The sequence below is a fragment of the Eptesicus fuscus genome, chromosome 16 (assembly GCF_027574615.1).
Source record: "Eptesicus fuscus isolate TK198812 chromosome 16, DD_ASM_mEF_20220401, whole genome shotgun sequence".
Lineage (NCBI taxonomy): Eukaryota > Metazoa > Chordata > Mammalia > Chiroptera > Vespertilionidae > Eptesicus > Eptesicus fuscus.
Genome location: NC_072488.1, coordinates 40,029,408 through 40,101,496, shown reverse-complemented (window position 1 = coordinate 40,101,496; position 72,089 = coordinate 40,029,408). Strand labels below are relative to the sequence as shown.

General features: G+C 38.9%; 1 long non-coding RNA gene across 1 annotated transcript; it reads left to right on the top strand.

The window, feature by feature from the left end:
- Window positions 1–30,718: 30,718 nt before the first annotated feature.
- LOC129151886 (uncharacterized) lies at window positions 30,719–62,911 on the top strand. The gene is made up of 3 exons (XR_008558595.1): window positions 30,719–30,744; window positions 60,841–60,945; window positions 62,683–62,911. It is a non-coding gene; the product is annotated as an uncharacterized LOC129151886 (long non-coding RNA).
- The last annotated feature ends 9,178 nt before the right edge of the window (window positions 62,912–72,089 follow it).

The window sequence follows — 72,089 nt, the reverse complement described above, 5'->3', positions numbered from 1 at the left end:
GAATGAAAAATAAAGTGCAGATTGGGAGAAGATATTTGTAAGAGGTAAAGTTAAGGGACCATATGTAAAATACATGAAAAACTGATATAAATCATTAAGAAAATGATTAACCACCAGGAAGAAGACTGGGTCAGATACTTTAGCAAGTTCTAAAAAACCCCAAAACAAACAAACAAATGGTCTAAATAATCAGCAAACTTGAAGAAAGCTGTCCAGCCTCATTTGTAATGAGGAAGATGAAAATTTAAACCACAATGTGATACTCCTCTATACTTATCAGAATTCCTAAAATTAACAAGACTGACAACAGGATTGTCAAGGAAGTAAACCAGACATGAGACCATAGCCCCAGTCTTGATTGTAGCCCATGAGAGACCCAGAGCCAGAGGACTCAACCAATGGGAACTGTCACATACTGCTGGTGAGAGTGTAATGTGGTACAACCGCTTTGGGAAACAGTTTTGATCTAGCAGTCCCACTCCTAGGAATATAACCAATGGAAATGCATAGATTTGTGCATCAAGATACATTTTATAAAAATGCTTTTAGCAGTAAAATTTGCAGTTACCCCAAACTGGAAGCAAACCAAAGGCCTTTCAAGAGTATAGTAGTTAAGTATATTGAGCTATATTTGCTCAACAAAATGCCATGTTCTAATGAATAGGAAAAACTATAGCTCCTGCAACAATGGAAAAATCTCAGAAATATAAAGTTGAGCAAAAGAGACCAGACTCTTACCTCTTCCTTCCATAGAATACTATAATGCAGTGATTTTTTAACCTTTTTCACCTCATGGCACACATAAACTAATGATTAAAATTCTGTGGAACACCAAAAAATATGTTACGTTTTTTGACAATCTGATAAAAAAGTATAATTTTTATTCATTCACACTGGATGGCTATTTTTGTGTTGGCTGTTGTCATTTTTTTTTTTTAATTTTTATTTGACAATCTAAGGGAAAAGATATCAGTGCCCCTGACTAAATAGTCAGGTATTACATGTTTTAAAAATTCTTACAGCTTGCCTGGCTGGTGTGGCTTAGTGGTTGAGTGTCAACCTATGAACTAGGAGGTCAGTTTCAATTCCTGGTCAGGGCACATGCCCAGGTTGTGGGCTTGATTCCCAATAGGGGGCATGCAGGAGGCAGCCAATCAATGATTCTCTCTCATCATTGATGTTTCTATCTCTCTCTCCCTCTTCCTTGCTCTCTGAAATCAATATGAAATATATGTTAAAAAAATTCTTGCAGTTTGAAAATTGCTGCTATAATGGTTACTTTGGAGAGGGGAGGGAGGACAATGATTAGAAGGGGACAGAGGGAGGGGGAGTATCTGATTGTGGCTTTGTTCATTGTCTTGTTCTAGATTTTGTGTTAATTCATTGTGTTGTTTTGTGTACTTTTCTGTATGCATGTTACATTTATCAATAAAACATTTTAAAATTTTAATGTAAGGCAAAAAAATCTTTGTTTCCATTGAGGAACTGATACCTGTTTTTTATTTGTAATTAGAGGCCCGGTGCACAAATTTGTGCACCAGTGGGGTCCCTCGGCCTGGCCTGGGGGATTGGGCCCAAAATCAGCTCTCTGACATCCCCCGAGGAGTCCCGGATTGCAAGAGGGCACAGGCCAGGCCAAGGGACCCCATGGGTGCATGATCAGGGCCAGGGAGGGATGCGGGAGGTTGGCCAGCCAGGGAGGGACTGCAGGAGGGCTCCAGGGTGTGTCTGGTCTGTCTCCCTCAGTCCCGATCGGCCAGACCCCAGCAGCAAGCTAACCTACCGGTCAGAGTGTCTGTCCCCTGATGGTCAGTGCACATCATAGCAAGTGGTTGAGTGGCCTTAGCATTAGCATATTACTATTTGATTGGTTGAATGGCCAACTGGATGACTGGACACTTAGCATATTAGGCTTTTGTATTATGTTGGATTTACTGTTTTCTTTCTTTAGTTTGGCTAACAAGAATCCTAGAACTGAATCTCAGGTTCAGTTCTAGCAATTGCACCAACCACTGTGACCAAATAATTTCCTTCTTCCTCCATCCATGGCTTTTTACTATTTCCCTTGCCATGGTTGTTTTTAATCTACATATTTTTAAACCATTACTTAGTTTTATATATTTATAACTGGGTATGACTGCTTGGGAGGTTACATCTCTTAAAATTCAAATTAACGACTTAAACCTCCAGTTCTCTAAATTAATAGGTATACTGTTATTTCTCTTGGGGATTTCTCCTACCTCTCAACAGCCCCGAGAATGCCAAAAGCAGAAAGAAAGTTAAATGTCCGCTATAACACTTTATTAAATAGATGGCATCATAGCTGTCTAAAGGACTTAATTCACCCTGAAAAATACCCAACTCACACTTAGAAAATACTTAAAGGAGTCTGAAGAATTTTATAATGCCTGTAGGAGTAATAACCATGTGGTAATCCTTTAAAGCATATTAATACTGCAAATAAAATAACAGTGAATAATTTTCCATAACTGTCCAAATTCCCTAGTACTCAAGTAACCATTGTAAAAAGGAACAACTTGAGTTCAAAGAACAGACGTGTGTTTTTACCTTAGCACACCCAGGATGGCTATTATTGTAATCATTACATGGTAGGAAACCATCATAGCTTGAAAGTTAGTTAATTCACACAATCTGTTACAGTTCTAATATAGTTCAAATTAAATGTACTTCCTGAATATAACTCCTGAACAAGTACAGTACAATTAACTCCTTGATAAAATCTTCTTAATAACCAAAAGTTGTCTGGTAGAAATTTGAATGTAATATGATTAAAAATGCCCAAACTTAGCATTTCTAGGCATTTGAATAATATGAACTTGTAAGGTTTAATACAGTGACATTTTAATAAATCAAAGTTAAACTCTTATTTGTTTACTTGCAGAAATTATCCATAAGCTTGACAGTGTTTATTAAGCAAAAAATTGAGACATTGAGAGTGTGTTGCTAAGGAGCTTTTTTTTATGGAGTGATTGCCTTGTCACTTACATTACAGTGATGCTATCTGCTAGATGGATGGCTAATTGTGAGAAGTCTTTGTTTCAAGGAAAAAAAATAATAGGTATCATAATATGCTGTTATGTAGCACAGTATATGTATAGAGCCCTGCTTTAGCTCTAAATCAGGATACAATTGGCAGGATCTTAAAAGGCAACAAAATGAGTAGAGCATTTTTTTTAATAGTCTTGTTACAATGTTTCTAAAATGTACCCCAAAATGCACCTGGCTAAGTACTGGGCCTAGTTTTCCTCAGTCCTGACCTCCAAGCAATTGTCATTAATATAATCTACCACGCTTATCCCTTTTCTGAGGGAACTGCTCCATCAAGAGGTTCTGCTGCCTACGTGAACCTGCCGATGGCCCCAAGCAGGTAAAACTGAATGGACTAGAGGTGGGCACCTGACTTTGGAAACTAATCTTTAGGCTGGCTTTCCACCTGTCTGTCACAAAGATAATGGAGACAATCCTCTTTCCTCTTAGAGATCCGAAGTAAGAATTTGCTTGAGGGCCTTGTGCAAAACCATGGGGAGCCAGAAACTGTGAGGAAGCCTACTGATAATGGAGCAGAAAGAAGCTGAGAGCCATTGAAGTGAACATCTATAGACTCCACATACCTGGACACTGAACAGCCATTCACCCCAGAGTCCCTAAAGCCAGGTGCTACTGTAATTCCAGTCATTTATTTTTCTTTTTCAATGCAAACCCTTTACAGTAAATTTTCTTTCCTTGAGCTAATAATGCCAGTTAGTCTGTATTCCTTTCAAAAGCCGAACTAAAACAAAGTTTGGGATCAAGCGTTATAGTCTAATTGTTTCTCAATTTTTATTGGAAAGCACCAATTGGGAACAGAGAAATGCCAGCTGCAAAAATGCTTTCATTTTAAATGCTGTTTGCAAAGCACAATGCCAAAGCCATTCTAAAGGACAGGATGATTATTGTAAACTATGGCAAAGTCACACTTCATTATAAATGATTTGAGCAGTTTTTATAATAAGTTAAAGGAATATTATTTTAAAAAGCTCAACATATAACCATCCCTTTGAAAGATGGAGTTGGGAGCTAAAATATTTTAGTGATTTATTTGAAACTGAAACAATTTATAGTGGGCATTGGCTGTCCTCTGGAATCACCTTTTTCTTTTCTTTTTTACATTTCTTGGCTCACTATTTATATAAAGACCTAAAATTTTAGAAAATGTGGACTATGTTTGCTTCAGGGATGACATTTCAACTTTTTTTTAACCACTTTCCACAATTTTTTCACCTTCTCTTCCTGTTAATACGGTTTCCTGCTGGCCTTAAACTTTGAGTCAGTCTCTTCCTGTTAATACGGTTTCCTGCTGGCCTTAAACTTTGAGTCAGTCATGCCATTTGCATTTTCAGTTCCCACACCTGCGCTGTTGAGTATGTTGAAGAGGTTCCTATCTGTGCCACCACAAACCTAGAGTCACCAAAGTGTCAGTGATCAGCAGAGCCCATGCTTCCACCTTTGAAATAGAGTCTAAATTTCCACCACTTTCTATCTATAATAATAATAGCGCAATATGCTAATTAGACTGGATGTCCTCCTGACGAAGCCAGGGCTGCAAGGGAAGTCCAGGTCCTGGGTGCCTGCCGGTGGCCAGAGGGAAGCCCAGGTCCCGGGTGCCAGAGGGAAGCCCGTGCCGGCAGCCTACTCTTGCACGAATTTCGTGCATTGGGCCTCTAGTATAGGAATAAATACCATGAGAATAGTGAAAGTTTTAATGACCAAGAATGGGCTTAGGTTAAATCTTACATAAAATTTTATAATGCAATAAATAAGACTTGAAATATTTTAGAAGTCACTATCCAGTACCAAATAATCAGCACCACAATCAAGATAATGAACATATTATCCCCCAGATTTCCTTGTGTCCCTTTGTATTACTTCTGTTTGTAATGTGTACGTTTATGTAATTTACTTTTTAATTTATTTCATTTAAAAAATCTTTATTGTTGAAAGTATTGCGTATGTCCCCTTTTCCTCCTCCTCCCCCCAATTAAGCTCTTCTAGCCCGCCCCTGACCCTCTCCAGGCCTTCACCACCCTATTCTCTGTGTCCACGGATTATGCATATATGTATACAAGTTCTTTGGTTGATCTCTCCCCACCCACCACCCACCCTCTCTGAAGAGCTAGTATGAGCTGGCTACAGCACACCCCTGAGTTTCTTACCTTTTATTACCCTTCTTCTATTTTAAGTAACCTCAGTTCCTTCAACATCTCCTCATCTTACCTATTTTTCAAACTTTTCATTCATTTGCAGCCTCTTAATTCAGTAATTGAGCTCAAAACTGGAACTAGAGAGTCCTACACTATAGGTTAAGGCTTAAAAAACGAAGCCAGGCTATAAATGTTAAAGGAAAAGAAAGCCTCGGGCAATTTGCTAGGGCTGGGAAAGGGAGCTCTATGATAGATAGGAAGGGACCCTTTTAAACTAAATGACTATTGGGAGATCTGCCTGTGGATATGGTAGGAAGAAGGAAGCAAAGCAGGTTACTTAATTCTGAAGTGGGCATATTTTTGCACACCATGCTTTCTTAGCTGTACACTAATTGAATTCAACCTCACTGATCATTTGGGGTACCAACCCCCATCGGGCCTATATCGACCTGGATTAATGGCTGTGGATATCGTGGAAGTAATTTGCAAAGCCTTTTTTCTTTACTGCTTTAAGTGAAACCTTGGTGGGGGGGTTAGGGAGGGGGAATCTGAGCAGCCCCAAACTGTCTTATTCAGGGTAGTAACTTTCTTTTTTTCTGGCTGTCATGGAATCCAGTCATTAACTGTGTGTTTTTGTTTTATGAATACCACCAGGAAGATGGCCTGATTTTAAAGATTGTCTTTGACTGTTCTTCAAGTTAGCAATAATAATATCATTTACTCTGTAACCACAATTATAACTTAAAACACTGCTACACTGTACCTGAGACTATTACAAATTTCTTTATTTTGCAGTAAAAATACAGTCTTACATTTTTTACAACTGTTAACAGTGTTTAAGGTAGCTTAGCCAAATACATGCAAAGGGATGAGTGAATTGTCCTAGGTACAGATCGTTTTTTTGACCTTTGATTGTTTAGGAATGAAATAACAGCATTCAAAACATATTAAAGTTTTAAATAACATTTTAGATCAATTTGAAGGTAAAATATATATATATATAGGAAAGAAGTTAATTTAATTGCAAAATCTATATTACAAAACTAACTCTACTCCCATGAATTCAGTTTCTAGCATAAGAAAATTTTCCTTTCAACAGGGCTTTTCATGTCTTTCCGGATATTGGAAAAAAATGATGGGTGTATTTCATAGGAAGGTAAAGAACTCTTTTGGCTTTGGTCTAGTATCAATAGTCTGGGTACAGTGTTGGGGGAAACTGGGCCCTGGCGGTTGTCATCTCATTGGCAAGATATGTATGGAAAACACAGGTGCCTTTGTTCTGCTGTTGAACTACTTTCCTAAGCCTGTCACCATGGCTTCTAAGTGCATCAAAAGGTAGCTCCCCCCCCTTTACATTTCCAGACCCTCCCTGTCCTCTCAGTCCTCGCTATTCAACATGTAGCCTGGGGAAGGCGACCTGGGTATCATCATCTGGTAGCTTGTTAGAAATACAGAACCCTGAGCCTGTCCCAGACCTGCTGGATCCGAATCTGAATGCTTACCAGATGCTGGGTCATTCATGACCACAGGAAAGTTCCAGAGGCAATCCGCTGCAGGGACTTGCCCTAATACTTGGGGTCCCAATGATTAGTGCCTCTTTTCTCTGAAGTCTTACCTTCAGTCTACTGTATAGACTTTAGCACTTCATTATATAATCTTAGGTTTCTCACCAATTATTTGGACATAGGCAAATCTAATTTTCCTGGCTACCTGGTAACCTCCTAGATCAGGGATTGGCAAAATTCTGTGAAAGGACACATGATAAATATTTCTGGCTTTGCACATACTGTCTCTGATGCATATTCTTTTATGACTTGTTGACACCTTAAAAATGTAAAGAGCCATGTTAGCTAGAAAGCTGAACACAATTAGACTCTAGGCTACATTTGGTTAATGGGCAGTAGTTTGCCCAACCCTGACCTAGGTGGAAGGGCCAGGATTAAATGCTGGGCCCTTGGTACAGTGATGTTATGGAAGTTGGTAACCAATGCTTATTATTCAATGGTTTGTTAAAGTCATTTTATAGTCCCTTCTGCCTTATGTTCCAAAACATTTGAGGTAAAATTTAAGAAAAGTTATGAAAAATATCCTAATATTAATAAAAAAAGAAATATTTACATACTGTAGAAAGAAGCTATTAATAAGAATGGAGGGTTTCAAATAATCTCATTTATAGTTTGTCTTTTCTTATGGAATGCAAGGCATAAAAGTAAACCTTGAGTCCCCACTTGGCAAGAGTATAATTATAATCCTTCATTTTTCATTAAAACCATATTTGCAAAGAAATTTGGATATTTATTCCAACCCAATATGAGTACATAAAGAACAAAAAGAGTAAAGGTAATATGCCACAGTAGTAAGTTTAAATTTTTTATTACAATATCTATTTTGTGTCTTGACCATAGTATCATTCTTTACTCTCTAATTGCTTGTTAGATTGCAATTTAATATCCTTATGAGCTATCGCTTGGGCTTACGTTATGTGTCCAACAGGATTAGTTTCTCAATTTCATTACTATTTAGAGAATTAAAACAGTGTAACTAGAGAGGAATGAAAAAAACTCTTCTAGGAAAAGCAGCAACATAATACATATCACACACATACACACACACACACACACACACACACACACATGCACACACACACACACTCTGACCTGTGTTATTGCTCCAGGCAAAGTCGGGAGAGAAATGGGTTTTCTGTTTAGGCTGATATTTTTGTGGATTTTCTTTTTTTTTGACCATAAGAAAACCAATAATAAACTTATTTTAAGGCCAGAAAAAAAAATGTAGTTTTTCTGGTAGGAAAGACCAAAAAAACATTAGGGTTATATATCCTGTAGAGTGTTTCTTTCATTGGTATAAAAAGAACTGGACTGTTTTTGAAGAACTGAATATAACTAACGCAACACAGAACATTTAAAATTTTGCAAACATTTGTTACTAATATGATAAATAATTTTTCTTAGGTCATTATTTATCTACAGAGGGAGAGGTTATACAATAACTAAGATTTAAAAATTAATTATTTGTGTCTATATCTTTTCAATGTTAAGTTTTGCTTGATACCTTTACAACAAGAGGACCTTTCATTTACATAACAGCTAATCTACAAATAATCAACTAAAATGCCATTATTTTTGTTTGGTTTCCCACAATATTTTTTCTGTGCTTCCACTGGAGATTCTCCAAATTTTATTTTATTACTCTGTATTTTTTTTTCTCTGAGTTATTTTTAATAATCTCAGAACACCATGTACTGGCTTGCGAAATTCACTGTAAACTGAGAGTAGTTGACCTCACCTCCCAGAAACATTAAATAAACTTGATCGTTTTCAGGGACTATCCCTTTTTCAGGCATCTGCTAGGTTTCCTGGGAGTGAAAACTATGCTTTTCCTGCTTGGCCTGGAGAAAGTTGCTCTGAAATGCATCCTAGGTTCTCAGAATTAAGTCTTTACAGGAAGTCAGATCTGGGGGAATCATTTATTCAAGATGATGATGTTCAGATAGTAGAATTCGGGGGGACAATTGCTCACATAAATTCTACTGATTGTGGATTTAAGTCATATCTACAATATACCTTCACAGCTACATCTAGGTTAGTGTTTGAATGAATAATGGAACTGTAACCAAGTGGATACATCAAAAAGACAATAAATTTGTAAAATTACAGTCACGGAAAGTATTATGAAGAGGAGGTACAGGCTATTATGAGATTGAATAAGAGAGGGAAAGTTGACTTAAACATGGAAGCCAGGCAGGCGTTGGCCCTTCATTGTCCATTTGTTGCTTGGCCCAGGACTTCGTAAATATTTGAGAGTATGGGCCCAGTTGACTTTTCAGGTTGCTAAGACTTCAGGGTTGCACATACTGACTATTGTCTTAAAGGGAATAATTTACTTCATTTATATAGACCCAAGTTATTTTCCAAGTGAGCCAGGCCAAAATAAATCTTCCTTCTAAATAGTCCTGAGAATGTTCTTTGCCTTAATGTAAACGTAGGCAAACACACACTCTATCGTCAACAACAAAATTTGCTCAGCCTTCAGAAAAGCATTTTAGATTTCCTGAAATCTAATGAACTTTAGTGTGATTATGAATTTAATATTATACGTTCAGCTCTTGACAAAACCTCTTGAAAAGGTAACTTATCCCTGGCATTAATCAAATAACTTTGACTGCAGAAGACAGTCTTCATATAGGACATAGACAGCTGCATGGTGCAGTGTAGTCTATTGGAGAACGCCATGAACCTCAGTACTGTGTGTACGGCTTCCATCTTCACAGTAGAAGCAAAAACAAATGTGCAGCTAATCATTGCAGGCTCTCCCTCTTCACTTTCTGTACCCAGATGTTTCATCCAATTGAAGTTTTGCTCGGTAAATAAACTATTTTTTATTTCTCTATTTCAAAGGTGCTGGTAGCCGTTAGAGTTTTCAAAAACTAGAAAATTTTCTCAGGTGAAAGAAGCTGGCTGCAGAGAGATGTCAGGATCCAATTGCGTCTTGATTATAAAGAGACTAACTGTCAATTCACCCACATCCTGCTTCAAAACAGTAGGTCGGCAATTCTGGAGTGGATAAAATCAGTTGTCAAAGGCACTGCCTCACTTACTCCTCTTGTTCAAGAGTCCAAGATACAGCTAGGCCCATCATTTCCAGAACACGTGGTTCTACCATGGTCTTCACAGCTGTGAGAGTCTTCTTTTATTTTTATTGGATTTGAGATTAGCAAATCTGGAGGATGCTTTTGACAAAGGTTGTGTGTTAAAATTAATCCAAGTTTTGTTTAGAGTTCTAGTCTTGGCACATTGAACCTCTGTTTTTGACACAGGTCTGTTCTGATGTGTTGTTGGGATAGACAGTTGTTAACTTCTGCATCAGCCTTATAATCCTCATGTTTCTCTAATAAGAATGTGATGTGTTTTCTTGGGTTTCCTTTTCTTTGGTCCTGAAACCACAGTGAAGCCAGAATCAGTAATTTGTCCTATTCAAAAGAATGCAATTCTAATTTTTAAACCACTGACAAAAAAGGACTCAACTTCTAGGTCTTTTCATCTCTCTTCTCATTCTATTTTCCCTAGCAATTAGGCTATTTATTTCAAATCGCATTGTCCACCTCCCAAAAAAAAACAACAAAATTCCACCCAGGCAAACAACACTTTGAGGGGAGCACAGATCAGAGCAGTGTGACTACAAAAGCAGGCATGTTGAGGATTGCCATCATCATTCGCTCTGAAAGAGCACTATCTTTAACACCCAAATAAGGGAATAAACCAAAAATGAGCAAGTCTTCAGTTTCAGGACTTAGGCAATCTAAATCAGTATTTGGTGAAGGGAATTCCTAGGAAAATTAGGAAGTGATGACCTAAGATGTTAGTGGTGCAGTTAATTTCTCCTCTTGATAAAAGCAGAATAAAAGCTCTCAGGAGGGAATATTTCAAAAATAAAATTGAGAGAGAAATATAAGGAAAACTAAATAAATGAAAACAGACTAAGATGCCAGGTGGCCAAAGCAAGGCTTTCCAATTATTGCAAAGTGAAAAGACTGGCAAATTCTCCTCTCCCAAAATAAGTATAAAACTTGACAAACTGCCCTAACTGATTTGGCTCAGTGGATAGAGTATTCGGGCCCATGGACTGAAGGGTCCTGGGTTCAATTCCAGTCAAGGACACATACCTTGGTTGCAGGCTTGATCCCAGGCCCTTGTAGGGGTGTGTATGGGAGGTAACCAATGTGTCTCTCTCACTTCGATGTTTCTCTCTCTGTGTCTCTACCTGTCCCTTCCACTCTCTCTAAAAGTCAATGGGAAAATATCCTCAGGCGAGGATTAACAACAACAACAACAACAACATCAACAAAAAACACTTGACAAACTTAATATTTTTCAGGGCTCTGGAAATCAAACAAAGGCAAACTACAAATTGAGAAGCATTTGTTTCTAAAAAAAAATTGTGCTGAACTTTGGGTATGAATAGTGAAAGTTGAGCCATTCTTGCCTGGGGCTTTTTTCATCCATTTCTAACAGGGAGGGGCTAGCTTTAAAGCCATCAGCTTTGCTGTTGAAGGGGCTGGCTTGATTCTGAGTGGAGGACAAAAAACAAAACAAACAAACAAAAAACATACCCAACACTGTTGCCAGTAATAGTAGCAATCTTAGTAGGAAAAGAATATTGAAAGTTCTGCCAGGCAAGCCTGAGGTTGTGATCCTGATTGGCATGAGTGGCAGATCTGTGAAGTAACCAGAAATGTAGCAGGTAGATTCCAAAAATATTAACCATAAAAGAGCTAGCTAATGTCTTCCCACATGACTGGCTAAATTAGGAGGCCACATGTGTATACAGATGTAAACCAAAATTAATTTTATCAGGTCTACACAGAGAAGAAAGAGCATGGCAGAGTGTAAAACAGGGCCAGAGTCAAATTTGACTGTGCTCCCAACTACCAAGCAGATCTATGAGCAGGATGTATGCCTTACTGACATCAGGTGTTTGAGTGCAACATCTGGCCAATCACGGGCTGACCACTGAGCTATATTTACCATATTGACCCTGAATCTAGTATGACCTAGAAAAAAGAGAGAAGACACAAATTAGTAAATTCAAGAGTAAAAGTGGGGACATCATTACCAACTCTAACATTACCAAGAATTTTATGTCAAAAAATTAGAAAACTTAGACAAAGCCATTTCCTAGAAAGACACAAACTACTGAAACTGACTCAAGAAGAAATAGAAAATTTGAATAGACAAACAAGTGAAGAGATTAAATTAGTAGTTAAAAATCCACAAACAAATGCTCAGGATATATCTTCACTAGGGAATTCTATCAAACATTTAAGTCAGAAGTAATAGCAACCTTTCACAAATTTTGCCAGAAAATAGAGGAAAAGAAGATACTTCTCAATGCTAGGAGACTAGTATTTCCTAATACTAAAGCCACATAAAGTTATCTCAAGGGAAAAAAAACCTACAACCTCTCTCTCTTTCTCTCTCTCCTCTCCCCTAGCTTTGAAGAAGCAAATAAACTGCCATGAAACCTATAGCCCTCAGGTACCAGATCCTGCCAACATCCCGGCAAGTGGGGTACTGGACCTTCTCTAGTTGAACCTCAATGAAACCTCAGCCATGGCTGACACTTTGCAGCCTCATAAGACCCTAAGCAGAGGACCCAACAAAGCTATGCCCTGACTTCTGATTCACAGTGTAGGTGAGGATATGGAGTAACTAAAACTGTCGTATATTGCTTGTGTGACTGTTAAATAAGACAGCTACCTTGGAAAATAGGTTAGCAGTTTCTCAAGAAATTAAATGTAAACTTACTATACAACCAAGTAATTCCATGCCAAGGTTTTTATCCCAAGGAAATGAAAACATTAAGTCCACACAAAGACTTGCACACGTATTTGCTCAGCAGTATTATTTATAGTAGCCAAAAAGTGTAAACAATCCAAGTATCCATTTATGGTGAGCAGATTAACAAAGTATTATATATCCATAAAATATAATACTCTCCTATATAATAAAAGGCTAATATGCAAATCGACTGAATAGTGGAAAGACCGGTCGCTATGATGCGCATTACCACCAGGGGGCAGACACTTAACGCAGGAGCTTCCCCCTGGTGGTCAGTGCGCTCTCACAGGGGGAGTGCTGCTCAGCCAGAAGCCAGGCTCACGGCTGGAGAGCACAGCGGCAGTAGCGGGAGCCTCTCCCACCTCCGCAGCAGTCGGACATCCCCCGAGGGCTCCCGGACTGCGAGAGGGCGCAGGCCGAGCTGAGGGACCCCCCCACCCCAGTGCACTAATTTCACACATTGAGCCTCTAGTTCATCAATAAAAAGGAACAAACTACAGATATGTGCTACAATATAATGAATCTCAAAATATGATGCTACCTGAAAGAAGCCAGAACACAAAAGACTACATATTGCATGATTCCATTTATATGAAGTTTCCAGAAAATGCACATTTATAGAGACAGAAAGCAGATGAGGAGTTGCCTGGGGCTGGGAGCTGAAGCGGGGACTGACTGCAGACAGACACAAAGGAGTTTTAGGGGGTGAGGGAAAGGTTCCAAAGCTATATTGTAGTGATAGCTGCACAACTCTGTAATTCACTCAATTGGAATGATGAGTGCATATTATTGTGTGTAAATTGTAGCTCAATAATAAAAGAAAATATGGTAATAATTAACTTCAGCAAAAATATAAGAAAGGAAATGTAATCATAGTACAGTGCTCAGCTGTGCATAATATCCACATAGACATAACTGGATATTGATTTAAATCTAAAATGAGGACAACTACATTGGAATTGTGGAGCAGGAAAAGCAGAGGAGATGGGAGTATGAGTAAAATGCTCAACTACTGAAATAGAAAATAAATAGATTATGTCCAAAATTGATGTATCTAAACATAGCAAAATACACACATTATTTAAATATATAGAGTTAGGTAAATGGCAAAAAGAAACAGCTGAAAATATCAATGTGATTGCCTCTGAAGTCACCAAGTAAGAACTAGGAAAAAGTGGATAGGGGAATTTTGATATTTTTTTCTAAGCCTTTAGTATAATTTGGCTTTTAAAAACATGTACATTTACTTATTAATGAAAATAAGATGGAATTTAAACCAAATACACAAACTTTCTTATTTTTTTCTCTCCTATTTTCTGTTTCTTTCATTTTTCCTCTTTTTGTCTGGAAGATTTCCTAAATTCTATTACCTAATAAAACTATTAAGTTTTCTTAAAATTATGCTCTCATGTTTTAAATTTCATGACCTTTTTTTTTTTTGGCTCCTTGAATGCTCCTTTTCACAGTGTATTATTAACTGCTCTCTGTCTCTAGGATTATTGAGTTTTTCTCAAGCTTTCTTTCCCCGGCAGAATCTTTGCTTCCTCCGAGTGCTTTCTTTCTGTTTGCTTGATCTCAGTTATTCCTGCTATATGGTTTTCTCAGCTGTCTGGGAATCTGGGTAGCCCACTTATATTTAAGAATGTCAGATTAAGATAAGTCTCCAGAGAATAAATTACTGGTCTTCTGTCAGGTGACAGGGGAGAGTTTGCCCAGCTTCACAGAGTAGAGAAGGGGACCCGATCTCTAGCTGCTTCTGCTCTTCATCAGTTTTCCTTATGTTGGCACCCCATTTCTGGAAGTGCTTGGTCCTTCAATACCTGAGCCTTTAAGGATTGTGGCAATACATTCATTCATGCCTTCTCGTTTGCCAGATTAAGATTCATCTTTTTCTTTTCTTTTTTAAAAATTTATTTTTATTGTTGAAAGTATTACAGGTGTCCTCCACTTCTTTCCCATTGACCCTCCATCCCAAGATTCATCTTTTTCTCATCTTTTAGACTAGTTTCCACTCTTACATCTGTTTTCCTTTTACCAAAATATTCTTCAAGTAGTTTCTCCTCCCATTCTATTCCCCCTGCCCCTTCCCTTCCTCTCCTCCTACTTGGGGATTTATGTCTTTAAAAGCAAAAATCCCTTTATTGCCATTTTTATGGAAGGGAGCAAAATTAGAGGTGTGTATTGGATCTGCCATTTTTACCTACATATGTGACATCACACATTAACTGCTGAGTTATTTTTAATGTTGTAAAAAGAAACAATTACATTTTCAGTTTTTAAGAAAAATTGCTAAGTGATGTTTGAAGTGGACATTCTTACCATAGACCAGAGCACCCAACTCCTGGAAAAGCCCTGAGGTTGAGGGAGGTTAAGTCTGAGGATGAGGGAGATTTGGGATGGCTGGGGGTGGTGCACATGGTGAGGATGAGGTGGGTGTTAGGCAACATCCAGAAGGAAACAGCATAGAACCTAGAGTTATATGTCTATTCTATCACAGGCTATTTTCAGAATCATTCTCTGGGGTGTGTTCATTCTCTGTGAAATCACTCGTATCCTCCATGGTATGCATATCAATTCTCCATTTCTCTCTTAAAACAAGAATAGTCACACTCATTTAATTTTAAATAATACATGCATTTGTCAGCTTAATGATAATACATATTTTTTCTTCGAAAATTTTAAAGGAATTCTCTGCTCTTGGTAGGTTTCATGATTACAATTCCCCAAGCAGAGTTTGAGCAATTCAGGAATGCATTTCCTAATTTCTCCCTATTGAGGACACAAAAGGGAAATGTCCCCCAATTGGAAAGTATCTTCTTTCATCTTCAGTCAGGGATGTTATCAGTTTGTTTATTTTTATATAATGTTTTAATTTTGATTTGGTTATTTATTATAAAATGGCTGTAAAAGAAGGGATCTTTATGTCACATTATGCAGTCTTATTCTCAGCTCTAGATTACAAAGGATATTTTCAAATAAGTTTTCCATTAGTTTTTTTTTTTTAGTATCCAATATTATAAATACATTTAATTTGATACTTTAAGCTATTGTACAATAATGAAAAAATTTAAAATAATCTTTAAAAATTATTATTGTTAGTTCTAAAAGTACTTGTAAGAAATTCATGTTATATCAGAAATGAAAATTAGGTGTATGTTTCCCTTAATTGAAATGGGTGAGTTATGTCTCTTAAGCATCTTACTTGATAAAATAGCAATATGTTGGTAACAAAGCAATGATTTTCTATTCTGGCAGACTAATTTGGATGTTAAAACAGCCAGAAAAAATAGTCTTGTTGGCCATTATATTGAGATCAAGAAGTCTGCCTCAAATTGCCCTTCTGTGTTGAATTCTGGTACTGTTGTATCCTGAGAGGATAATATCTGAATGCAAATGGAAAGAGAGCAGATTTGGAAATGGTGGAGGAGAGAAAAGTTGCTGAATTAGAAGATAAGTACTGTGGGGAAGATAGGTGAGTTTCTGGTAATTGCAGCCAGACACTTAGGTGTGATCAGTGTTGTGAGTCAAAGCCTTTTCTACCTTGCAGGTACCTTTCCTTAATGTTCTAATTCTCAGGCTAGAGTTTCAGGAATTCAGTAATGCATTTCTTAATCCATCCTTAATGTTTATGAAGATAGTGGAGAGTTCTCTGAAGTCTAGGATATATACATATATGTATAAATGCCTTTGCCTTCCATCAGTGTAGTTGTCAGTTTTGTCTTTTTATGGATTTTTGTAAGTATTGTAATTAGAAATCTAGAGAAGCTGAATTAGGGACTGCTAGTCTCATTGCTAGGATAACAAAGAAGTCCTTAAATATTTTATATATCTTTATTGTGGAGCTTAAGACCAGAATTTAAATAGAAATTTGTAGGATATGTATCCAGACAGGAGATTCAAACACATCATGCTTGCTTTATTCTGCTCTCACTTGTATTTTACAGCTTCCCTATGGTAACTCATAATGGCATAGAAAGCATGGGGTTGTGGCTTCCAAAGCAAGACTTCATAGGACTCTGGTCTGTTTCTTATTGGTAGGATGAGGTGGTTCCAGGGAAAGAGTGCTGAATTTAGTATCTTGAGTATCTTGAATTCAGAAGATATGAATTTGATTCCTGGTCTGTCACTTACTAGTTGTGTGACTCTAGGGTAAATTACTCAACTTTTCTGAGGTTCTGTTTTCTCATCTACAAAATGACATTAGTTATACCTACCTCATGGGATTGTTGTGACACTTGAAGAGATACTGTTTTGGAAGATGCAGCATCAACTATATAATGAAGCTGGCTATCAAGATGTATCAAGATGGGCAGACAGTAATAAGATAACCAATATCACCAACAAATGTAAAATTGTACCTGTGACAGGTACTGTGAATGAGAAATTCTTTTCTCACACCCACATCTTGTCTTCCAAAAAATCTGATTGTCTCTGCTTCTAAATACAGGTAGTCCTCACTTTGTGGTCCTGGTAGGCATGAATTTCAGTTACCACGGTTTAGTTAAATAATACCAGTTCACCAACAACATATCTCAAATTTGTTACCACAGTATATTTACTATGAGTAATTACATAAAATATAAGTTTCATGTTAGTTCTTCAGTCCACATATCCTTACTTAAATAATAACAAATGTGCATCATAATCAATGACCAATCATATAATTTATTTTAAAGCCTGTTGGTGATTGGTCACTGCTCATGTTATTCAGTTCATGCACAGACAACACAGTGGGTGATTGTGTTGCCTCCTTGTCCCTTAGTGATAAACCTAGATGGCATTTTGCAAAAATGGATAATTGAAATAAGGAATTAAGGGGGTGAGGGGAGCTAGAAGAGAGTAAAAGAGGAATAAATGGTGATAAAAGGAGACTTGACTTTGCGTGGTGAACACATAATACAATATACAGATGGTGTATTATACAGTTGTACAGCTGAAACCTATATAATTCGTGCACATTGAAAGGAAATTAATTAGAAGGTGGCCAGTGGGGCAGGACTGGGTGAGGTGGGCCAGACATGCCCTGGAGCCAACTTCCCGTGGTCCCTCCCTGGAATCTGTGGAATGAGTGGGGTCCCTCCGGCAGATCGGGTCCCTTGGACTGGCCTGCAGGGATCAGGCCAAAACCGGCTCTCCGTCATCCCCAAAGGGGTCCCAGAGTGCGAGAGGGCACTCTGCAAAGTTGCTCTTGTACAGGGTGTGCAATGTAAATGCAAGTGTGCCATAAACCAGATTTGGGGCCAACAGTGCCCCAGCAACAACATAACCCACCGCCACAGGTGGAATCGCATGGCCCCCCGAGGAATCGAGCTCCCTTCTCTCTGGTTTTGGGGTACATCACCTGAGAACTGCTGCTGCCAAGTCACTGAAGCTTGGCAGCTCCTGCATTGAGCATCTGCCCCCTAGTGGTCAGTGAGCATCATAGCAACCGGTCAGATGGTTGGACACTTAGCTTATCAGCCTTATATATATATATATTTCACCCCAATAACTTCAATTAAGAAAAGGAAGAAGGAAATGACCCACAAAAATGAAAATGCAGTAAATACACACAAAATGATAATGCTAGAAGTGAAATTCAAATCGAACATAATTGGAGTTATAGAAATGGGAATGTTGGCCCAGCCATACTTTAGGAGACTCTAGATGTCTCACTAGAGAGACTTAGTTAAGGTAGACTTATCAACATAAGTGAAGAAGGTGGTTGTGACAAAAAGGATGAATTCCCCAGTGGAGGTGATGCTGGCAAAATAACTTCACACTAAGGAAACTCTCAGAAGTATTTCAAGACATTGAAAGTGGAAAGGATGAAATGTTGAAGGCGACCCAAACTTAGAAAAGAGCATAACAATTCACCAAGGCATAAGAAAGATACTTGCTCATTATTGTAAGTTTTGCAAGAATAAAAAGGCAAGCTTTGTTCAAATTACTCGAGTTTTTTTTTTTTTGCAAAGAAATGAAACACTAAATCTCAGTGTTTCTAATGTTTTAAATTATAGTGGCCTAAATAAATAATAGATATACTCTTTTTTTAATTCCCCTATATATTTATAACTGGTAATGGGAAGTTTTTAATATTTTGAGAAAAAAATTTAAAGGTTTTGGAACAATTGTAATTTTTCTCATTGACTGTTAAGATAAGACTACTGATTATTAAAATGCATAATTTTAGTTTGTAGGGACATATTTATAGTTTTGCGGTACATTCAAGTAAGGATTACCTGGATTCAACTACCATCATTGCTACTATTCTGATCTGACCCACCATTAGCCCTTACCTGGATTATTGCTATAATCCCTTACTGGGTTTGAACATTTTTTTATTTTTATTTTTTTCCCTTCTGACCTTGCTCTTCTGCAGCTCATTCTCAATACAGAAGGCAGACAGATCCTGAAAAACATATGATAGATCATTTTATGCTTCTGCATTGGCTTCCTATCTTACTCAGAGTAGAAGCCACAGTGCTTACTTTGATAAGGTCTTATGTGATCGAAGTCCCAGGCACTTTTCTGGCCTCATCTTCTGTTCTCTCCCTTGCTTCTCTCTGCTCCAGCCAAAGAGGCCAATTGCTGTTTTTCAACCCACCAGGCTTGTTTTTGCCTTAGGGCCTTCATACTCACTGTTCCCTCTCCCGACTTCCTTCTTTATGATTACTTCCCTGGCAACCCTATCTAAAATTTCACCCTCTCTCTGAACATCTCTTATCTCTCTTTTTTTATTGTATATTTTTACCCTAGCAAATATCAGTAACACTATATATTCTACTTTTTTTAATCTTGTTTTTGTTGGTTACCTTCACTACAATGTAAGCACAAAGAAGACAGAAATTTTTTTTTGTTTTATTCTCTACCTCATATCCTCAGTGCCCACAATAGTGTTTGACACGTGGTAGGTAGCCTTTAAATATCTGTTAGATTAATGTTGAATACATAATTGAGAATGTATAGTTTTTAATATTTCTCAGAAAGAAAATAATTTCTGGACTATAAAGGAATTGCTTTATGCTATTTGACAAGTAAATGAATATTTTTCCTGCTGAACACTGTTTTATCATAAGATAAAAACAACTAAATATACCTTTGCCTTCAATGACAAATATATTATCATTTAGTTTACTATTAATCTTCTGTTTGTGTATATTGATGACAGTTATACCTGAGTCCATTTACAAATCTGGTATCATAATTTTGATTAATTCTCTTGTTCCTTCACTGTCTTCAATGCCTCAATTCACCAGATGGTGTAGGCGCTAGATCAAAGTGTGTCATATTATGCATTGAAGGTGTCATTAACAATATAAAATGGTGATGAGTTTTCAGATGACTGAAAAATGTTTATTTTTGGTAGGGTGCAGAATATTCAATAACTATATGGTGATTAACAAATAAATCTCCATTATCAACTGTTGCTCCAACACTGCCATCTTCAATAATTACTTCTGCAGCTCTCATTTTTTTGACTAAGAAGAGGCATTTGATCTCTAAGAATTTACTCCTTGAAATTTTACACATTATACACTAACATTTTACTTTGAAATAATTTCATACTTACAGAAAAGTGAAAAGTACTAAAAAGCATCTTATATATCCACAAAATGTTAACATTTTGCCATGTTTGCTTTATTCTTTCTATCTATCTGTTTACATACAATTTTTTTTTTTGGTCCTGAACCAAATTTTACCAGACCGAAAATAGTGACATTAAAAACTGCTGCTTTTAATTCACAAGACAGAAATGGTGTGATATAACCATTGGCAGGAAAAAATAAGGTTCAGTGTGCGTTTCTAAAAACAAGGACATGTTCTTAGATAACCTCAGCATAATGATCAAAACCAGGAAATTATACATTTACTTTTAGACAAAGCATTTCTAAAATTGTGTGTATTGGTAACTGGTATCATTCTGATTATTGTTATGCCTATAATTTAATCTGATTTCAAAAGGAGCACTATGTCATTGTTGCCATTTGGTTTTATTTTCAAATTGTGCCTCAAATGATGTCAAAATGAATCTTATTTTTCCCTGCCAATGGTTACATCACACCGTTTCTGTCATGTGAATTTAAAGCAGCGGATCAAAGTTATCGGGAGACCTCCCAGAAATAACACATCTGTCTCAGTTTTTAATGTCACTGTTTTCGGTTTGGTAAAATTAGAGAAGACTTTGGGATTCAAAGGTTTGGGATGCACTATTTTGAATGTTCACAGAGCCTTTTCTTCCCGCAAATTATGGTGCACCTTCGTTACTGTGATGTCAGGGTACTGCCGCCCTCAAGCGCTGAATCAGCTTTTATAGTGCAGTGAACACATGGTGGATTCTTTTTCTACTGCAGGCCTGTTGGTGTATTTGCTTATCATAACCCCACAAATCACCTTTGCTGGACAGTTCTCTTTTCTTTTCCATTGATTTAAAAAATGCGAATAAAGTAGCTCTTGATATTAATTTTTAATTTTATGTTCAATAAGAGTCACCCTGTTCCTTTCTTTGAAGTTTCTGCAACTGTTTTTAGCATATCACAATTAAAATAATTTTTCTACCTCCCTATTTAATGCTTTGACCAAACTTAGGAATCCATTATTTTTTTTTTTTTGGTGTTTTCTCACTTATTTCTAGCCTTTCCTCTTCCATGTTCCTTAACCTTGAAATTGCTCTTCTTTTCAAACTGGCATTTTCTTGTTGCCCAGTTCTCTCCTCACATGTTTGTTTGTTTTTCCCTATGAAGCTTTTATTTATTTAAAAATGTTATTGATTGGTTGATTGGTTTGAGATATATATATATATTTATATATATATATGTGTATATATATATATATATATATATATATATATATATATATATATTTGTTGTTCCATGTATTTATGCATTATTGATTGATTCTTGTATGTGCCCTGACCGGAGATCGAACCCACAACCTTGGAGTATCAGGATGATGCTCTAACCAACTGAGCTACCTGGCTAGGGCTTCTGTGAAGTTTTTAGAAGCTTGCAGAAGATTCTTTTGCAGAGATGAAATATATATGCTCTTAAGTGAGAATGAAAGAGTAAAGAAAAACAAAGTATCTATAGTTTTCCTAGCTGAGGGGTTTTCTTTCTTTTGCCTAGTTGTTCAGTGAATTCTGGGCTGAAGCCTTGTAGGATGAGTAGGGAAATATCCTGTGATCTAGTTAGTCTTGAAGTTTAGGCCTGTGTAGGGCTTGGCAGTTCCCACTTCCTCCAGGCTTGAAATCACCTGCCCTCTCAACCTATGGAGGGCTAGGAACCCGTTCATCCTGTGGTTCACTCAGACCCTTGGGACCAGCTAACTGATTCAAACTTCTCTTTTCAGTTGACCTGAGCTGTGCCCTGAATGCCAACCTTCCTGATCATCTGTTCCTTACAGTCCTCTCTCCCTGTATTCTGCATGTTCTCAATGCCCATCCTTCTGTTCTTCTTTTTTTTAAAATATATTTTATTGATTATTTACAGATAGGAAGGGAGAGGGATAGAGAGTTAGAAACATTGATGAGAGAGAAACATCCATCAGCTGCCTCCTGCACACCCCCTACTGGGATGTGCCCGCAACCAAGGTACATGCCCTTGACTGCAGTCGAACCTGGGACCCTTCAGTCCCTTCAGTTTGACTGGAGTCAAACCTGGGACCCTTCAGTCGACCCTTATTTCCTTCAGTCCTGACATCAGGAAATAAGTTCGGCCCTTAGTCTTCAACTCTCCATAGCTTTCCCTCACCTCCATGACTGAAATAAAATCAGATCTCCCCCAAATGGGCTGTTTCTTTCATGAGCACTCTTCATAATCAGGGGAACAATGGGGGGAAGTGGAAGCAATCTCTAACTTCTTATGCACTCATTTTTACCTTACTGTGAAAAACTGTGCTGTTTTGAGGCTTATTCTTTTTTAGAGACTAGCTATCTACCTTACCTGTCATTGTCATTAACTGACCTCTGGTCCATATATCCACCTTCATCAACAGCATTGGTTCCTGGCTCAGTCATTACCTTTCCCCCTAAGTCTCACATCCACTCTTGGTCTTTCATGTCTACTTTGGAGGCCCTTCAACTATCAGGAGATGAATCTATCTTAGGGTAAAATTCCCTAACTAATTTTTTTTTTAAAGTAATGAGTTTTGTTTACAAATATTAAAGCCCTGTAGGAGAGTGAAACACCCCACCCTTTCGAATTGAGGACTGGCCAAGTAACTTCCTCTGGCCAATGAAACATGAATAGACCAATCACGTGTTAACTCCCTTCACAAGGTTTAAGAGCCAACGAGTGGCTCATTACATCTTTCCTGCCTCTGTGGTTGCTGAGATGCGAGGCAAATGTGAAATAGACTGTTTTTTTAAGCTGCTGCTATTTTCTGGTCGTTGATTCTCTCAGCACAATTTTGCATGCACTCATGGATACATTAAAAACCAGCGATTATATCTCCCTACCGCCACCCCCTCCCCCCCAATGTTTTCTCTGAAAGGTCCTTTATTTCCTATCCAAGATAATCTATGCTGGTGAGTCTTTTTCCCAATTTTTGACCATCAAAGCACATTGGTCTTCTCCAAGATAAAGGAGCATATAAAGAGAAAGTTTCCTTTTTGTGCCTGTTTTTCTATTACCTTCCTCAAATGGGAACCTTATTGGAACAAAGATAATTGATGATGATGTCAACCAACTATACCTTCCTTCTGCTATTTCAGGGCCTGAGAGGAGGTTTTCTCTAGAAAAATATGAAAATGTTTCTTTTTCCCCCCTTGCTCCAACATGTGTACATACCTTCTTAGGATGGAATGATCAGAGCCTTCTCCTATTGATTTGGAAATTAAAGTGCCAGCTTCAAGCTTCAGAAACAATCCTGGTAATACTGATCAATTCCATGTGTCCCTAAGAAAATGAAGAACTGCTATGTATCCACTCTCCAAAAGAACTCCATGGCCTATAAATAAGATCATTTACATCTTCTCGAATAAGGGATACTATTCAGAATACAACATTGATTCTGGCCTCTTGTTTAGCCTCTACTTCTTACTTTCATCATCCTAGAACTAGAAAAAGATTCTTATTCTTTTCCCCCTGTTTTGTTAAACTGTTGAACATCACATCCTCTTTCTTCTTGAGATCACGCTCATTTTCTCTCAGTGGTGTGCTGGAGCTGGCTGGAGCCTCCCAGTCATTCAGATACAGCCATACTCCAGGGGAGTCACAGACTATAACATGTCATCTTTGTTGTTTCAAAGAGCCCCAACTGTGAAGACTGAAGTCCTGAGTGCCAGTCCTGTATTCTCTGTTCTGGAAATGATCTTTCAGTCACTTCCTACTTTGCACGTGAGGTTCCCTCTGCCTAGAAGAGTCTTCAACTACCTTCACATCTTTCCCTATTTCTGGTATTAGGGGATTGAAGAACATAAATGATACTAGAGGCCTGGTGCATGAAATTTGTGCACAGGGGGGGGGGGGGGAATGTCCCTCAGCCCAGCCTGCACCCACTCCAATCCGGGATCCCTCTCACAATCCGAAACCACTGGCTCCTAACCACTCACCTGCCTTCCTGCCTGATGCCCCTAATTGCTCTCCCCTGCCGGCCTGATCCACCTAACTGCTCTCCCATCCTGGCCTGATCCCCCTAACTGCCCATTGCTCTCCCCTGCCGGCCTGATCTCCCTGACTGCCCTCCCCTCCTGGCCTGATCCCCCTAACTACCTGTCTGCTCTCCCTTCCTCTCTGTGCCCTTCGGACCCCTGGCGCAGGTGTGCTGAGAGCTCTCCGCTGCGGCCCTGTCCCTGTCCTGATTGGTTGTTATGTGATGGCGTCCCGGACAATTGGCACATTCCTCTATTATTAGTATAGATAGTAGGCATTTAGGCATAAGTAGAACAGGAATGATAGGTTAGGTATGGAAGGTCACCAGGGTGGAAAGCTCTGGGTGCCTAGCAATGGACAAAACTGGGAAAATAAGGACCTTGCTCCCCCAGGATGACCTTTTCTTCCCCAGCATATTGCTGGTCATTTGGTTCAAACCCCCAGCCTTTCATATTGCTGGATGAGGATTTGGGTCTCCCCTGATATTTCTTCCCCCAGCATGTTGCTAGCCATATGGTAGACTGCTTTAGAGGAGGAACAAGGCTGGCCAGAGAATAGCCTCATAGGACCCCCATACAAGCCATTGTACAACCACTCCCTTAAGCATTAAGCCTTCATCAAATAATCTTAGGAGCAAAGCCTTGGGTCTGTTTGAGACAGAGTTTGGTCAAACTAGATAACATCTAGGCCTCAGTTGTGTTTCAGCTCCAGACCTAGAAAAGCAGGGTGATGCCATGGCTGACATCAGGACCAGCTGTGATGACTAATGATCCCCCTACCCTAGTGCCGAACAATCAGTGGAGACCATGATCTTGAAAGGACACACCTGGAAAACTGATGAATATTCTTTTGAGATCCTTCCCTGTGACTCCCCTTAAATCCCTGCCCTTATTTTAAGTATATTTTTGTTGATTTCAGAGAGAGAGAGATAGAAACATCAATGATGAGAGAGAATCATCAATCGGCTGTCTCCTGCATGCACACTACTGGGGATTGAGCCCGCAACCTGGGCATGTGCCCCAACTGGGAATGGAACTGTGACCTCCTGTTCATGGGTTGATGCTCAACCACGGAGCCACACTGGCCGGGCAAATCCCTGCCCTTAAAAGTGCTTAGGAAGGAGGATCCAGAGCTCTTCTCTTGATCATGCCCCAAGCCTTTCCCCACCACCTCCTTTACCCCCCTACCTCCAGCCCAGCACTTTCTCTCTCTGGAGCACGCCCATGTCTTTCTCCTTCTCCATCCTTCAGGTGCATCATCTATGCTTTCCTTCTTCTAAGCTCTAAGGGCCTGTCTTTTGCCTCTGTAACTTGTTTCTGAGCCCACAGAGCCCAGCTAGCTCACTTCTTTCTAACTCGATGACTTTCTAAATATATATTTTTTTCTTATAATTTGAGTTCTTGGCTCTGAATTCTTCCCTTATCTGAACTCAAGAACCAAGGTTGTTGAACCCATGTCTGGTCTAATTCCTCAGGTTAAGACCTGGTGCCGTTTTCAGCACAAACATAAACATTGAAATACTATGATGCATATCCTTGAATTATTTGTTAGAACTTTATATCTAGCACCAGCCGGTTTTGCTCAGTGGATAGAGTGTCAGCCTTCGGACTGAAAGGTCCCAGGTTCGATTCCAGTCAAGGGCACATGCCCGGGTTGTGGGCTTGATCCCCAGTGGGGGACTTGCAGGAAGCAGCTGATCCATAATTCTCTCTCATCATGGATGTTTCTATCTCTCTCTCCCTCTTCCTTCCTCTCTGAAATCAATAAAAATATATTAAAAAAAAAAAGAACTTTGTATCTATTCAAACTCCCACTAACAGAGTGTGAAAGTATTCTTCCCACTTAGTGGAAGGCATAATTTTAATATTGTGTTTCAAAATACTCTTAATCAAGCTGTTTCAGAAAGATGTTTAAACTACATGACTGTATACCTGTCCATCCCCAGTGCTTTTGAAACAGAATTTTTGGACTGGAACCAGGATTCTTTTTCCGCCGGAATCGAAGAATGAATCCACGGACAGAAGGTGGTATAGCAAAGGTGGAGATTTATTGAAGAACAAGTACAGACTCCCACATGGGGAGAGGGAAAGAGTCCCACAGAATGGACTCCCAAGTAGGGAGGGGGAAAGGGTCCCACTGAGTTCTTTTCCCAATGGCTTATAAAGGCTGCAGATCCTGGTGCCTTGACATCCCCTCTGATTGGTCACTATTCCCTTAGACTGGTTACTATAGTAACTCCTGGTCGAACCTCACATGGGACATGTGATGCGCTCCTTCCTCATTGTCCTTTTGTTTCTGGGCTTTCTTCCTTCTTCTTTTTTTATTTTGTAAATATAGACCTTTTTGGCTACTTCCAGCTCCCTTGTCTTACGTAAATGCAACTGTTGCTGCTCCCTGCAACCGGCTTCCTTGTGTTATGGAGATGTACCTTCTCCCAATCTGTAGCCCTGTGTTTTTCCATGGACCCCAATTCTAAAAATCCCCTAAGCCTGCCTATATCCCCCTAAAATTCCTGTTTTACTTTATCTGTGAATGTTTGATATACTATCATCATTACAGTACTAGTAACTCCCATAATTCTTTATCTTGGTTTATTCTGTGGAATTATTTCAGCAGTTTGGGAAATCATCCCGAGCTTGTGGTAAAATTTGTTTTACTAGCCATGACTGGCACCTGACACTATAGGTATCTAAATGATTGCTTCCTGGGAGGCGTTCATTTGAGTGCAAATGAGTTTGGCTCTGAACAGATCTTAGCAGGCATTTGACAGCTTGGATGACTGGCGCATTGTCATCTTCATAACACACCTAAAATGCAGAGTGCCAACATTCGCAAGCAGGTTGGGTGTAGTTAAAGATCTGAGACCTTGTCCAACTTAGTTAATCTTTTGAATCATAGCAGCAGAAATATGCCAACTTTAATTAGAATTGCAGCCTGTAATGAAAAATAATGATTATCTACAGAAATATGTTTTTATTTTAATGTTTCATACTTGTGTTAAAATGTATCTTTGTAAGACTCGTATGGTGTGGGATCGACAGCTCATTGAAGTGGAAGCCTCCTTAGGAGACAAAGGGGAGTGTGGGTATACCTATCATCATTTTCTTTCTTTGAACATCTTGAATGTTTGCTCTAGGACTATACAACTTGGGGAATTTTTATTGATGAGGAGCAAAACCCATTTTTGTTATATCATGTGTTGATGATAGACATTAATAAAGGACAGTGAAGGGACCCTGAGAGAGTCAGTGATTCATATCACATAAAACACTTTTCTGGTGGTGCTGGGTTTTTTGAAAAAATATATTTTTACTGATTTATTGATTTAACAGAGGAAGGGAGAGGGAGAGAGAAACATCAATGACGAGAGAAAATTATTGAGTGGCTGCCTCCTACACGCCCCCTACTGGGGATTGAGCCTGCAACCAGGCATATGCCTGGCCAGGAATCTAACAATGACCCCTGGTTCATAGTGAAATAGGAATTTTTAGGGGTGAAATAGGAAGGTTTAGAGACTTTTTAAAATTAAGTGGGCCATGAAAAAAGCACTGGCTGCAAAGCTGCAAAAGGTTACATTTCCATAAGACAGGGAAGTTGCGAGAGGCAGCAGTCACATTTCCATAAGACAAGGGAGTTGGGAGAGGCAGCAGTTACATTTGAATAAGACAAGGGAGTTGGGAGAGGCAAAAGGTACACATTTATGGGATAAAGGGAAAGAGGAAGAAAGCCCCGAGTGAATAGGAGAACAATGAGGGAGGAGGGCCTCGCCTGCCCCATGTGAGGTTTTGACCTTTGAGCTCAGGAGTTACTATAGTGACCAAATCAAAGGGGAATAGCGACCAATCAGAGAGGATATCAAGGCACAAAAAACTGCAGCCTTTATAAACCATTAAAAAAACAACAACAACAACTCTGTGAGACTCTTTCCCCCTTTCCACGTGAGAGTCTGTACTTATCTAATAAAGAGGGAATATGCTAATTGACTGGCATGCCCTCACAAAGATGGTGGTGCCCACAGCCACAAGATGGCAGTGCCCAGCCCCCCAGCCCCACCAGTGTGGCAGGCGCGTGCGGCACAGCTGGGCCCGCCCCCAGGCAGATCCAGCCGCTCTGTGCACCTGCCTCCAGAGTCCCCCAGTCCTCTCAGCCCCCCAGCCGCCCAGAGCTGGCCTGAGGCGTAGGCAAGCCTCAGATGGTGGCTGCCCAGCTGCCCAGGGATGGCTCGAGGTGCAGGCAAGCCTCGAATGGTGGCTGCCCAGCCACCTAGCGCTGCCCGAGGCTCAGGTAACCAGGGCCGGGTGAGGCTTGCACTGCCAGCAGTGGCAGCAGCAGAGGTGTGATGGGGGCATTGCCTTCCCCTGATCGCCAGGTCGCCTCCCGCCCCTGAGGGCTCCAGGACTGTGAGAGGGGCCAGGCCGGGCTGAGGGACCCCCCTCCAGTGCATGAATTTTCATGCACCAGGCCTCTAGTTTTTCAATAAATTTCCATCTTTGCTATACCACCTTTCATCCATGGTGTCATTCTTCAACTCCACTGGACAAGAGCCCAGGAGACCATCCTGCCCAGGGAAACACTGCTCGTTTCCAGTCCAAAATTTTCATATCAATAGGTTAATGCTCAACCACTGAACCACACTGGTCAGGCTGGAGGTGCTGGGGCTGTGTGTGTGTGTGTGTGTGCTTTAATTAATATCCACAAGTTAGTGAAATAAAAAAATAGAACAAAGGCTTAAAAAGGTATAAGGCTAAAATGTTTTGTTTAATTTGCTTATAAGTAATTTCTGCTATGTTGCAAAGTATTCACTAGATGGCTTCATTCCTAGTATAAGTGAGGAAAAGTTATCCTTCTACCCTTCAAGTTCTTCTGGCTGAAGTAATAATCAAATTAACATGAGAGATATTAGCAGGAGAAAAGTAAATTAAAGTTTAAAAACATGTATACAGGAGGAAGAAACCCAGGAACACTGAGTACCTCACCAAAATGGTAGAAGAAACCATCTTAAATACCACCTTCGGCCCCTCCACCCTGCATGGCTCAGTGGTTGATCCTAGATCTATGAACCAGGTGGTCATGGTTTGACCCCCAGTCAGCGTATATACCTGGGTTGTGGGCTTGATTCCCAGAAGGGGCACACAGGAGGCAGTCAGTCAATGATTCTCTCTCATCATTGCTGTTTCTATCTCTCCTTTCTTCTCTGAAATATAAATATATATATTAGAGGCCCGGTGCATGAATTCGTGCATGGGTGGGTCTGGCCAGCCTGCCAGGGGGAGGGGACATGGGCGGTTGGCTGGCCTGCCTGCTGGTCGAACTCCTGGTCAAGGGGACAATTTGCATATTAGTCTTTTTAAAAAAATATATATTTTATTGATTTTTTTACAGAGAGGAAGGGAGAGGGATAGAGATTAGAAACATCGATGAGAGAGAAACATCTATCAGCTGCCTCTTGCACACCCCCTACTGGGGATGTGCCCGCAACCAAGGTACATGCCCTTGACCAGAATCGAACCTGGGACCCTTGAGCCTGCAGGCTGACGCTCTATCCACTGAGCCAAACCAGTCAGGGCTGCATATTAGTCTTTTATTATATAGGATATACACTGAGTGGCCAGATTATTATGCGTTCAGAGATCATAATAATCTGGCCACTCAGTGTGTGTGAGATCATATACACTACTGTATAGATAGATAGATAGATAGATAGATATAGATAGATATTTAAATATCACCTCTACTAAAGACAAAAGAAGAGGGTGGGGATGGAGTGTCAGTTATGGGAGGTTACCAGGAAATACCCTGCAAAAAAGTGTAGATTGTTATGCTGAAAAGAAAAATGGGGGTGGGGAGGGGCTTGCAACCTAGTTCAGCATCTGGTTAAAACTGTAGTCTTACTTCCCCACTCTGACTGATTTGTGAGGAGCTGCAGAGCCTAACCCCAGGGCCCTGCCACAGCTGACTTGGGCGGAGCTGTGGAGCATGCCCCCAAGGCCCCACCAAGACTGACTTGGGCAGAGTTGCAGGGACCCTCAGGGGTCCGCTACAGGAGGAGATATATAGGTCAGAGCCTCCCCACGAGTTCAGTTCAGGCTTTGGATCCAGAATTACCCTGGACTAGCAGATCTGCGAAGTAAAGATTAAACTTTCCTCCCTCAGAGTGCTGGCTGATCCTTCTCCTGTGCATTCTGCCACAACAATGCTGATTTCAATTCTGGACTTCTCTATTGATAGTAAGTAAAGGCTGCCCTGGTACCCTGAGGGAGACACCCTTACAAATGGAGATTTCCCTTATAAATGTAAATGTTCTTTTATAAGGTTTTCAGAGCTTCTCTTGTGTGTGTGTGTGTGTGTGTGTGTGTGTGTTTTAATTAACCAGCCTAAAATAATAAATATTCCAATGAGGCATACTCTTTTCCCTTCACTAGCAAAATAAGTTATCAATACATATTAAGGACTTATTTTTAATTTCTTCTTATCCCCCCTCACCCCCACCAGAGGGAATGTAGGAATCCTGGCCCATTAAAAAACTGAGCAGGCATATGACCTATGCAAAGTGAAAAGAAATCAGTGGAGAAAGGAAAATCACAGGAGTCTGCTATCCTGAGAATCAAGGCTAGAAGTGTAAGTATGCTGATAAAAGTAGGGAGGTGGTTTAGAGGAATGTGTTAAGGGCAGAAATAGAATAATGGGGACTAGCTACGGTTATGAGAAATATTAATCATGCTCTGTTAACCATGATTGTTTTGTTCTGATTAAAGAAAGCACATTTTAACCTGGCTGTGAGTTGTAGGCCCCAGGGACCTGGGAGTCAACCTTGGACCTGGGAGTCAACCTTGGAATATGGCCCACTATCATGGAAAGAATAACCACCTTGTTGCCCAAACAACGGAGCCCAGACCAAATTGTCTGTAACCTGTAACCATTATACCCATTCTTATTCCTTTTGCCTACTTCCCCAAGTAATCTCTGCCCTTCTACCCAATATAAGCAGCTGGCTTGGGAGGGGGCAAGTGCAGAACAGGTTTTCATGGATAACCTACTGCTCTCCCATATGGCCAGCATTATTAGAATACAGCTCATACAAGATTGAACCCTCTCTCTGCTTAACTGGCTCAAGTAATGGCAGGCAGCCTGGACCCATTGGTTGTCCGGTTTTAAATGGAATGGAGAAGAGGATGTTTGATGTCATTATAAGTAAATTACTGATGGTTCTGGCATTTGTACCTTGAGGAAGTTACTTATCTTAAAACTGAGAATATAAGAGCTGCCAGAGACCTTAGTGAGTTTTTAATTCCCTCATTTATTTTCCAGACAAGGTAATTGAGATCCAGAGATTTGACCAAGATCTTACAATGAGGCAGGGTTAAAGTGTTGTAGGCGGAGGGAAGGGCATCAGAGGTCCCTGTGGACTCAGACCAAACTTGGGTTTGTTGAAGGCAGTTAGACAGGTCTAGCAACCTTGGTACTTGGGTTCCGGCTAGGAAAGAATTCAGAGCCAAGACCCAAACTGTAAGAGAACATTATTTGATAAATCAGAGGTAGAAGAAGTCATTCCTAGAAGAAACGGGCTTAGGAAACAAGTTATGGAGGTAAAGGAAGGACCCTTGGAGCTTGGGAGTGAGGAGGCTAATGGTAAACCTGCCTGGGGGCGGGGAAGGGGAAGGCACAGGCATGCTCCCATCAGGGAGAGCCCACTGGGTCCTCTGTCCTAAGGGTTTTCTGGGTGGAGATTTTAGGGGAGGTTCCAGGGGAAGATCTTAATAGAATATTCAGCCGCTTTCTAGGTGTGCCCTTTCAGTGTTGTGGTCTCATTGATTGATTGGCTGGTGCCAGGGCAGGGGTTCATTATACAATGTAGCTGGTCCTGAGGTCAGCGGTGGGGTCACTTATCTGGTTTTGTTGCTTTTCTGGGCCTGGAGTTGAAATATAACTGAGATCTAGATGTTATCTCTAGGGAGCAAAGGTCATGGGATCCAAATCCAATGACCATCGATATGCTAGGGGAGGAAAAGTCACCCTAAGGGTGACCTCCCACCTACATTTGTCCATCCCTAGGCACCTGGGGCTTTCCACCCTAGTGACCTTCTGTGCCTGGCCCATCGTCCTTGCTCTGCTCATGTCTGTCTAACTGCCTACCACAAAAGCAGAGATCGAAGGGCAGATTTTTGTATTTTCACTTGACTTTGCAAGATTGTATCAACGTAAGAAACATTCAAACCTGTGAACAATTCTTGTGAGTTTACTTGAGCCTGTCAACAATTGTTGGGAAGCAAAATCTCAAAGGATTGAGATAATGCTCTGGAGAATGGCAGTTTTGCACCTTGTTTTATACATTACAATCAAAACATTTCATGTATGAAGTTTACATGAAATCCATTGGTGATAGATTAGAAAGGGAGGAGAAAGCAAAGCAGAGAAACCTCTGGGATTGGATAAAAAGTAAAGTGATAGGCACATACTTCTTTTACATAGGTGGGTATAAGATAGTTAACAGTTAACAATTAACTCAATGACAATGAGGGAATCTGTGGTCTCCCCAGAGTGGTGCCTATGCTTTGAGGGGTCTGGAAAAAGGAAAATTACTTTGACATTGTAATGATATGCCCTCATAGATGTAAAAAGACAATAGACAGGCTCAGTTAAGGTAAAGATTGACCTTTGTCAGGGAAGATACCGGCCTGGGACATGACTACCCACCATAAACTGCTTTTAGTTTAAAAAGTTTTAATTTCAGACCCTCCTTTGTGGTTACTTTAGGTTTCTGAGTTTGCAAGGCCACCATGCAGGCCTCCCCTGAGCTAGTCAGGTCAGCATGTGGCCCCTTTTCATGCACAGTTGTTACAAGATTTAGAGAGAATGTTTATAAGCACAATAGGTCCGCAAGAAATAGTAGCTAGTGATAAAAACAAAGTACAGCCAATACTTACTGATACACAGTACTCCTGTTTAGTATTGTCAATTTAAGAAATGCCCAAACCTGTATTTTTATAGTTTATTTGATCCAAACTGATGACATTGCTGGGAGGCAAGATCTCAAATGCTCCAGAGAATGACAGTTTTGCAGTGTCTTTTACACATTTGCAATTAAGATAGAAACATAAGGAAGATTGCATGAAGGTGGGAGAAAGCAAGGTACAGGATAGTTAACAATATTATAGGCTCCCTTGAGAGTAGTTACACTTCCATGGTGTCTGAAAAAGAATCATTTCAAAGATGAGTCAACCTAGATCCACAAAACCAATGGACAGGGCTTGCTTATGGTAAAGATACCCCTTTCTTAGGCCTGAGGTGTGACTATCCACCATAACCTGACCAGTTAGGAATTTATGATCAGATTACCCTGGGAGGTTACTTTTGATCACTGTGTCACTGGAAAGAGACTGGGCCTAGAGTGGGTCTGCCTTAGGTTGGCCAGTAGTGTGTGGGTTCTTGACTTCATGAAGGAAAGATTTCATAATTTGAGACTAGGTGATTTTGAGACTACCTTTACTAAAGTCAGGGACAGGGAAACAAAGATAGGACAGGACAGATGAAGCAAAAAGAGAGAGCCTAGGCAGTTCTCTATTGTGGCTCTCTAGAAATGTTATAGGAAAGACATGAACCACGCTGGGCTGCATGGATTCACTGAGAAGTAAGAGTGACAGTGACAGAAGTGAGCCAGGCAGGGCTGCGGTTAACGCTCTGAAAAATCAGAGAAAAGGGGACTTTGGAGACAGGTTCAGAGGGTTAGCCCAGGACAAGCTGCTGCTGCCTGCTGCTCCCCTGGTTGCAAGTCTCACTGGGACCCTTAGATCTTAGGCAAAAGAGAGAAGAGCTATATGCCTGAGAAAGGGGGAAGAAAGGCATGGGTGTGCTCCAGAGTAAGCCCACACTGACTTCCTTTACCTTGAGGAGTTTTATCTGTTTTTTAAAGGCAGGGAATATTAGGGGAGCTCTCAGGGGAGGATCTCAATAGAATATTCATCAGCTTTTCAGGTGAGTCCTTTCAGGGTCACGGTTTCCACTGATTGTTCAGCGCTAGGGGAGGGGTCATTGGTCATTGCATTGGGGCCTGATGTCAGCCATGGCATCCCTCTGTCTGGGTTTGCCACTTTTCTGGGTGTGGAGCTGAACCACATCTGAGGCCTAAATGTCATCTCTAGTTTGACCAAAACTTTGTCTCCGTGGTCAACAGACCCGAGGCCTTGTTCTCAAGATTATTTAATGTGTGTCAGAACTTCATTGTCCTGGGGCCCAATATCTAAGGGAGTGGTCATACAAGGGCTTGTATAGAAGTCACATGAGACTATTTTCTGACCCCTTGTTCCTCCTCTAAGGGGGTCTGAAACCACATGACTGGAGACATTCCTGGGGAGGAAAAGTCAGGGGAGGGTAGGACCTGCATGGCCAGCGATGTGCTAGGGGAGGAAAGGTCACCCTAGGGCAAGGCCCTTGTTTTCCCAGTTTTGCCCGTTGTTAGGCACCCTGGCTTCTCATGCTGGTGACCTTCTGTCCTGGGCCATCATCCTTGCTCTGCTCATGTCTGTCCAACTGCCTACACAACTGGACTTGCCCCTTTCTTGACCACAGTACCTTACATGCAATATCTCATTTGATCACTTAGACTATTTGTATGAAGATTACCATTTAAAAACTATGTATTATCTTTGCTCAACGTCTGTCCTAGCTTGTCTTTTGGAATTTTTACATTTGCATAAACAGAAGAGATAGTTTTCTGAACAGGAAGCTGCTGCCTCCCTGCTGTGAGAGCCTATTAGATGCCTCTAATCTCTAACCTTAGGCCATGCCTCTAATCATGAGTTTGTATTGTTTTATGTGAAGGTGAATTGGGGTTCCTACTGTTGCTCCTATAACCAATTACTATAAACTTAGTGGTTTAAAATATCACTAATTTATTGTTTTACATTTCTGGGGGGTCAGGATTTCGAAACAGGTCTCACTGGGCTACAATCAAAAGGTCAGCAGGGCTGCATTCTCTCTGGAGGCCTTTCCCAGCCTTTAGAGCCTGCCTGAGTTCCTTGGTTCATGGCCTCCATTCCTTCATCTTCAAAGTTGACATTAGGCCAAACCTGTCTCATGCTGCCACTGTTGGGTTTTCTCTCTTCTGCCTCCCTTTTCTATTCATAAGGACCCTCAAGATTATCTTGGACCATCCAGATAATCCAGGATAATCTCCTTATTTTAAAATCAGTTGAATAACAACCTTAATTCAATGTGCAACCTCAATTTTCCCTTGCCATAATGTAATCACAAGTTCTGGGGATTAGGATGCGGATATCTTTGGGGAGCTATTATTCTTATTAACACAGGAAAGTACATAAGAATAAGTAGAAGCTGCTAGTTAGGAGCTGAATAATTTTTTTTATCCTCACCCGAGGATATGTTTATGGATATGTTTATTGATTTTAGAGAGAGAGGAAAGGGGAGAGAGAAAGATATAGAGATATTGATGTGAGAGGGAAACATTGGTTGCCTCCCTTATGTGCCCCAACCAGGGATCGGACCTGCAACCTAGGTATGTGCCCTGACCGGGAGGGAATCCTTCCTGCAACCTTTGGATATGGGACGATGCTCCAACCAACTGAGCCACCCAGACAGGGCAGGAGCCAAATGATCTTACTTTATTATATCTATGTTCTCCATGGGAAGAATCTAATAGCCTTGATGGATCTTTCACTAGCCTTGTTTTGTCATTAGTGCTGCTTTGTCTCTGTGGTCAACAGACCCGAGGCCTTGGTCTCAAGGTGAGATTCCTCTTTGCCAGGCAAATAGTTCATTTTATACAGAATTTATGTTCAGCAACTTCTTTGAAGTTTGGTTAGCATTATAATTCCTAATATCTCAACAACTTGCCCTTGAAGAGATAGTGTGGAAGAGAAGGCATTCTTGAGGGGACGTATGGGAACTGAGTATGGGCCATGGCTTTGCTGCATGCACTCCCAACCCTATTGCTGTGGCTAGGAGCACAGGGTAGGTGAACCTGGGTTTGAGTCCCAATGCCCCTTGTTAACAAAATGACCTTGGGAAAGGTACTTACATTTTATAAGTTGCAATTTGCTCATATGCAAAGTAAAAAAGTTAGTGCTTATTTGTAGGATTATTGATATTAAATAAAATAATGCATGCAAAGTATTTAGCATAGTAACTGACTTATAATGAGGAATCTATTATAAGTAGCTGTTGTTATTTTCATGCCTCTGAAGTTCAGTTCCCTTATCTGCAAGAAAGGGTTTAGCCAGATGCAGAATGGATTAAACAAATGAACTTTATTTAGTTTTTGGAGAGTGAAGTGTGTAGATTTTAATTAAGGATTAAATATCTCTGTTCTAAAGGTTACACATCCAGTTAGGTATTTTTTTGAGATGGATCCAATAAGTCATATATGTTCTAAGAGATTATTCTTTTTATTTTTGGTTTCAAACTTAATGACATGTTTGACCATCATATTGTCTCTGATTAAAAAACAAACAAACCACAAACTACTCTTTCTGTAGCTATGTACTTTCTCCCACTTTGAATATTATTTATTTTCCTTCTCTGTTTTCTGTAACATTTTGGCTAATGGTTTCTATATTTATTTGTCTGACTCATTTCACCTAGCATAATGCCCTCAAGTTTCATCTAGGTTGTCACAAATGGTAGCATTTTCTTCGGCTGAATAATAATCTACTATATGTGAAAATATTTTTATCTGGAGAATTTAGTTCTTTTATATTTGCTTTTATTAACAACATTCAGGGATTTATTTGGTTCATATTATTTTAGACTTCTCCTGTTTTCTTATTTAGGAACTAGGTTATAACTTAAGTATGGAAATTATGTACATACATACTTGGAGAAGCCAATAGAGTAGAATGACAAGAATGAGAGTAAATAAAATATCTTAGATGTGAGGGCAGAATTTAGGGGAAGATTTAACAGGCCAGACAAAGAGATCCACCATTAGGCAAAGTCTGACCAGAGAACCAGGAAAAAGATCTGGAAAGGCAATGTCTTAGGGTCTAGTAGTTGAAAAAGTTTCAAGTTGGAGTGTGTGATCAGTGTTATCAGATATTAGATTCTATAAAAAGTGATTATACTTGGTGGTTAGAAGATTGTTGAAAACTTTTGAGAGAGTTGTTTCAATGGAGTAGTAGGAATAGAAGTTTTGTGGGTAAAAAAAAAAGTCCTGGTATAGAATATAATCTTAGAGTACAAAGTTTATAAGGATAGGGACGACTTCAGCAAGAGAGGATGTCTATCAAATGTAGGAGCAATGAGGCAACAGAAGAGAGGTCTTCAAGATAATAAAGATCTCTCTTCCCTTTCTTCTGGTGTAGATTTCTTTTCAAGAGTCTTAGACACTGCACAGATTACATGCCTAATTACGAGTTGGAAGAAATGCAATATAAATGACGAGGGTGTCTCAATAGGCAGCACTGATGAATCCATTAATTTGGGTATCATTGATCAAGCACTGTGAAGTTAATCTTGCACTGTGAGTTAGATCAGAGCATACATTAATAAACGCACTTGTGCTTGACCTATAAAATGAGTGATCAACATGTCCCATAGGGCTGTGAAACCGGTGAGCTTTCTGAAGAATCATCACTATCACTAAGCCATTTTAAAGGCCTGGTTTTAGATTTTCATTAGGAGAAATATCTCTGAATGCCTCTCCTAATGAAAACCAAGTGCCTAATTTCTGCTAAAACAGACTCAGGGCAATTATTAAAGTTTTTGCTCTTAAAGTGAAAATTAAGCAATTTTACTTTACCTACATCTTTTGTCTCCTTTCCATTGGGAAGTAACTCCAATTACCAATTTCTTTAGCAAATATTTATTGAATATTGCTAAGAAGTACAACACTTGTCCTAAATGATATTGGCTTATCAAATAGCTCAGGAAGAACTATTTATATTTTCTATAGGAAAATAATGCTTAAACAGGATGTACTTCTAGTTAACTTTAATACAGCTCTGTTCCAAGGTAAGGGTAGTTATCCACACTGATGAGAGCTTTGACTGCTTAGGCAAACCTCTGTTCATCTCTTCCTAGAACTCTAAAAATTGGATATTGGCTTCCCTTGGAGATGGCTACTTTCAAACAAGAGGATTTCTCTTTCTGTAAAAAAAAAATCCCTTTTTAGGCTCTTTGGTTATGATAAATGAGTGATCCCCCAATTCATCTAAATATTGGAGAAAGTGCTTTATTTGCTTTACATAATGAAGTAACAAGAATTTGCCAATTATCTCCTGTTAACTCAAGAAGGAGTTGTGTTAAAGCTTCACAGTATTGAGAGGAGAGATGGAGTTAAAGGGATTTATTTGGAAGATAACATTGCTGAAGGTCAGGAGTAAAAGGAGAAGGATTGGTAAGAGGTTACCCATGGAAAAAATGGTTGGATATATGATATAAAATATTCCACTTGAAGTTGGTTTTTGATCTGTGGTATAATCTAATTTCCTTGTGTAATCTTAAAACAAAGCCAATGTAACTCAGCAGCTCTTAATGATGCTTTTGGTAAAGAAGGAAAAGGAGCTCTCCAATGACTGGGAATGAGGAAGATTTTACAAGGAGGGTGGTTTGATGAAAATGAAAGAAATTTCCAAAGCATCAAGACAAAAATTATGACTACAGAAGAAATACACAATTTTAACTTAGACCATGAAGATATCAAAATTGTTAAAGTGTTTGCTTTGGTTCAGTCATCAATTCACAAGGAAAACTGCAGCCAGGAAATTAAGAGAAGCTGAGACTCAGAAGGGCAGCGATGGAAGAATTCGGAAAGATCACCAAGAGCAAAGCCGTATCATGAGAGATCTAGGCTAAGATCATTCTCACCCTCATATCCTCAATTACTATGTGCAGAGGCAAAAGTGGACAGTGTAGAAGGCCGGTAGGAAAAAAATAAATACTCCTTTGAAATATGGGGGTGGAGGAGAGCTCTCCAGATACCCTGGACTAACAGAAAGATGAACAGATGGGTCCTATAGCAAATTAAGCCTGAAAAATTCCTAGAGGCAAAAATGATAAAACTGAAGCTTTCCTACTTTGGGTACATCATGAGAATGCAGGATTCTTTGGAGAAGACAATAATTCTGAGAAAAGTAGAAGATAGCAGGTAAAAAGGGAGATCAACTATGAGATGGATTGACTCCATAAAGGAAGCACAAGTTTCCAATAGCTAACAGGGCTGTTGAGGGCAGGACATTCTGGTCATCATTCATATTCATAGGATCACCATCAGTTGGAGCCAACACAAAGGGACATAACACACATAGGGGCTGAATTGAGAAGTCCTTTAGGAACCCCTGGAAGTATGGAGGGGCTAGTCTCACAGAAAATGGAATGATTACAGAGTAATTTAAAAAAAAAAAGTGGTTCCTGGTTCTTGAATGCCAGGGAACTGGGGGATTGCTGTTGGCTTCCACCTCAAACACTGATAGCCGAGTCAACTGGTCATGAGAATTTATGCACAGCAAGCAGCCCAGGGCGGGGCGGGGAGGGGAGAGGATGGGAACAGACCTTTAAAGTTCTAGGACTTGAACTGGAAATAACAGACTTTTCAAAAAGGGGAAATGAACCCATTATATTCCAACATAAATGCCATTTCAATATTAACATTTTCTTCTCTAGTTAGCACTTCTTTTCCAAGTCATATTCAGCTGTAGGAAAACTTATTAGGCCAAATCATATTCTATAGAGTAAGAATAGTTTTATTCTTTTGAGAACTTTAGTGGCTTGTAGCCCAAATGAGGTCAGACTACATCTCATCATTTGCTTTTCTCAATAGCTTTTAGCCAAGGATTCTCATGCAGTGTGTACACCCAGTCATTGGTGTTCAACATTTGCTGAACATCTTAACAATGGCTTCCAATGGGAGTTATTATCATTTTGTTATTTTTGGGCGGGGGGGGGGGGCTAGTTTTGTCATAATAAGCCACACAACCGCATGACAAAAAGCTAGGAAGACATGATGCATCAGGTAATGCTTGGGAGGAGTCTAGTAAAGCTGTTAAGGGGTCCATAGCACAGGCTCTGGTGTCAATTGGGGTTGTTGAAATTCTGGTTCTGTTTCTCACCTGCTGTGACTCTGCATAACTGACTTGGCCTTCCTGAGCCTCAGTTTCTTTATGTGTAAAGTGAGTTTCTGTTAGAAGAATGCCCGGCACATGGTGTTTTAATTAACACTAGCTTCCATAGAAGGTGATTTGTAAAAAGTATATATTTTTATTGACTTCAGAGAGGAAGGAAGAGGGAGAGAAAGAGATAGGAACATCAATGATGAGAGAGAATCATTGAGCAGCTGCCTCCTGCATACCCCAAACTGGGGATCTAGCTTACAATTCCTGCATGTGCCCTGACCTGGAATCAAACCGTGACCTGCTGGTTCATAGTTTGACACTCAATCACTGAGCCACGCCAGCTGGGCTAGAAGGTGATTTTTAATGTTATCCAAAGAAATTATATATATATATATATACACTTAACCTCTATTCCCTATCTACTCCGTGCCAGAATCTGTTAGACTATGGAGCTGGACGAAGAAACACCACCTCTTTCCTTAAAGACTTCGCAGGCTTTAGAATTTTGGAAGAGCCTAAGGCTAAGACTAACCCTTCTCTTCTGTGGCTTTGTAACCAATGAGCATTCCAGTTGCAGGAAAAATCCTGCAATAGGATTTCCTGCTGCACTCTACCCCGCCTCCGCTCCTCCCTTGTCGCCCGCCCCGCCTTCTCCGCCAGCCCGCCTGCGTTTCCCTTCGCCCCCGGCCCTGACTTCGCTCCTCCCTTCTTCTCCCCCCCTCCCCCCGGCTTGCTTGCTTCTTCGAAGCTTTACTCCCTTCTGCAGCTCTTGGCTTCTTTCGATGCTGTCTTGATATGCAAATTAGCCGCCATCTTTGTTGGGGTAATTTGCATACTCATCCTGATTGGTTGGTGGGTGTGGCTTGGCAGGTGGGCGTGGCTTGGGTGTAGCGAAGGTGCGGTCAATTTGCATATTTGTCTATTATTAGATAGGATGAGGAACAGCCAGGAGAAAATGAATGGGGATCTGAATCTACTTAGAAGCACAGTGCTCCACAGCGCGAGGCCCCTGACACACACACAGAGAGATGGGAAAGTGGGGGGTACGAAAGTCCACCTTTGTAGACTGAGGTGCAGAGAAACTTTGTTCAGCCTTGGGGGGAAGACCCTGCCAAGGAGAGCTTGCTTCATTCGGGCAAGAAATAGATAAGGACACATATTCTCTGGTGAACAAGCAGGGCTGAGAGAGCATAGAAGGGGCACCTTTCCTAGTTCGAACCAAATAACAGTTGGGTGGGAGTTGGCCTAATCTGACCATCCTATGAATGATTCCTCGTCTAGTCTCACAAACATGCACATGTGTGCAGTTTTAAGTGTTCCAGAGAATGGACTCTGTATTAAAGGCATCTCCATTCATGTTTATTAATGGCGAGGTTGTGGAGGCAGGACTGGTGTTTGTTTCATTTTTTTAGCACTTGTGACAAGATGGCTCTGGGCCTGGCTGGTGCGAGGGCATTCCTTTATTGATTAAATAATGTGCTGAAAGGGAACAGTGCTTATGTGTTGAGAGATTATTGCCAGAGACACATGGCCAACCGAGTGCTGAAAGGAGAGCCGTGTGACACTTTCGCTGCGAGTCAGTAATTAGTAGTCAGTGGAACCGGACTGCAGTCTCCTGGGGAGAGTTCCAGTGAATGCTGCAGCTTTGCATTTTTGAAGGCATGCAGAATCACATATTTTGTTTCCCCATTGAGCTCATTGTTTTGACTTTGAAATAATAAAAAAAAAAGCATCTGAAACGGCAGTGATATAAAGCACTATATTTGAAATGGTACAAAAGAAAATGGACCAATTTTATAGAAAAGGGACATGATTCTAATATTAAGAATTGGATATAAAACAGTAAAAAATTTTTTTCAAACCATGCATTTATTCCATTACTTTATTGCAGTTCTAATAAAAAGTCTACAACTCTCAGAAATGTTATAGGAGCCGTGTGAAGTAGATGTGTTTATTCATACATTTACCAGAAAATATCGGACTAGAATGACTCAAGAATGTAAGTTGACATTTTTCTTTGGGCCTGTGGAATGATTTGAAGGATAGATATGTTGCCAAGAAAGATGGGGCGGAGATCTTTAGGGACCTGAGGCATAAGTGCATCTACTTCGAGTGATGGATGGCACTGGGGTTTACTCTGCTTCATGTGCATAGTCTAGCCCTCCTGGCAGGGAATACATGGGGCATTTGTGGCTTCTTTTGACAAGTTGATCTGTATTCCACCAATACTTCAGAGTATTACTTCTTTATTCTTTATCTTTACTGGTCTGCCAAAATTCTGTATTTTCCTTTTCTCTCCCTCAGTAGAGCAAATACTTAAAGCAAAGACTCTGGAGGCTCTCTTCCTGCTTTGAATCCTGATCCTGCAACTTACTAGCGCTGTGACCTTGGGAAAACCACTTGACCTTTCTGGGCCTCAGTTTTCTCATTTTTAAAATGGTGATAATAAAGTACCTATCAGATAGAGTTGTTATAAAGATAAAATGTTTAAAATATTTAAAGTGCTTAAGAAACTCTTGACACATAAATGCCATCATACTTTGCATGTATTAATACAACTAATAAACACTGGTTTGATTCCCACAGACTCAAAAATATTTACTGGCTTTCTAAGACCTGCAAAATGATTCAATGGATTCAAAGTACTGTATTAGTGGACTACAACCATTCTCTTAAAATCATTTCACAATATGCTCTAGCACATTGTGTATTCTGGTCATTTGGTCTCTTTATCTCTACCTGAATTTGCCATACATTTTCCTACTTCTTTAAATTACTGACTGAGCCAGAAATGGCCCCATTTCTTGTTTTCTGCCACTCAAAGGCTGAACATTTATGTATTTTCACTTATATTAATAAATTGAACACTGAGAGTCCATTAAAAATTCCCTGTATAAATTGCTCCCCTTTAAAATGGTTGTGGGAAGCTGATAATGGCTCCCCTCCCCCCAGCTGTCATCCTAATCCCTGGAACCAGTAAATATTATTTTACAGGCAACAACTTTGCAGATGAGATTAATTTAAGGATATTGAGATGCGGAGATTACTGGTATTTTGGATTATTCATGTGGGCTCAAATGCAAACAAAATCTATATAATAAAAGCCTAAGCAGAACAACCAGAATGACTGGTCACCATGATGCGCACTGACCACTAGGGGCAGATGCTCAACGCAGGAGGTCAGGGCGCTCCCACAGGGGGAGTGCTGCTCAGCTAAAGCTGGGCTAACAGCTGGCCTCCGTGGCAGCACTAAGGAGCAGCAAGCTGAGCAGTAAGGAGCAGCAAGCAGGTGGGCGGATCTCCCGAGGGGTCCTGGACTGCGAGAGGGTACAGGCTGGGCTGAGCCCCCTGCCCCCCCAGTGCACGAATGTCATGCAATGGGCCTCTTCTAGTGTCATAAAGTGAGAGAAAGTGAGATTTCACGTGGACAGAAGAGGGGACAATGTGACCATGGAGACAGAGATTGGAGTGGTTTAGTCACAAATTAACACCAGCAGGCACCAAAAGTTGGGAGAGGCAAGAAATAGAGTGTCCCTGTGGGGGTGTGGCCCTGTCTATGCCTTGATTTTAGCCCTGTAAGATTCATTTTGGACTTCTGGCCTTCAGAGCTACAGAAGAGTAAATTCATGTTGTTTTAAGTCACCAAGTTTGTGATAATTTGTTAAAATAGTCATAGGAAACTAAGACAATCATATTTTGGTCTAGTATGTTATTTTCAACATTTTTATTCATTTATTTTTGTTCTATATAGAGTAACATTTATTATTTTTGGTATACAGTTCTATGAGTTTTGAAAAACATATAATCTGTTGTAAGCACCTCCACAATCAATATATAGAACAGTTGAAAAAGAAGAACAAATAAGTACTTCCTGATTTCAAACTATATTAAAAAGCTATAGTAATCAAAACAGTATGGTACTGGAATTAACAGACACATAGATCAATGCAACAGAATAGATACCTAATTTAATTGACACTTGTTTATATAGTTGTATTGTATAAACTTTATCTAGGATGTTTTCCTGCTGTGTATGCTGGCTGCTGACTCTTATGTGGCCTTTCTCTAGGTGAATTTTATAATTTTCCTTTCAGAGATAAAAATTGAGAAATAATTTTCAGTTCTTGTGGTATCAAGTCTATGGTTCTTTTTTTTCTTTTTGTAATTTCCTGTTCTTTGGATTCCAAATCTGCACAAAATATTCATTACTTGTCTACCCTACTCCACCATTCCTTCAATATAAGCACCATTTCTTATTGATTTTTTTCTTCCATAAATACATAGTGCAGTATTTACATATAGTAGATGCCAAAAATTGCTTGTTAAAGCAGTGAAAGTCAAGTGTGTGTTTCAGGATTCTCTGGTAGAATGGAGAGAAAGTTATTTCTAGAAATAGGGGAGAAAGACAATAACAAATATATCATTTTGACCAGATCATATTCCTTTTGCTTCCTTAGATTCATTCTCTCTGAGTTGTCTGTTCTGTGCCCTGTTGTGACTTAACCCCTGTGACTGAAACAGAAAGCTTCCTGGCCCTCTGGCATCCACTGGGGTTGGGCTAATGGGAAGCACCAATAAGACAATGAAAAACAAGAAATAGATTAGAAAGGGACTTCTCACACTTGAATACACATACAGATTACTTGGGGTTCTTTTTGAAATGAAAATTCTGATTCACTGGGTCTGAGGCTATGATTCTGTATTTCTACCAAACTCCCTGGTAATTGTCATTGACACTCTGAGGACCACTCTGTAAGTAGCAGGGGTGAGAGCATTTTTCCTTATCCTCTCCCTTCCCCCGTGCCTGCATTCTGCCACAGTTGCAACATCCCTCTTTGACCCGGGTTCTCTACTTCGGCTATACATTATAATTATATATTAGGTTTCTGAAAACCGGATGCACTGGCTACATCCCAGATACATTAAATCAGAATCTCGGGGTCAGACCTAGGTGATAGTAATTCTTCAAGCTCTAACACACAGCCAAGGTTGAAAGTGGTGAATCTTTGACTAGATATTTTCTTGGGTGGCCCCTCTTCCAAAGGTTATGATAACCGTGTTCCCCCATTCCTTGCCCCTCAGGTCTATGAGTAGTAGTGGCTTCTGGTGCTAGTTACCGAGTGTCTCAATATTCTATAAATAGTCCCTTTAACACCTCTATAAATAGTCCCTTTAAGACATTATTTTTAACTCCCAGCTCTTTCCTGCCAATAATCTAGTTGATATAGCAAGATAAGAAGTTTGATTTTTATTTTGTAGGTAACTGGGAACCAGTGTAATCTTAGGAATAGTGTGAAGTTCAGACTTATACATTAGTTATTGCTTCCAAATGGAACTTGTCATTTTACTTCCTTTACATTTAGAAGTATTGAATTTTACTATAAGGTGCCAAGCTCAAACATTTATTTGCAGCAGTTCTGCTAAAAGTATGACTTATGATAACATTAACGTTTTGAAATCAGATAAAAAGAACAATATAGCATTAATTCAGTTTCAAATTATGATTGTTTTTTTAGCTGTGGTATAGCTGTAACTGAATCTGTAAATCATTAGTATTTTCTTTTTGCTTTTATGTATTGAGATAACATTGGTTAATAACATTATATAAATTTCAGGTGTAACCCCAGCCTCGGTTTGGGCATGTGTTGGAGGCAACTAATTTAAGTATCTCTCTCACATCAATGTTTCTCTGTCTCTCTTCCTCTCCCTCCCTTTCACTCTCTCAAGAATCAAAGGAAAAATATCCTTAGGTGAGGATTAACAAAGAAAAAAAAATTTTTTTAAGTAGTCCTTCCAAAAAGAATAGGTGTTAAAGCTTTTTTTGAATGTTTGGTAGAATCTCCAGTGAAACCATCTGGTCCTATACTTTATTTGAGGAGAGGGTTTTGATTACTTGTTTCAATTTCCTTGGTAGTGATTGGTCATTTCAGGCTTTCTTATTCTTCATGATTCAGTCAAGAAAGGTTGTATGCTTCTAAAAATTTTTCCATTCCTTCAAGATTGTCCAATTTCATGCTGGATAGCCTTTTATAGTATTCTTTTGTAATCCTTCATATTTCTGTGGTATCTGTTGTAACTTCTGATTTTTTAACATAAGTTTTTCTCATTTTTCTTTGGTCTAGCTAAATGTTTGTCAATTTTGTTTAACGTTTGAAAGAACTCTGAATTATTATTTTTTTCTATTGCATTTTTATTCTCAATTTCATTTATTTCTGTTCTGATTTATTATTTTCTTTCTTGTACTGACTTTGGGCTTTATTTGTTCTTCTTGTTCTAGTTCCATAAGGTGTAATATTAGATTGTTTATTTAAAATTTTTTTTTGTTTGTTTTTTGAGGTAGGCCTGTATTGCTATAAATGTCCCTCATAGTACAGCTTTTGCTGCATCACAAAGATTTGGTATGCTGCATTTTAATTTTTATTTGTCTCTATGTATTCTTTGGTTCCTTTTTTTATTTCTTCATTGACTCAATAGTTGTTCAGTATCATGTTGTTTTATTTTTATTTGTGATTTTTCCAGTTTTCTTCTAGTAGTTGATTTCTAGTGTCATACTATTGTGGTCAGAAAAGTTGCTTGACATGATTTGAGTTATTTGAATTTACTGAGACTTGTTTTGTGTCCTAACACAAAACAAATTTGTCCTTGAGAATGTTTCATGTGCACTTGAGAAGAATGTGTATTCTGTTGCTTTGTGATGAAACATTAACTCCATCTGATTTAATGTGTCATTTAAAGCCAATGTTTCCTTACTAATTTTCTGTCTGGATAATTAATACATTAATGTAAGTGGGGTGTTCAAATCTCCTACTATGATTGCATTGCTATCTATTTCTCTGTTTAGATCTATTAATAATTGCATAATGTATTTTGGTGATTCTACATTGGAGGCATATATAGTAATAAATGTTATGTCTTTTTGATGGATCATCTCTTTCATCATTTTAAAATGTCCATCTTTGTCTTTTGTTACCATTTTTGGGGTCTTGAAATCTAGTTTGTCTCATATATGTATGGCTACCCCCACTTTTTGTTGGATATCATTTGGTTGGAGTATCATCTTTTACCCCTTCACTTTGAGCCCATGTTTGTCTTTGGAGATTAGATGTGTCTCCTTGTTTTTTAATTTATACATCTACTCTGCCTTTTGATAGGTGAGTCCAGTCCATTTATATTTAGGGTGATTATTAGGACTTACTACTGACATTTTATCTTTTTTTTTCTAATTGCTCTGCATTTTCTTTGTTTCTTTTCCCTTGTGTTTCTGGTTTCTGTCTGCTATTCTAGTTTGGTGTGTTGTTGTTTTTTTTCTATTATGTTTTTCTTTTTTTGTGTCTCAGCTCTAGATTTTTGTTTTGTGTTTAGCATGAGATCTGTATAAAAATGTCTTATAAATAAAATGGTCCTTTTTCTTGTGATAGTATCTTATCTTCATTCACCTATACAATAATCATCCTTTCCTTCCTCCCCTTTTGTGTTTTTATTTCAAATTGTCCCTTTTTATGTTGTTTGTTCATTACCAACTTTCAATAACTATAGTCATTTTCATGCTTTTTTTCTTTTTTTTAAATTTAAATTCCTTATTGTTTAAAAGTATTACATGAGTTTCCCTTTTCCCCCATTGACCTCTCACTTTTTTCCTTTTTAAAACAAAAGCTATATTTGTATTGATTTCAGAGAGGAAGGGAGAGGGAGAGAGAAATAGAAACATCAATGATGAGAGAGAATCATCGATAGGCTGCCTCCTGCACGCCCCCTACTGGGGCTGGAGCCTGCAACCCAGGCATATGCCCTTGACTGGAATTAAACCTGAGACCCTTCAGTCTGAAGGCCGACGCTCTATCCACTGAGCCAAACTGGCTAGGGTATGCTTTTTTTCTTTAACCTTAATGTTGCAATTAAGTGTTCAACATCCTGTTCTAAAGTAGAGTTGCAATTTTATGCTTCTTTCTCAAAGTTTTGTGTACTTTTGTCTTTTTGTTTCAAGTGAAGTGTTTCTTTAAACACTACTTGTCATGCAGGTCTTGTGGTTTGTTTGTCTGAAAAGATCTTTATTTTGCCTTCATATCTGAAGGATAATGTTGCTGGATATATTATTTTTGGCTGGTAGTTTCTATCTTCCAATATTTTGAATATGTCATTCCACTCTCTCCTGGTTTATAGGGTTTCTGTTGAGAAATCTGTTAGGGTTTGTTTTGTAGGTTACTGTTGTTTTTTCTTTTGGTTTTTATTTTTATCTGTCTTGAGCATTCTTTTTTTATTATTAACTTTTGACAGTTTTAATGTGATGGGTCTCGAGAAGGTCCTTTTGCATTTAGATAATTGCATGTTCTGTTAGCTTCTTATACTTGAATGTCCAGTTCCTTCCCTAGGTTTGGGAAGGTCCCATCAATTATTTTTTTGAATAGGTTCTCTGTTGCCTTTTTCCTCTCTTCTCCTGGGATACCCATTCTATATCTCTCTTCCTAATGGAGTTATATCGTTCTACCAGAGACCTTTCTAATGGAGTTGTATAGTTTCTCCATTGTCCTTTCTAATGGAGTTAGATAGTTTTTCTTGCGTTCTTTCATTTTTAAAAAATATTAGTTTTCTCTCTTTTTCCACTTGGATCATTTCTAAATTATTATTTTCAAGCTCATTATCTTTTTTTTGTATGGTCTTCTCGATTTTTAATGCTTTCTACTGCCTTTTTTTCATCTCACTTATGGAGTTATTGAGGTTTTGAATTTATGTTTAGTTATTTTTTATAGTTTTAATATCTTTGGTAAAATACTCTTTCTGTTCATTAATTTTATTTCTGAGTGGATTGAATTGCCTTTCTATGTCTTTTGTATCTTGTTGAGTTTCTTTATGACTGCTATTTTGAATTCTATCATTTAGATCACAATCTCTCACGACTTTGTGTTTGTGTTCTGGAGAATTGTCATTTTCTTTTTGGGTTACCATGTTACCCTAGTTGTTTATGATTCTTGAGGTGTTGTTCCTTTGACAGCACATTTGAAGTAATGAACACCTTTCTAATTTAGGTACTCTTGATTTTAACAATTCAACAGGATGATAATTGGAGGTCTTTCTTTTGTTTACCAGTAGATGGTGCTATCGTCCAAGTTTTTGTTTTCTATTACCTGTGCTACTTACCCTCAAGGGTCATGGTGGCAGACATCACTGTGGTGGTCGGAGTCGCTTTCTGGGTGACCAGGGTGGTGGGTGTCCCTGCCTGGGTCTTAGGGCATCGCCATCGTAGTAGGGAGATGTAGCATGTGGAGGGGGGCTAGCTTTGCTAGCTCATTGTGCTATATTACCTGGTTTCTTATGGTTACTGGTGGCATTGTGCTGTAGCTGGGAGGCCATAGACACATCTCTGCTGCTGCTACTGGGCTCAGCCACATGTGGGGGAGGGAGCTGGATTCTTGGACAATGAAGCTACCTTAGCCCCTCTTACTCTCCACCAGGCCATAGTGTGGGGGCTACACCCCAACTTCTCTGCTACTGCATTTAGGACCACAGGCTCAGCTACAGTGTCCAGGGAACCGTGTTTGTGGGTATTATGCCTGTCCTTTCCCCCAGCCTGCCTACCCTAAGAATGCCAATAAGTCCACCTTCAGAAGTACCAATGTATGGATCTCTCAGGCATGCCACTGTGATGAATAGAGGAGCCCTTGTTGGATTATAGGTGTCCAACTAGTTGTAGATTTAAGGGGTGATATAGAGGAGTCCTCTCACTCCACCATGATGCTGATAATCACTTCTTGAGTTTTCTTGAATTTGTACCTTCACTTAAAAACTGACTCAGTCACCATACTACTATTGGTCTCTTGATTTTCCTTGAAGGCACTGGCAAATTCCATCACTTTGTGATCCACTTACAGTGTCATCATTTTGAAATAGTGAGTTTGAATTCATCTTTTCTTCTTAAGTATTATACATTTCCTTAGAATTCACATTTCAAGAACTCCCTGGATATTCCGACTAATTTGCCATTTTAAGAGGCTCTCCATTTCAATTTCTCAATTCTCTGCCACTAATCCTGCCTTTAATCCTAGCAATGGACTTCCCCTACAAAAGACCGCTTAACCATTATCATTCCCCAAGAGAAAATTGTTCTCTAATCTTTCCCTCAATTTCTTCATGCAAACATTGAGCCTCTGACACTCCACCCAGAGAGCTGTTAGCCTTTTGTTTCTTCTTACATGTGAATGAGCTTATGCAATCAGACTCGAGTATAATCTTGAACTCAACTCAAGTGAACAAATGATTTCCTCCCCACTGTTGTATTGCAACTCTGCAGTGGAAGAAAAGGTTCATAATTTGTTTTCAATATTGAGAATAGGGTAAGGGTTTGGTGCTACTAACCCTACTTCAAGGAATAGCCTTATTTTTAAGATGGGTATAAAAAAATCAACTTGAAAAAAGTGGTTTTTGAACGGAGCCACATGTTTTTAACCCCATGTACTGATTTGGATGCCCTAAACTCAGCCCATTTGGGGATATTCTCTTCCTCAAATGTAATTTCTTCATTCTCTTTCATAAGACTGGAGAGAAACAGGAGGATCAGTTAGACGTTTGCCTAGAACATGATGATAACTAATCATTTTGGCTAGTAACTGGTTTTAGTGTGTGACAGAATACACTGGTTTGAAGAAAAATTTAGGGAACATTTTACTGGGAACTTCCAGAAAAAAGAGATATGTATAACACACCCTTGCCCATGCTTTTTTGGAACTATTTATTTCTAAAGTATTTGCTTGCTGTTATGTAGATGAAATCTGAAAAATTGAGAATTAAAACCATCAATGAGCACTGTGAAAGAAAATGAGCTTCTGAGGCTTTACTGGACTTAAATATGTGATTTTTTTGTAGGCTAATTCAAATGTTAATAAAAAAGGCCCTGCCGGCATGGCTCAGTGGTTGAGTATCAACCTATGAACCAAGAGGTCACGGTTCAACTCCTGGGCGGGACACATGCCCGGGTTGCTGGCTCGATCCCCAGTGTGGGGCATGCAGGAGGCAGCTGTTCTATGATTTTCTCTCATCATTGATGTTTCTCTCTCTCTCTCTCTCTCCCTTCCTCTCTTAAATCAATACAAATATATTTTTTAAAATGTTAATAAAAAAGAAAAGAGAATTGACCAGAATGTCTTTATTCTTATATCATAAACCAAATTCTGCACATTCATTTAATAATGAATTTTTAACCAGTTTAATTATTTAGATTGAAGTACTTCTAGGAATTGCATCTAGGCATTCAGTTATTGAAATGAATATTTTTAAAGTTTTTTTCTATAATGTCTTCAATTTATTTTTAACTTAGAAATGTTTCAGGTGATTTGGGATGTTCTTGTAGCTGCTACTCATGAGCAATAGTGAATTAATTAGTAGCTAATGGATCACCAGCTCCCCCAGTTTGTCCTTCATATTCTGTGGTGCAGGTCTTCTAAAAGACCAGTGGAAATATGCTCACACCAACAATCCCTGGTAAAGGAAGGTTGCAATGGCAGACAAATGCCAAATAATCATCCATAATAAATCCATTGCTTTAGAATGACATTTACTCTTTTAGTGTGTTTTGCTAATGACAATTTTTTTAAAAATAATTCTTTATTGTTGAAAGTATTACATATATTCCCCTCCCCCCCATTGACCTCCTCCAGCCCTCCCCCAACTCCACCCCATACCTTCAGCACCCTATTATCAGTGTCCATGGGTTATATATGCATACAAGGTCTTTGGTTGATTACCTCCAACACACTGACCCTCTCCCACCTTCCCTCCGAGATTCCGCACTCTGTTTCATGCTTCCATGTCTCTGGGTCCACTCCATTCATCAGTTTATTTTGTTACTTTACTTGTCTTTCTCTGACTGACTTATTTCACTTAGCATGATACTCTCCAGGTCCCTCCATGCTGTCTCAAAGGGTAAGAGATTCTTCTTTTTTTACTGGTGCATAGTATTCCATAGTATAAATGTACCACGGGTTTTTTATCCACTCATCTACTGATGGGCACTTAGGCTGTTTCCATATCTTAGCTATTGTAAATTGTGCTGCTATGAACATAGGGATGCATACTTTCTTTCTGATTGGTGCTTCAGGTTTCTTAGGATATATTCATAGAAGTGGGATCACTGGGTCAAATGGCAGATCCATACTTAATTTTTTGAGGAAACTCCATACTGTTTTCCATAATGGTTGCACCAGTCTATATTCCTACCAGCAGTGTACTAGGATTTCCTTTCCTCCACATCCTCACCAGCACTTGTCATTTGTTGACTTGTTGATGGTGGCCATTCTGACAGGTATGAATGGTACTTTATTGGCTAATGACAAATATTAAAAGCAGTTCGTCAAGGAACTGTTCCAGAATAAAAAAAGATTAAGAGAAATGACAACTGAATGCGGTGCATGCTGCTTTATTTATTTATTTATTTATTTTGTCATAAAAACATTATTGGGATACTTGGTAAAATCTAAATAAAATTTATAAACTTGTTAATAGTATTGTATTAATGTTAATTTTCTGACTTTGATAATTGTATGTAGTTTTGAAAGGGGATGCCATTTATTAGATACACACACATGGTATTTAGGGTTAAAAGAGGATCACTTTTATAACATATTGTCAAATTATTCAGAAATCATGTTTGTGTGTGAACATCTACATCACACATATGTATATGTAAGGCATATACATATATATATATATATATATATATATATATATATATATATAAAGATATGGCTGCTTGTGTGTTTGCATGCACACAACAGAGATAGGTAAAGGAAATGTGGTAAAATGCTAACATTTGGGAACTAAACAGGAATTCTTTGAGCCATTCTATGGCACTTTTCTGTGAATCTGAAACAATGTCAAAATGAAAAGTTAAAAGAAGAGAATAAAAACCACTTAGCATGTTTTGACAGGGGAACAGGTTGCTTAGAGACAATAATACAGCAAGAAAAACTCAACCTAAATATCGGAAACTGCAGGTCACATTAAAACACTATTAGTCTATATACCTTTATATGGATATTTTTCAAAACCAAAACTAAATTTTCACTTAGGAAATCTTGTTAAATGAATTAGAACAAATCCATCCAGGAAATAGGAAGTAGTAAATTCTATGATATTTTACCTGGTATACCAACCTGCCTTTAGTGTATTAAATAGGATGGTGTTCGTTTATTTTCATGAACCATGATACTTTTCAGATGTTTATTTTATTAATCTACTTGGTTTCCTTCTTCCTGGTAATGAAAACACGGGGTCTTGTTAATTTCAGATCAAACAGGAAACACATAGTGGATTCTTTATAGATATGTTTCCTTGTTAAATTTGCTAATTTTTATGAAACACGAAGTGTATTATCTAACAGGAAATGGTCTTACATTATATTTCACCAAATCTTTCCCTCAAAACATTTTCCTTCCTTGCATCAGACAATTCTTGCTTAGTATATATTTTCTCACAATACCCCACCTTTCTTGCCCACAGACCCATGTGCTTCAGGGTAGGCAACCTCATCCCTACTTCCAGGGGTTGGCGGGAGGGGGGGGGGGGCGGGGGGGGCAGAGCTATTCAATCACAGTGCTCCCATTTTCCTGGCCAGTGACTGGTTTAGGAATTAACATTTTATTTTTAGCCAAAGAAAAATGCTGATTTAAATTTAAGGAGCATTTAATTCACTCCCAAGAAAAAGATGTTTCTTATCACTGTGGAGTCTGACTATGACACCCGGAACTGTGCAGCTCTCTGTGGGTGAAGCTGGCGAGAGATGGGAGGATGGAAAAATGAAGAGGCTTTGAATCCTCGATGACACTGATGAACTGCTGCATCAACCAGCCCTGGAACCTGAATTGCCTTTGCACTGCCAGATATTATAGACCCTTATGGCTGGGAATCTGTGTTACTTGAAGGTACATACATGCTAACCTATTACTCTACAGGGTGTCCCAAAGAAATGACTACACACTCTAACAGCTGATAGCTCAATTTTGAAAATGAAATGTATTTTAATAAACACTGCCTTTATAATTATTCAAAATGTGTGTGTATCAATTGATCAAACTAGATGATACAGGCTTTTTAAAAAAATATATTTATTGATTTTTTTTCAGAGTGGAAGAGAGAGGGATAGAGAGTTAGAAACATCAATGAGAGAGAAACATCCATCAGCTGCCTCCTGCACACTCCCCTCTGGGTATGTGCCCGCAACCAAGGTACATGCCCTTGACCGGAATCGAACCTGGGACCCTTGAGTCTGCAGGCCAACGCTCTATCCACTGAGCCAAATGGTTAGGGTGATAAAGGCTTTTATATTTTATTTAAAGTAACCACAAAAATGCAGATTTCTTGAGTCATAGTCATAATCTTATTCATCTTTTAAGATATATAATAACATTTTAGAAGGGAAATTTGTGGTAAGGAAGATGAAGAAATGCTGGCTATACAGTGGAAGTAATGATATTTATCAACTTCATAAGTGATAGTGAGGATTAAATGAGTTCTGAGTTACTATATTTAAAGCTCAAAGAACAGTGGCTGGTATGTAGTGAGTTCACAATGATTGTTAACAATAGCAATAATAATAACAACAACAACAATAATAATAACAATTTCTTCTCATGGCTTTTATTACTAAGAAACTTACCTCAATTTTAAATTGTTTTTATTCTAAGTCACAGACTCTTTGAGAAGCAAAGAACAGTGTCAATGAATTCAACTCGTGAGAGTTTTAGGGAGTAAATATTATAACTCTCAGTTCTTAGATGAAAAAGTTGAAAACTTGAATCATATTGATGGGACCATCTGCACACTACTTGCAAGTACACTTTTGGTCACCATACTGATATCAGGTCCAACAGAACAGAATTTAAAATTCTGAAGGGCAGCATGATGTAGTATGGCATTTACCAAATTGTGAGTCATGCTATAACAGCAGGTTGTGAGACCAATTTAGTGGGGTTGCAACCAGAATTTTAAATAACTGAACTATAATAGAGTAGGATGAGTGAAATCCAAGTGAATTGCATGTATAAAGGTAGATATTATTTTATGAAACTTGGTTTCAGCAATGCATGTGTGTGTAGGGTTACATGACAAAGAGTTGTTCTCACTGTGAGTTTTGGTCATTGATATGGTGGAAAGATATGGGCTCTGTGGCAAGACAGATTTGGCTTCAGGTATCTAACTCATTGGCTTGTTATATGGTAAAGAGCATGAAACTGCCCAACAGTAAGAACTCAGACTGATGTCCCTTCTTTCCCGCCTCTGTCCTCCGGCTCCCCACCCGCCTTCCTCATGTGGACTTGAACTTATGAAACCATAGAGTAAAGCAGCGCTGACATTAGCAAACAAAGTGCCTTCAAAAGAGCAGATATAACTGTTTTATGTATTATGTATTCATCCAAGCTTGAAACACCAAGAGCACATTGAGTGATCTGAGTCCCGAAGCAAGAAAAATCAATTTTATTTAAATTACAACAAACAGTATCTCCCGTGCTCCTCACAGCGGAGAAATCACTCTTCCTTTATTCTTAAAATAATAGGTATTTGGGTAGAGCTATTGATGGTTTTCAATTTGGTTACCTTGGCAAGGTGACACACCATCCATTAAACATGGGAGTGTGAGGACAGTGGGCCACCCTGGCACGCGGAGCAGCTGGGCAGACTGTGTGCTCAGGTGCCACCTGGCCCCTTGCGCTGAGGCCGCTGGATGCACCAGCTCTTCCTGTCAGAGGTGAAAGAGGGAGAATGAGAGGGTAGATGTATTATCACATGGTGACCATTGCTTATTCCACAGAGAGTCCATATTACCATAGGAACGCATCATTTGTTTTTTTTCCCAAGTCCAGTCCTTTTACTTGATATTACTTACCTTAACTCCTTATGTACTATGTGGCATTCTTCTGTGAATCCCAGGGAGAAGAAACAAAACATTATTTGTTTTCACGGACACAGAATTGAGCCAAAAAAAAGAGAGAGAGAGAGAGAGAGAGAGAGAGAGAGAGAGAGAGAGAGAGAGAGACTGATTCTCCTTCCTTCCTCCCCTCCCCCTTCTCTTACTGTTCCTCTTCCTCTCTCTCTCTCCAATTTCATTTCCTCTTCCTCCTCCTCCCTCACCTCTTTCCTTTTCTTCTCTAATAAAATGTATATTGTTTTGTTTTGTTTTGTGCCAGCACTTAGTGAAACTGCTGAGTTAGTCAAAGTAGGAAATTGAATGGGTGCCTTTTGCCTCTAGAAAATATGAAAGCATGTTCCTGCCATTGAGCTGGCCCCCATGGTGGTATCAAGTGCTGCTGATGGGGAGGCTGGGAAATGCATTACCACGTCAGCGCTGTCATTACCAGAGGGGTTCACTGTGAACTCAGGCATCCAGGAAAGCAGGCAGGAGGGAAAAGGGGTCAGGGTGTGGGGCAGATGGGCCGAAGAGAGGGAAATAATAAGCAGGATTTTGGGGGGTTTGTTTAAGAGGCTGACCAGAATGGTGGTGATATTAGTTATAGAAGAATTCAATTTGAATGCAAATCATAATCCTACTTTCATTCTTTTTTTTTTTTTTTTTTTTTTTTAAGAGAGAAAGAAAGAGAGATGAGGAGGGAGAGAGAGAAACATTGATGTGAGAGGGAAACTTCAATCAGCTGCCTCCTGCACTCCCCCTACTGGGGATCCAGCCACAACCTGGTCAAGTGCCCTGATCAGGAATTGAACCAGCAACCTTCTGGTGCATGGGACGATGCACAGCCAACTGTGCACACTGGCCAGGGCAATTCGGCTTTCAGATAGGTGATTAAGATAGCCACCGGTTACCCTGTAGCACGTATTTGGGAAAACAGAGGCTCAGCCACACCTGATGGCTTCAGTTCATCAATTCATGTACATTGTACATCTATCAAGACAAGCTCTCCTCTCTAGTTATAAACCTCAAGATGTATAGTATGTACCAGTGTAATCTCAGAGATCAGCTCATTTTATTTTTTCTTTCTGCTTACAGAAGAAACTCATTTTAAGATATTTTCCTCCGGGGAGGGGTTTGGGATGGGAATGGAGGGATGAGGACAAATATGTGATACCTTAATCAATAAAGAAATTAAAAAAAAATATATTTTCCTCCCTGATATAAATCTTACGTTTATTTTAAATAAATCACTTACTTAATATAGACTCATTACTTGAGTTCATGATACAGTTGCCGAGTGCTGCACCTAAGCAGTGTTATCCTCTTACAACAGGAGAAGTTGACTTAGGCGAAGGAGGGAAGTTCAGAACCAGGTTTTACTTTCTTCATTCCATTATACCTAGCTTTCTTCCCATGGACACTGAGCTCTTAACTGAGAGTAGTTTAATCATTTTTATCTGTTTCTGCGAAGTCTGTTTTCTGTCTGAATTCTGATGTGCAGCATATCGGATGAGCAGAACCCTAAGGAGTTCAAAGTCAGCTAGTTAGTTCCTGGATGTGTCCCAGGCCCTTGTTAATCCAGTTATGCGTAGCAGGTTACTCATTTTCCCATTTCTACTCTCCACCCTGCCTACACGAAGGTTTCTAATTTTATTGCAGAATGATCCACCTAATAGCAATAGAGAAATCATTAGTATTATTATTTTTGAATGCAACAGTGGTAAAGAGTAATTCTAAGCCAAGTGTTATAAAAAAAAAAAAAAAGCAGTATATAATGGCTATGCTACCATTCCCTATAGGACTATCTGTTTTCCCAACAACAACAAAAAAATCTAGTGCTTCCCCAAGTTATTTTTTAAAGGGCTTAAGCAGTCATTCAGATAATCAGACTTCATTGCTGTGAAATTTCATCAAAGTGTACTCAATCCTTGAACTCATATCTGGGTCCATTTTGCCAATCAGATAAAACTTCCCAGGCTTTTTCCTAGAGGCATGGGGGTGAACGTGATCTTATTGCACCGCAAAAGATTTTGTGCTACAAACCATTTTTCATAAAAGCTATTTGTTGTGTTAGGAGCACTCCAGACAGGCTCCTTGTTAAAACAGATTAGGGGGTGGGATGGCTTGCTCTGCTTTGTCACTTCGGATGAAATGAAAAATTCTTAGAAATTCTTACCAGTTAACTGCAGAAGAAATGAAAAGGCAGAAAAAGAATACAGGGAAAATTAGCATCTTAGTAAGTACAAATGTCATTTCTCATGAATGGACCAGTAATTATTTAAAAGAAGAAAAGGGGGTGGGGGGAATAACCCTAAGATAACCTCTGACTTGGAAGCACTTGCAATTCATTTGTCTTCAGATTGCCACTTGCTTCTTTTCATGTTTTGGTCATAGAGGTTGAAGCCAACTGAGTCCTTTCTTTTTTCCTTTGTAAAGGTCAGCCACCCGTGTCAGGCCCACTCACTCCCGTAGCCCCACAAACAGCCTTTGCATCGAAAAAGCACTAGGTGGTGCCCATTTTCTTTGCTGATGAAAGAGCTGGATTTCCCCAAGGGAATCACACCAGGGAAGTTCAGCAGCCCGGAGCCCCACACAGTGCGGTCCCCTCCTCTAACAGATGACCAGGAACGGGGTGTCACGTTCTGTTATTTCCCCAAAGCATCCTGGGGCTTGCCCGGTTTAGGACAGAGCTTTGGCTTGGGTGACAGTGCTTTTAAATGTGAAAGTGGGACTGGAGGGATGGTGGTGGCAAGAAGCTTTGAATATTCTCTTTGAAAAGGAAAGATAAGAGGAATGAAGGCTGCGACTCTGCCATCTGTGTCTCTAAAAAAGTGGGAGCATCATATCGTTGCCAAGGCTTTCCTCCTGCCAGATCATCCGACAACGCAGTCCACGTGCTAGTTTAATTTTTCTCATTTTTACCCAGAATCAAGGTATAAGAATCATAAAAGAAAATAAAGGCTAATTTTAAATTTCAGTTTGCTCCCTCAAGAAAAGAATGTTTTGTCAAAGGAAGTATGGTGAAACTGAGGAATTTGCATGCCCCTATCTACTGTTTGAAGAGGTAGCTTTATAACACTGGGTTTATTCCTTAAAAAAAAAAAATCTTATTAGGCACGCTTAACAGATTGTTGCTTTGTGTGCAAGGAGAGCAAATAATTGGCTAAGAAGATGTTTTCTTCAGGAGAATTTTATCCAGGCGCTATGCCCATCAGATTTGTTTTAGAATTTAGAAGCATTCAGAAAGTTTTTGTTCTTGTAAAGGTCTGGTAGCTGCAATTGGGCGTGATCAAACTATTGCCACAAAATGAAAATAAGAAAAGAAGATATTGATTTTTTTTTCCTAGTTAAAATATGTCAGATCATTGTCTATCTATGACCTATTCTCAGAAATTTGGCTGAATGGGGACAGTTTGTTCAAATATATTTATTTTGTTTCAAAGGAGGCAAGAGAATAGTCTTTTTGAATATCAAAAAGTAGACTTGTACTAAAACCTGAATCCAGTTTCCTAGTTGGTGAACCATACTCCAAAATGAAGAGAAAATAAAGACGGGTAGTAGTTTTAAAAAGTTGAGATAAGAAAAAGGCTTTATCATGAAACTCCGAGAATTATTTCTGTGCTCTCGCTGCCCTGTCATATGTCATGACATGTGGCAGGTTGACTGCTCATTAATTCTATTTATATCAGTATGATAATCCACCCCACTGAGTACACATGTGTTAAAATATTCATAAATTATGTTTATTGCGGACAAATATACATTAAATGCCAAAAGAAGACCATTATTTAAAGACAAAACTAGTCAAAATCAAACAAGCATTGCCTTTTTACTGTCAGCCCCATACATTATGTTTTATCAAATTCGCATTAATTGCCTCTCCTTCCAGTGCCTCATAGGGAATGTTTATTGTTTATTTTTAAAATGTGCAAAAGAAATAGGTTTCTCCGAAAGGAATAGACTTGAGAGACAAAAGCTGTTACGTTATTTCAGACAAATAATAACATCGACTGGAACAAACCATCTAGAGAAAGGCGCTTCTGGTCTCCAAATTTGGTGAAAATATGACATTTAAACCCTAATACAGAATTGAATTTGAGGGTGTTTTTCATGACCTCGAAGCCGAGATTAAATAAATCAGAGGATTTCTTGAGAAAAGGCTGCAAATAGCAATTTTAAGTTTGTACATATTTTGAAACCAAGTATGTAAAGGGAGGTTGAGAAAATCTAGAACGTTGAGAATTGAAACCAAGAATTAAAACGTGCTGCAGCCCACTGTGTTTTGGAACTTATTACTTCCAAATGAAACAATCCTGACCTGCTCTATTTTGAGTGATTTCAGGAAGTTGAAGAAGTCGAGGTGATTATTCTTTTTACAAGCTGCCTGTGCCGTTACAGACCACAGTTGAAAAGTTTGAATTCCTTGTCAAAATCCAAAGTGGTTTTAGTTAAAATATATTGCCTAGCTTACCCAATTTATCACATTCTGAATTAATGCCACGAAAACATCGAGGATTATTAATTATTAGGACCACACTTCAGGTATACCTAAAATAATGGTCCCTTTAAAAAAATGAACTGTGTGCTGGCCTAATAGCCTATTTGCAATACTCTCTAGGAAACTTATAAATTTTCAAAACTTTAATTATGCGTAAAGGGACACTTTTTTTTTTTCCTGGAGAGAATGACAAATGATGAGTAAAACAAAATAGGAAATTCTGATTTTATTTAATTGTTATCATATGCTTTTTGAAAAAGGGGCGCAGGAAAGGACACGCAGTGAAAATGAAGTACTTTTCTCATGTTTCCAATATATTGCTACAAGAGTGAAGCCATCACCCTTGGATTGCATGTTAACTTCAGGTAAGATATCTGTTCTTTGTTTTTAAGTTTCGGCTTTATTGGGGTGTAACTGACAAAATTGTAAGATAATTTAAAGTGTACACGGTGGTCATTTGATATATGTATTCATTGTCTAAGAATTCCTCCCATCTAGTTAATTAACACATCCATCACCTCACATTTTATCCTTATCTTTTTTTTGGGGGGGAGGGGTGGTGAGAACACTTAGTTGTACTCTCTTAGCAAATTTCCATTATATAACACAGCATGGTCACCATGTTTCCATTCGATCCTCAGACCTACCTTATTCACCTGATGGTTGAACATTTGACCCCTTTTACAAACAACCCCTTCCTATCTCCTTCATCCCCAACACCTTACAATCAATGTTCTACTCTCTGTTTCTATGAGTTTGACTTTTTTTTCTTTTTTTAGATTTCACATAAAGGTAAGGTTTCCAATATAGTGATACTTTACAGAATGTTTTGCTTTTCACTTTACCTTGGAAGAAAATTACATCATTTAAAGAAACTTATGGGCATGATCCTAAGGAAATAATTCAAAATGTGGGAAGAGCCATATGTATAAAAACTGTCCTTATAATGTTACTTATAACAGTAAACATTGGAAGGTATTTTAATATATAATAATGGAAGCATAATTAGAAAAATGATAATCACCTGATGAAATATTATGCAGTCAATAAAAGTATGGGCACATAGCAGTATGGGAAATGTATAATAAAATATTAAATGAAAAAAGTCAGGATACAAGATTAGGGTATAACATCATTATAATAATGTTAAGATATGCAAATAATAAAATGTTAAAAGAGAATGAACACAAAGCTATTCATTAAGGAGTAAAACTGATTTTTTGCCCTTTTCAAACTTCTTTTAAGCTGTCTTGCTAAGATAATTTAAAATGCATTTAAAATTTCAAAGAAATTATTTGGAAGAAATCAATAGTCAATTTACATTTTTTCTTTAGATGTCATAAATAATCATGACAGATTTTTGAGGAGAAAAATTATACAACTCCCACTTCCCAAAATGCGAACTTTGAAACCAGTATCCCAACGTGCGGCTTGAGCAGTCAAACCTAATTTGCTTTTTACTGAATCACAGTGCACATGTATTTTATGAGATAAGAATTTCCTCTTTTATTTTTTTGTATTTCCTTGCTTATTTATATTCAACCCCAAACCACAGCATTTTCATCTACCAGTTCTCAAAAACCCCGAGCAGCCATTTCAGAAAAACAAAACAAAACAAAACAAAAACTCATATCAAAACACCACAAAACACCCTCATTAAAGCTCTCTTCGAACTTTGGGGTAGACTTTCATGTGAATCTTGGCCTCTGTGCAGCATGCTGCACAATCATTTTCATCTGAGATTTGAACATATTGGAAGAACTAGAGCCTTCCTTTCTTTTATCCTGTCATCCACCCCCCCGCCCACCACCCCCCTGGAAATGATGGGCATATGGCAGGCACCCTCCCTGGATTCTCAAACAACAGGAGGGACCTGATTTCAATTCCTACATCCTGTCATCAGTGACTCTCGGGATATTTTGTTCTTGCAAGGCTAAAGATGTGATTCGAATTTACCATACGGACAGAGCTTAATGCGATGCCATTTTTACCACCAGAGCCCTCAATCAGTTAATTAAACATGATATAAATCACCGCATGTATTTGTAAAGTAAGATTAATATGGCAAAGTCAAAGTACATGAGGAATTCTCCCCTTCCTAGGAGTGTGAATCACCGGGAGGAAGATTACACTTTTGGAAACTCAATACTTTGGAGCAGGCTTTGTTGGTTTAATCCCTCAGACTGCTTTGTGCAACTCGAAACCTGGAGCTGTTATCTTTAGCCGGAATTTCAGCCATAACGTCCTCAGCTTTCACCCCATCATTGAAATCAGCATTCACAATCCTTAACAAAGATGGACCTTCCTGCGGACCACAGGGCAGCCTCTTACCACCTGGACACCAGAAACACGTTTCATAAATATTTCATTTTGTCTTAACATGAAGACTTTCCCCAGTTTCCCTTTTTTTTTTTTCCCTTTCCTGGGGAGCTAAGGGCTACCCCCAAGCTGCACATTCCATCACTGTAGTCAGTTAGGTTTATGGCCTTAATAAAAGGATTTTCCCCTTTCACGTGCTAGGGCGCCTTGTTAAACCAGAGCAATTATAGAAACACAAGATAGGTGCTCTGCGGAGATCAAAGCTCACCTACAGACAGCTCTGGAGGAATTTGGAGCTCTCTTTGAAAAGCGCTCAGTTTACAAAGTATAGAGAGGTATTAAACCTCAGGAATTAAAAAAAAAAAAAAAAAAAAGCCGAGTTTCAAATAATGTTAAAAGTCTGACAGTAGTTAATATGGGATCTCCTCCAGCCACTCTTTGTGTATTATTCCTAATATCTATTCACAGCGTATCTGTAATAGCTCCAAAGGAACCATTATGCTCAGAAGACATACGCATATGATGGATCCTTAATACCAAATACATTACCTACTCAGTAGGTACATTTTAACCTCAATATCCTAGCTCAGGGGGAAGGGTGAGAAAATGGCCTGTAAATGTCTTTAGGAGGAAAAAAAAAAAAGTAGCAGGCCTGGGTCTTATAGCTGTGGCTCTCTCAGCAAGATCCCTTAGAGGCTTCACTAGGTGACAACAGCTTCTGCCCTTTGGGGCCACTGCACAACTCACCCAACTGCAATGGGGCATTAATGCACCCAGTCATGGGCATTGTAATGTTTCCTCTACCTCTCCAGATTGTATCATTCTTCCTGAACACACACACACACACACACGCACACACGCGCGCACACACACACACACACACACCTTGCTTGGGTTTAAACTCAACCTTGTGGCTACAGAAGCTTTCAGGTGACAAAGGCTTTGGGGGTGCCTTTCTTGATTCAGCCCCATTTGCAAGCCAAACGTTTTCTTTTGTTGTGCAGCATCTTAATACAACAGCGCAGAGTAAACAGGCTCAGGCTGGGATTTTGAATTCCATGCTTCAGTTTAGAAAAATGAGTTATTTAAAAGGCAGCTATTGCCACGAACATTTTGCTATTGATTTAGAGAACACCATTTGGGGTTTTTGGTGTCTAGTAATCTTAGCTTGGAAAAATGCAGAGGTAAATGTAAACTCCTGATTTTACTTCAGCATATCCATGTTTAAGAAAACCTTTAAAGATGATAGAAATAAGAACTGATATTTATTGACTGCTTGTTTTGTGCTAGGTTTTATGCGAAGGTGGTTGCATGAAATATCTTAATCTTCATGACAACCCTATGTGGTAGGTTCTATTATTACATTTATTTTGTAGACACAGAGGGGCTGTGTCATTTGCCAAAGGTCACACAGCTAGTAACAGGTGAGGTCTGGATTTTATTTTATTATTTATTTATTTATTTATTTATTATTTATCTATTTTTTTGTTTTTTTACAGAGAGGGATAGAGAGAGGGATAGAGAGAGAGAAACATCGATCAGCTGCCTCCTGCACATCCCCCATTGGGGTTGTGCCCGCAACCAAGGTACACGCCCTTGACCAGAATCGAACCTGGGACCCTTCAGTCCGCAGGCTGACGCTCTTATCCACTGAGCCAAACCGGTTTTGGTGAGGTCTGGATTTTAAATCTGGGTTACATGACGCTAGAATCTCAGTTTTACAGCCTGTGACTATCTGATTTGAAGTTTATTTTGTGCCATGACCTAAAATTTCTGTTTTATAGTTTCTTTTTATTTAGCAGCAACATTTAGGAGTTGAAATTAAAGTTAGCAGAGTCGTTTATGTTTTTCTGAAAATTTTGATGTTGAATGGATTTTATTTTTATTTTTTAACTATAAAAAGTAGTTTTTATTTTTAAAGTAAAAATATTTTTAGTTACACTTGACATTCAATATTATATAAGTTTCAGGTGTACAGCATTAGTGGTTAATGTAACTTTAAGTTTTGTGCTCTCGTAATTTATTTTGGGAAATGCCATACACCAAAAGTAAACCGAGAGAGTTTCATGACAGTAAACAACTTTCTTTTTGCCTGGGAATCATCATTTCATAATTCATCTAAGAAAATGTCATTATTGAAAGTAAAAACATTCAATTATCTTGTTTGCCTTCCCTTTAAATAACGCCTTTTCTCTGATTAGTTCAGATTCTGATATTTTAGCTAATAGTGAAGGAGATTGTTTCAGATTCAGAGGTATTATGTTGCAATGTTAGTCAGATAGGCCTGAATTAGAATCTTAGATTTACCAATATTGGTTCTATAATCTTGGGTCATTAGTTCAATTCTCTTGGTAAAATGAGAAAAGGAATGCCAATTATACGTTGTTATGATGGGAACTAAAATGAATCACATATGTAACACCTACCGGAGTTCTAACCCCTGGTGGTCCGATACATATCATTTCCCTCTCTCCTTCCCTTGATTGTATTTGTCATGGAGCTGACTGCAGAGGTTCTCCATTCCCCCTTAGAGAAGCTGCGGAAGTCCTCCTTCATAGTCTGGCACTTTGTTAGAAAATAATGCTGACGCCCTTGTCAAGCTGGAGTCCAAGTTTGTGCCTTCCAGAGGCCCTGGAGCTACCAGCCAGACCGGAGGCTCTGAACACAGAGAAACTTACTCTTCTTGTCAGGGCTCTTGCTTGATGGTCACACATCAAGGGGGCCCTTGAAATAGAAGAAAAATGTACACTTTCAGTTTTGAGATTATGAACAGTGTGGGTTTTAAGAATTTTCTAGCTGTCTTCTGTGGGTTGTCATTTGAACAAATACCTCAACCTGCAGCTCAGCAGCAACGTATGTCATCTTGCCCTTTAAGACCTCGCCACCCACTGTTCTAAGACTGGCTACTTCCTCCTGAGGCTATGGAGACCTGGCCTGCACGTTCCCATTGCTTCTAGCTTCTTGTTGATATATAATAAATATTAATAATTATTCAATCAGTCAATCTGCCGCCTTTCATTAGCACTAAATTTCTCTCACGGTATGAAAACACAGTTGACGTTTTATCGAAATTCAAGACTTTTTGAGGAGTCATTTTAATCTTTGATCTGAGTATATGTCTCTAGAAACATATATGCATACCAATATTCTCTTTAAAAAAACTGTTAATGTCAAAAAATGTTTATTCTGCTTCTTGACATCTCCTTGTCTTTTCTTTCCTCACTTTCACAATCTTTCTTTGTCTACATAAAATGCTCTCATTGTCTTTAGAAGCATTCAACATGCAGCACAAATATAAGTCCTCTTTGAAAATATCATTTTAGTGAACTATGAAAAGTTAGCTGTTACTGAGTAATGCATCAAGTAATTCCACCATTGCTTTTTACCCAAAGGTCTACCTACTCTACCAGAGTCTGTAGCCTTAGAAACACCTGGCATTCAGTCTCAGGTTGCCAGATTTAACAAATAAAAATACATGGCAGCCAATTAAATTCAAGTTCCAGAAAAACAATGAAAAAAAATTAGGATAAGTATACCGCATGCAATATTTGGGCTCTACTCATACTAAAATGCTATTCAGAGTTTATCGATCCTATATTTTATCTGGCAACTCTATTTCTTGTGCCTCGTTAGTGAATAAAATAACAAATTCAGTGTTGTTTCTGCTAACTCTTAGGGGTTCAGTATGTGCCATTTGGTGGTGGTGGGATGGGGCCTCTGCATTTGCATAAACACTGGGAGGACTTTGAACCAAAGGTTAAGGACTAAGTCAAAAGCGATGGTTTTGGTAGTCTGGAAGGACTGAGAATATCAAAGAGCTCTCAAGCCACAGATTGTAATTCAATTTTCTTATTTGCTTTATGCATTTCTCTTAAAGGCAAAAATGAAAATGGCTCAATTAAAATAGTACAGAGCAGCAGACTGCCTCTGAATATGTGTTACTCATTTATTCATATTCATTCTTTCATTCATTCAACAGATATTTGTTGCAGGTCTAATATGTGTCAGGAACTGCGTGGCAGTTTTAGAAACATTTTTATGTTTACTTATGTTGAGGGTCAAGGGTACTGTGTATAGCTGGATTTTAAGGGTGATTGTTTAATAACAATGGCTGTAGATGCCTAAGTCATGCTTCTTGCCTTCTAATCAAACATCAGTGATAGATATCATCTGTATGCAGGATAACTAGTGGTGTGTATTTTATTAGAGGTCTTTTGGTTTCACCTTTACAAAAGAGCATATACTGAGAAGATTATGTTATAACAATGCCAATATTTATAGATATATAACCACAACTTTGAAAAGAAACTTTCCCCATAGCATCAGGTTAAATTATGACTCATTTTATATTTTTAGAAACCAGAAGGTCAAAATATTGTTCTGGTATATTGCTTCATCTGTTAACATCAAATGGCTCCTCTCCATTGTCTTTCTTAATTTTTAAGTAATTTTGACCCATTCTGAGGTTATGGGGAATCTTACATGTGTTTGATTGGATTTAATCAAATAGGCTGTGCAGCTTTTACTATGCCTTGTAATTTTTTTCATTACAATAAAAAGCCTTTTAAATCACTGCTGCTTAGAATTATATTGAAAATACTTGTGATACTTTTATATACAGTGAGTTTAATGCCAGGATGTGAAAGCAAATTGATTGTAGGCAATTCTGTGCTTGAGCACCCCAGAGTAAAAAGAATTACACCAGTAACCCTGGGGACCCCTGCTCTCAGAAAGGCTGTTTGTGCACTCAGACATTCACTGGCAGGTGACAAAAGAAGGGATTGCTTAATTCTGATCAGAAAGTGTACAAACACATTTTAATTCAGAGAAATAACTTTTGGAGGGGAAAAACAGCACCTCAAGAGACATTTATGTTTAATGTTTTTAATTCAGTAAATTAGCTGCAAGAAAAGTGTGTTGCCTTTTCAGAAAGCTCTTGAACATCTTCTAACAGTGACCGAAAAGCAGACCTCTTGCCATCTGGAGGGTGTGTTGGGTGTGGAGGGGCTTGGCTGGATCAGCAGATAAAACCCTCATGGACTTTTTACCCCTGACACTCTGGTCAAAGTGAGAAGTACTTGGGGCTTTTAACCAGAGTCTCTAATGACACATACCTCAATCAGCCCGAGGAGCAGCTGACGTGTTTTAGGAGTGACCTTAGACTGTCATGCAAGCATTAGAGAGAATGAATTAATATTTTTGGGAGGGGCCCTTGGTCGAGATTATGATCCCTGAAGAGTTGCTCTTGATTTTCCTTTCCCGGATCTTCAAGGTGAAATGTTCAGGAAACCAAAGAGTCCTTGTTTTGTTTTCAGCGAAAACAAAAAACCAGATGTGTCAGGCTTGATTTTTAGCAGACACACTAACAGCATAGAATTGTTCCCGTCCCTTCCAAGCTTAGCTGGTGCAGGTATTGAGGGCGGGGGCAGAGGTGAGAAATAAAGAGATAGGATATGTCTATTGATACGGGCCATTTAGGGAAAATCTATACAGACAAGTGGGCCTAGAGACAATGATTTTGGTTCTAAATAAAAGTCAGGCCTCTCACATGCAAGCATGTTTCTGTCAAGGACGTGACCTCGAACAACTTCTAGAAGGAATCTCATAACACAGTGGACACAACCACTCATTGGAACTGAAGCCTCCTACCACCAGTTCCCTTGAAGAGGGTGCTCATCCAAGACCTTACCTTTGGATTCTCATACTTGCCGGGGCAAAGCTTCTCCATGAATGTCATTCACATCAGGTTACAATGACCGACTTGTTTTGAGAGAGGCAGGTCCTGCAATGGGGTGTAAGAGTGCAGACCCCAGAACCTGCTGCCTCCCTTTACTCCCAGCTCTGTCATTAATTAGCTGTGCAGCTTTAGGCAAAAGTGTGCTTCAACTTTTTTCCCCTTTTCATCTGTAATATAGGAAGGGTTGAGTTAAGACATGTAAAGTCCTTGCTTACTACCAATGTATTCATCTTCGCTAGTGGGCTGGGAGCCTTGCTTGCTGAGGCTGCATGTTATTTTCACAGTCACATGAGAGCATTTTTCACATGTTTATTAGAATTATTGCCCCTGACCACAGTGGGGACCTGATCAACAACAAAGGCACAGGGTCATTTAAGTCCTTGTGATAAAGTGTTGTGTGCAAACATTGTTCAAAGGTGGCTTCTCAGGGATCGTCTGGCCCAGTATTTTCATTCTCTAAATAACTGCAGCCCAGAGAAGTGAGTCCTCTAGCCAGGTTTGGGCAATGCCAGTACAATGCCCTTGTCACCTAGTGGAGTGTCTATTCCCTGACACCAGGCTAGTCTTTGTTACAACACAGATTCAAGCCAGTCATTGTTAGGAGGCCCTAATTTTCCTTCTGAAAAAAAGTATCCCCTCTTGCAAATTTCCTAAATTTGCCAACTTCATTGTGGAACTTTACATTTTTATCATTCACCCTTCTGAACATCAATTCTATTCTTCCACCTCTCAGGGATGGTCACTTTGCTTAAAACACACCTTGTGAATTCCTACCATGATAGCTTTGTTCATGTTGCATCTCTTATCTGGAATGGCCTTTCTGCTCCAACCCATTTTACAAGGTCCTATTCAGTGTTACCTCTCCCATAGAGCCTTTATTAACTATCTGAGTTCACAGCGAGTTAATTGAAGCAGGTAAGGATTAATGCCACACTCTATTTTGATAAAGTAGAACCAGTAAACAACCATGCTATCTTGTGGTCCTTTTATGAATATTACTCAACGTAGACCTCTGCTCTTTTTAGGCCAGAGCTGAGTATGTTTCTACACGCAGTCTGACCATCTGCACTATAGACTAATGCAACTTCTTGTTGTCTGGTCTTCCTGAGAATGCATTATATAGATTGCAGCTCATTTAGAATGCAGCTGCCGGGGTCGTGACTCACACAGAGATTAATCATTACGCCTGGGTTAGCTTCATTACTTTGACTACCCATTACATCTTGCTGAGATTATAAAATGTTGCTTTTAACTTACAAGCCCTATGCTAGCATCCACTTACTTCCAAGATATGCATTTATGCTGTTTTCTTTGATATTATCAGGTCACTGGAAATTGCTAGTATTTCCCATAAGCTTTGACTTCAAAAATTAAGTCATGCTGAAGTTTTCCAACATCAGCTTGAGGGGTATGTGTAAAAAAGAAAGTAAATCATGTGCTTCATTATAAGTAATATGAAAAATTACAGGGCATGTACAAAGAACTGGGTTGAAAAATTTAATAGAAGAACCCAGCTTTTCTTTGAATTAAAAATAATAATGACATCACACAAAAAGGATTTTCCTGCAATTGTAGAGTTATTAATTAAAATACTGCCACATTGGTGCAAGCCATCTGCATTTTCTGTGGTATTATCCCGTTCCCTTCATCCTGTGATTCAGCTCAACCCTGAAAAAAGAAAAGAATTCAGAAGATAAATGTTGCTATTACTCCCAGTCCACAGTGAGTGCAAGTGGAAAAATTAAGGACAAAGATATTTACCAACAAAAATTACTGCATAAATTGAGCTCACAGATAAAGATGGGCTCTATTAATTTCCCCCAAATCTACATCCATATGAGGTCTCTTCGGGAATAAAAAGAAAAAAAAATGCTTAAAATAATAAAATTTTTGAAGAACGTTGTGGAAGTGGGCTTGACTCACTTCTCCAATTGTGTTTCCTGACACTTATATTTTAATTAAGTTAAAATTAAATCTTAAATGGTATGTCACATATATGTGAACCTGAAGAAGAAATGGAAAATTAAAGATGTTGTGATTGATTATATTTTAGAACAAAAGTTGTGTTTTAGAGTTTTAATCCTTGTGTGAAATTGTGAATATCTATTTTCTTAGTGGGAACTTAGAATTGTCTGTAGTTCTTTGTACAGTTAACGAGGATGAACTTATTCCTGATCAATCTCACAAGTTTGATGAGGCCATCATAAAACATGACTGACAAGTAAATATTGAATTGCTAATAATAACAAAATATAGGGAGGATTTATTCTATGCCAGGTATTATTTTAAGCACTTTATATGCAGTAACTTGTGAGGTTGGTATTATTGTTATCTTCTTTACAGATGAAGAATCTGAGGCCCAGAGAGGTCAAGAAATTTGACCCGTTACATGGCTAGTAAGTTCTGGCACTAGTATTCAAACGCAGCTGGTCTGGCTCCCGAATTTGTGTTTATAGCCCCATTATGATATACTACTTTCTGGAGTCAATGTAGAGGGGTATCCTTTGATAGTACCACAAATTATCCAAGATCTATATTATCAAAATAGGAATTAAAAGGCTAGGAGAACCAGAGACAATGGATTTGATGATTTCTTGATTAGGACCCAGGGCTCAAATTTATTCTATGGAGAAACAAGTTCTATCTTATAATCTAAATTTGTGATGGCAGATGGATGCTATGTGACTTTATCTGATGGAGAATGGAGGACTTTTGGAGCAGGAAGCCAGGCGCATCATTTAGAAGATAGTCTGAAAATATTCCTGCAATTTCTCACATATACTCCTCACTCCTGGATCTAAATGTTTGTGTTAAAGAATAGAATAATTATTTGAACTAGAACATAGACAAAATTAGAGAGCATTTGTTCATGTAGGTAAAGTAAGTCTTGACTAGTCAAACTAGCAGAACTTGCAGTAGTCAAACAAGGACCAGCCACAAAATAGAAGCAAGGACATGGAAAGGAAAAAGCATGCAAATTCTTATCCTAACTCTAGAATTAATGTGTCCCATGGATTCAATAATATCAGGCCTTCTTCCTAGTTTCTTGGGAACATAAAGAACTGTATGCACCAGTGCCTTAAAATCTACGAAAGAATCATTTAATTTTTAAATTGTTATTAGGAAGGCCAATGCATTTATCTAACAGTATGAAGTGTTCTCCTGTGTTGTTCTTTTTTATGCCATTGGATTATGATTTCCTTTGACCAAGGACATTTATGTTTTACTTTTTTTTTCACCATGCCTTGAATAGAGCTTTTCACTCAGGAGACCCTCTATATGTATTGACACTAATGTAAAAGCTGTAGTTTGGTCCAATTGCCAAATGTGCATGAGATACTTACTAGTACTGTATAACAGGAGCTGTGCTAGGCATAGGGACATGGAATGACTTAGATGTGGGCCCTTCCCTTATGGGACTTAGCCTTGTTTCTTTCCCTGAAAAGCATTTAC